Raw genomic sequence first — 72,089 nt, forward strand, 5'->3', positions numbered from 1 at the left:
AGAGGTGGCGCCTCATCCCCAGATGGCAGTAGGGGAAGTAATCAGAAGCCTGCGCCCACGAGAGCCCTGGGCACCGGGCGGGGGGCTGGGAATGAGGAACGTTCTGGATTTTGACTAAAGGGTGAATGAAGGGTCTGTAAGAGCTCATTTCAGCGAGAAAAGGGAGAGGCAGGAGAGGATTTCAGCTCTGAGAAGGGGGTGCCAGGAAAGGAGCAAGGGCAGTGCCCCAGGGGAGGGCGCAGCTCCCACAGCCGCCTGCCAGGCTGCCAGAAGACGCGGCAGGGAGCTCAGCAGAGAAAGACAAATGTGTGTATCTCATTTATATGTGGACTGTAATGAAGAAAATTAACTGAGGAGCAAAGTAAAAAGAGGCAGGGTCGCTGTGAACAGATGGACAGCTGTCAGAGGGAAGGGGGGAGAGGGGATGGGATCAAAGGTGAAGGGATTGACCAAATTATATGCACATAAAAGTTAGATACAAACAACAGGGTAGCAATTTGGGGAGGGAAAGGGGAGATTGAGGTGGGGGGGGTGTGGGGAAAGAAGATGAAATGGGAATGGAAAGAGACTTTGCGTGGGACATGAGGGATACGATGCGGCGGCGGGGGGGGATAGAGGGTGTTATAATGAGTGGGACTCTTAAAACCATGGCAACACAAATTAAAAAGAAAAAACTTTTTAAAAGACGCATTAAATCAGCCCAGTGAGTCGGGCCGGAGGCGTGGGGCTGTCCCTCGCTGGTGCTGGGGTTGGCTGCCGAAACACGCAGGGTGGGAGCGCGGGGAGCGCGGCGTGTAGAACGTGGGGCAGCAGACGCCCAGGTCGGACGAAGGGGAGGGCGGGAGCGGCCAGAGCGGCCGAGGGGTGAGCGGGCGAGCGGTTCCAGGTGCGGACTCGCGCCGGCCCGGGACTCGACCGCCGCGGGAGCCAGAGCTCGGGAGCCCCGCGAGCGCCCCAGAGGCGGAGCCCGAGCGGCGGCGCCAGCACAGGGCAGCTGCGGGCGGAGCAGGCACGGTGAGCGCAGGTGAGGAGCGGGCGGGGCCGCGCGATTCCGGGCGGTGCTCCCAGCCCGGCGGGCGGACGAGCCGGAGCCGGATGCGGGGGGGCCGAGAGGCGCGGGCGAGCAGCCGTGGGAGGCGGGGACACCGCCGACGCTGCGCCCGAGTGACTTCCGAGCTGCGGGCCCCCTCGCTGCGCGCCCGGAGACGGTGCGGGGGCTGAGCCGGCGGCCAGAAGGGCCCCCACCGCGCGGCCCGGGCTCTGCGCCCCGTCGCCGCAGCCCCTCCCTGCCTCTGAGTGAGGCCGATGCCCGGGCTCTGCGGGCCCAGCGGGAAGACCGGGCTCCGAGCGGCAGGCCCCAGCCAGCCGCTTCCTCCCCGGCCCGCCCGCGACCCTATGGGGCCTCCTGCCCTGGGCGGAGCCCTAGAGACCGCGCCGCCCGAGGCCTCCACCGTGCGGCCCCGCCCTCACTGAGGCGGACGAATGCCCCGCCTCCCTGGCCCCTCAGGGTGGAGCCAGTGCAGCATCAGCAAAGGTGTTTGACCTGGGATATAGACCCTGGGAGCCAGGGGTTCCCAGAGGGTTTGCAGGAAGGATTTCACGCACTTCCGAAATTATAAACAACATTATGAGAGACGGGTATGGTGGAGGTTCGTTTTTCTGGAAGTGTCCATAGTTGTTACCAGATTCTGTAAGGTGGTGTTATTGGTTAGAAATATGTGAGGCACATAGTGATTCTAAAAGTAAAAAGAAACATGTGAAAACTAAATCTTTTATTGAACTCATTGTAGCTAAAATGTGACCATTTCAGCACGTAATCACGGTACAGTACATGCAGTCTTCCCCCGCTTATCTCGGGTTCCACACTTTGTGGTCGCAGTTACCCGGGGTCAACCACAGTTGGGGATATTGAATGGAAAATTCCAGAGATACTTCCTAAGTTTTAAGTTGCACCCCATCAGAGGAGCATGGTGAAATCTTGCAGGTGTCCCACTGAGCCCTGTATTGTGCTGCCTGGGGTGTTAATAATCCCTTCGTCCAGCCTGTCCACGCTGTAGATGCCCCCACCCCCACCGCCACCCCTTAGACACTAGCTGACTAAGTTATCAGATCAACTGTCAAGGTATTGCAGTGCTTGAGTCCTAGTAACCCTTATTTTACTTAATAATGTCCCCAAAGCCATTCACATGAACTTGTATTATAGTATCTTTTTACAATTGTTTTATATTATGATTGTTGTTAATCTCTCACTGTGCCTAATTTATAACTCAAACTTTATCATAGGTATGTATGTATGTGTTCAGTACTATGTTGCACTCAGGTCATTCACTATATTGCTTTAAGCCAGTAAATGTTTTTATTCATTGAATTTATCGGGGTGACACTGGTTAATAAGATTTTATAGGTATCAGGGACACAATTCTGTAATACATTATTTGTATATTGTGTTATATGTTCACCACCGCGAGTCAAGTCTCTTTCCATCACCATTTATCCTCCCCTTTACCATATTCTGCGTCCTCTTTAAACCATTAAATTTGTGGTAACTTATAGCAGCAACAGGAGGAAAATGGAAGGAACGGTATCTGACTGTGGGTGATGAAAGAGAGAAAGCTCTGTAGATGTCCTGGTTTCCAGCTTGAGTGACAGTGACAAAAGCAGTGTTGCCATTTACTAAGCTAGGAAAAAATACAGAATAAGAAGCAGATTAGGGTAGAAGAGGCTCCATGATCAGAAATTGGCCGATTTGAGTGGCAGTAGGAACAGAGGCAGGAGTAGGAGATGGTGATGAGTCTGATTCCCTCTTGTCCTGCCTGGCTGGGGAGGGAGTGGTGTCGCTGGCAGCCTGAGAGCAGCTGAGCCAGGTGGAGGGGTGAGAGGCCTGTGAACTGAAGGACAGGTCAAGGCCAGAAGGCTGTGTGTCAAGAATGGGACTTCAAAGCTTAACATACATATGTGGCACTTTGGATCTGATGACAATATGCTTATGTGCCTGACATGCGTATTTTCCCTTCAAATGTTATGTTTATTTGTAGGAGCATTTTTCCAGGTAGTAGTTCTATACCTTCATAGGACTTTCAAAGAGTCTTTGATGACCCCACAAAAACTAAGAATTGGTATTGGGTTGCACCAATTATACCTATTTCTCCCATTTTCAGTCATACTTGTCCATTTGCTCTGTGAGCATAAGGCAAATGTTTCTTTTTAAAATTTTGTTCAGGATCCCAGAAGGGGGGGGGGGGATAAAGGAACAGTACCAAAAATGTAGGCTGACAGGTTAACAATTTTTGAACGGTATCCACATTCTCCAGTGTTTCCTTTTAAAATTTGGGCAAATAGGATTGTATGTATTGGCAAGCAATTTGGTGGTTTGTGGCATCATTTACATTTATAAATAAATCTTGTAATGCAGCCTTTGCTTTTTAAAAAAGAAGCCTTTAGATTTTTTTGTTCCTAAGCTTTGGTGGACAATAACATTTGAAAAAACTCTCCCTCTGGGATCAGAGTTAAAATCTGTTCTCATAACCTAAGAATTTGAACTGATTGCTGCTACTTTTATAGTCATAATAGTCCATGCATAGCTTGACAGATAAGATGGGAGCCAGGATGAGAGGCATTTAGAGAGTCCTGCCTCTGTCCCCAGCACTCCGTGTAGAAGGTATTTGCAGCAACTGAAGCAAGTGCATCTCACGTAGTGGCCAAACTTTTTATTAAGTGCAAAAGTGAAAGCATCGCCAAGTTATTTTTTATGAGAGATTTCTTTAAAATACACTGAATGTTCAGAAAACATTATAGTGAATTACAATCCAGTTATTGGAATTCCAGGACCACACTTATAGAAGTAAAATATCTTTTCTGATAGAAAATTAAACTGTATTCTGTTCCTCTCACAAATGCGTAAGGAGGTGGGGCCTTGGGCACAGTGAGGTTCCATGAGAAGGTCCAGAGCTCATCACTAATAATGATGTAGTTGACAAAGCACCTTTTGCATTTACTCATTTTATTATCCCAAGAATACTAGGAGATATAGGTGGTATTATCCTCTTATACTATGTGAATAAAATATTAGTAAAATGCATGATGAGATTTGGATTAAAATATTCTGACTCCAAAGCCCATGCTTTTTTCATTGTACTACAAAGCTCACAAAAGCATTGAGGCATCAGTTGACAGATGGCTCTAAATGCAGAGTCAAGCAACTTAAATTCAATATTATGCTGAGTAGATGCCTTCATGATTTTGAGGTGTGGAATGGCCAGATTAAACTGTTCTGGCCCTGGCTGGGTGGTCAGTTGATTAGAGCGTATTCCCCATACACCAAGGTTATGGGTTTGATCTCTGGTCAGGATACTTCCAAGAATAAACCAAAGAATGCACAAAGAGGTGGAACAACAAATCGACATTTCTCTCTCAAATCAATCAATCAAATAAAATTTAAATAATAAACTCTTCTAGAAGTTATGCTCATGAAGACGGGCGGTGAAGGCATGGAGTGTGGAGACTGGTTTGAAGCATTTTCTGGTATGAGAGGTTATGATTTGGATCAGATGTCGGTGCCTGCCCTGGAAGCTACTTCTTTGGACTCCAGGAGACTTGTTTGCTGAGCTTCTACTGTCTCATGCTATGTTAGTGGGGTGAATCGGGTAAAGGGGAGCAAAGAAGATTTAGGTGTAAAAGGAGTGTCTTTCTACTATTGAAACCAGATGTAGTATCTCTCCTATACCTTAGCGCTACCTTTCTGTCATATGCTTGAATCACGCAATAACTGACAAGTTATTACATAAATAGTTTGTCATTGCAGGCATCTCCCCTCAGTCTCTACATGGGATCATATTGTTAGGTTTAGGTTCAGGGCTCCTTTAAATCCAGAGCCTCTTTAAAACTGAAATTCCCCTCAGCCAACTTCCCACTAGAGCTCAAAACAGAACATTCCCATCCCCCACTGTGAGGTTATAGTTAATTTGCTTGCTATTCTCTCTCAGGGGCTTCCTGGCCTTCACTTTGAAATGTAGCAAAAAGTTTACCTTTGCAGAAGTGTCTGGGAAAGCTTACACTGGGGAAGGCTCTGACAATTAGGGGATTTGAAACCAGAATAGTTTTCTGTAAAAGCCTAGCCACAGGTCCAGACTCTTCTGATAGATCAGGTGCCATCCTGCCATGGTGAGGGCAGTGCAAACTTGCAGGAGGAGGGGCTGGCTTGCTTGAAGTCCTTGCCCAGGATCTTTGAACCAGCCCAGGCTTTCTTTTTACAGCTGATGTGGATAATAGGCAGTTGAGCGGGGAGATAAACAATTTGGAGGAGCTGTGGTGCCACTCCAATCCACATATGAAGAAATATTACTTTGTACCTATAGGGGCAGTGACGTCAGCTGCTTCTTCCAAGACCCCTGACCAACCTATATAAACCCGGTTCCATCCCTCCCTGTGGGCCTACAGGGTTTCCTCTGTCTCAACCAGCCCGCATCCAGGCTCCTCCCCCCCCCTCTGCCCCCAAGTGAGAAGCAGGGAGGCAGGCAGACAGACTTCTGCCTTCGCTGGACCAGGATCCACTCGGCATGTCCACCGGGGACGATGCTCAGTCCCTCTGGGCTGTTTCTCCACTGCAACTGAGCCATTCTATCCCCTGAGGCAGATGGAGGCCATGGAGCCATCCTCAGTGCTGGGGCCAACTTTGCTCCAGTGGAGCCTTGGCTGCAGGAGGGGAAGAGAGAGAGGGAGAGGAAGGAGAGGGGGAAGGGTGGAGAAGCAGATGGGCGCTTCTCCTGTGTGCCCTGGCCGGGAATCGAACCTGGGACTTCCACACACCAGGCTGATGCTCTACCACTGAGCCAGCCAGCCAAGACCTGCACCCAGGCTTTTAAAATAAATTTCCCTTTTGGAACATACCAGCCTTGTGTTTTCAGTTCAGCTCTCCCCAGTGACCAACCTTAGACCCGGGAAGAGGTTCCGTCTGTCAGCTCTCCAGTACCCAGTAAGTCTGTCCAGCTGCATCCCTCCGGGTCTGACCTAGTCGGGGTTTATACCTGCCTGCCAGTTGCCAAGGGGGACTGAAAATAATCTTTCCCCCCTCCCCAGTGGACTGGCCCCCAGTTTCAGTATTTCACATAGAGGCATTAATTTTCATTCAGGCTGTGGCTTTTTGAGCACCTGCTATGAAGTAAGTAAGCACTGTGTTTGGCACTAGAAGAAAGGCAAAAGAGGTTGGTAATGTGAAATCGTACCAACAGGTATTAGTGAATGCTAAGAGATTTCTCAAAGACAATTTCTCAAAAAAAAAAAAAAAAAAAAAAAAAGACCAGCAAATGCTTTCTGAAGGGCATCAAATTACCTGGTACTTGGGAAATAATCATAGGTATTGAGGAATTTGGAAACTGTTGCTTATATACGGAATTCTGTTTTTGATGTGTTAAATTCTAAATATCAAAGGAATGGCAAAGTGTTAGGAATCATTCACCCAAGTGATGATTCACAACCTATGCTTATTAGAAAAGCTCAAGGGATTAAACACAGACTAACAGCCTTAGGGGACCATTCACATTTGGAGGAAGGAAGAGACATAATTAGAGGGACTTGGATTCTGAGGACCTCAAGAAGCAGTGCTACACTGTGGGGTGGCCTGGTCTCCCCAGGCGGGTAGACTAAATGGGAAGACCAGTGTGTCCACTCACTGTGTGGCTTTGGGCAAGTCATGGAACACCACTGGTCTGGTTCCTCATTTGTCAGCTGCAGATAACTGTATCTGCCTTGTAGAATATTGAGCAGTATACAAAGTAATTGTGTAACAAGTTAGTGCCTGGCATAAAAAAAAATAATAAAATCTTTATTTTACGCGGCTTAAGTGTCTGTTTGTTGCAGATAGCTTATTGGTTGCTTGCGTAACTGTACTAGCCAATGGGGTAAAGTTGCCTGCTTTTGGCTAATGAGATGGTCAATGTCTGGTTCCATATTTGTCACTGCTAGCCATAACAAGTGATATGACGCCTGGAGCCGTGATGCATGCGTCTGGCATCACCGGAAGTAGTACTGTATGTGAGTGACGCCGGGCTTTGAGGCACCACCACATACAGTACTCCAGGAGCACAGGATGCATCCTCTCACTGACCACCAATGAAAGAGGTGCCCCTTCCGGAAGTGTGGCAGGGGCTGGATAAATGGCCTCAGGGGACCGTAGTTTGGGACCCCTGGGTTGGAGGGAGGCCTGGGGACCTCAGAGTTCCAGGTAGAGGCTTTATCCACTGCACTGCCACAGGTCAAGCTGACATCTGTGCCTTTTTAAAGCTGTTGGTACAGGTTGTCAAATTGCCCTTTGGAAAAGTTGTAGCAAGTTTACCTTCATACTAGCAACGGATGTGAGTACCTATTTCCAATAAACTCTCTTCAGGACTCCCCCCCCCCTCTGTATATTTGTTAATTTGATGGGCAAATGGTACTTCATTTTCAATGCTAAATGTATGTCTTTAATAATCTTAAGAAATATAACATCTTTTACTAAATCTTATTGGTTATTTGGATTTTTTTCTTTTCTAATTCATCTAGTGGTGTCCTTTGTCAGTTTTTCTAATAGGGTGTTGGTTTTTTTTCTTATTAATTAGTGAGAACTTTTAGTATAATAAAGCTATACTACAAATGTTTCCCCCAGTTTCTTTGCTTTTAATTACTCTTTAAAAACTTCTACTACTTTTATTTTAAAAAATCTGTTAATTCATTGAAAATTGTTCTCAGGCTCTGCTTTGCAAACCTGTGGGAGAGTCTGAATCCACACCAAGCAGTGCCTGAGACTAAATCACCATGTCTTACACTTTTGTACCATTGTCACAAGTATGTAAACGTGATTAATTAAAATACCAAATCATCTAAAAGCATTACTGAATTCATGGTAACATTTTGTCAGTAGGTATTTTATTCAATCAGTGGATGCTCCGTGTAAATAATTATCATGAAGGAATCTGCAAGTGCTGCTTTCATCTAGGACAGCCGTATAAATACAGGTCAGTGTAGCTGCAGTAGAGGCGCATGTTATTAGGAGGTCTTCAGAAGTTGTCTGCCTGTCTCTGAGGTGAGTAGGGGGAAAGGGACCTGACAGTTGTCCCACACTGGTGGTGACTGCCCCATTGTTCTTAGTCTCTTCTCACTACCTAGCTGGCAGAGTTGAGAGATGGAGTTCCCTGGAATTCTCTGGGTAAGTCTAAGATCTGTGTTCATGAATGGGAAACCTGAGATTTCCAGATTAAAAAAAAATCACATAGAATAGAATGGGAGAAAAGGAGGAGACCCAGGTCTGGGGAGGTCAATATTGCCCTCTAGATAACACAGGTTACTGTCAAGTGGATGTAGCCCAGAAAAGATCTGGGCTACTTATTTCAATTTGGAACCAATCTGTGTATGAGTGATAATTGAAAACTGTGAGAGTGAGTGAGATTGCTGGGGGGGGGGGGGGAGTATATGAGTGAAATGAGAACCAAAAGAGTCTCTAGTATTTAGGGATGGGTGGAGGAAGAACAATCATCAGAAGGGGTGGGAATGTTGAAGTCGAGAGACATCAAAATCCCCAGTGACAAGCAATGAGGTACAGTCAGATCTACTAGCTGTGTAACTTTGGGCAAGTTTCTTAACATTGCTGAGCCTGTTTCCTTAACCCAACAATACCTATTTTAAAGAACTGTTGTGAGGATTAAAGCTCAGGAGGTCTACCAAGAATATGATTCTCTTAAGAGTATCACCAGTACTATAAAATGGAGATGTTAATTACTTTCTTTGCAGGGGTGTTGTAAGATTAGTAACACTGTAGCAAAGCATCAACCAACCATACCCAGTTAGTAAGCAGGCTTAGGACAGAAGAACCCAGCATTTGGGTATAAGTATCAGACCTTTTTCGTTTGTTACTTGGATGTCAGCCTATCCTTGAGCCAAAGACAAATTGGCTCGTAGCCCTATCTCTGAGCCCTCTTCTTCCTGAGGAGCTTCCTCTATGAGAAAACAAAACCGGGTATGACAGAACACCCTTTTCTCTTGGAAAAGTAAATTCAAATGTTAAGATATCCATGCTTTATTTATGGTCAAGCATATTTAAAAAAAACTATTTTAAAACTAGGTTTTAAAAATAATAAAGGTATTTGCCTGACCTGTGGTGGCACAGTGGATAAAGCGTCCAATTGGAATGCTGAGGTTGCCGGTTTGAAACCCCAGGCTTGCCTGGTCAAGGCACATTTGAAAGTTGATGCTTCCTGCTCCTCACCCCCTCCTCCAAATGAATAAATAAAATAATAAGAAAATGTTAAGTTAAAAAAAACAATACAGCTATTATGTGTAAATTACATACATGCATTAAGAATTTCAAACTATGCAGAAAGGTATAAAATGAAACGTAATTTTCCCCTGCCTCTGTCCCATTCCCAAGAGCTCAGCACTGCTAATAGTTTCTTATCTGTCATTGCCATAACATATGTACATATTTAAGTTCATTCTTTTCCCCCTTGCTCAAATAGGCTTTTTTCATTTGACATTATCTCTTGGGGATTTTTTTATATCAACATAGATAACTCTCGTTTAGTATTTTTAACAGCTGCACAGAATTCCTTTATACTGTGTGACAGTTTACTTGAACAGCCTCCTGTTGATGGAATTCTAGGTTGTTTCCATTTGTGCTATTTCAAAAACTGTAATGAATATTTTCTCATATGGATGAGTTTTTGCACATTGGTGCACTATAGCGATAGGATAAATTTATACTGGGTAAAAGGGAATGTGTACCTTAAATTTTGTCATTTTTGCTTTCGCTTCCTTGCCTTTGAGGTCAAATTCATAAAATGCTAACCAGGGTCCTTAAATTTAGAGCATATGCCCTGGCCGTTTGGCTCAGTGGTAGAGCGTTGGCCTGGTGTGCAGGGATTCTGGGTTCGATTCCCGGCCAGGGCACACAGGAAAAGCGCCCGTCTGCTTCTCCACCCCTCCCCCTCTCCTTCCTCTCTGTCTCTCTCTTCCCCTCCTGCAGCCAAGGCTCCATTGGAGCAGGGATGGCCCTGGCGCTGGGGATGGCTCCTTTGACTCTGCCCCAGGCGCTAGAGTGGCTCTGGTCTCAACAGAGCGACCCCCCCGGAGGGGCAGAGCATCGCCACCTGGTGGGCAGAGCGTTGCCCCCTGGTGGGCATGCCGGGTGGATCCCGGTCGGGCGCATGCGGGAGTCTGTCTGACTGTCTCCCGTTTCTATTGATAGCTTCGGAAAAATACAAAAAAAAAAAATTTAGAGCATATATTTTCTTTTATGTTGGAGAAGTTGTAGAGAAAAAGGAACTCTCATTCACTGCTGATGGTAATGTAAACTGGAAAGCAGTATGGAGAATTCTGAAAAAATGAAGAACAGACTTACTTGCCATATGACCCAACAACCCCTCTTTTGGGTACCTACCCGAAAAATTTGAAAACATTTATTTGTAAAGATACACGTACTCCTATGTTCACTGCAGCATTATTCACCGTGGCACACAGGAGAAGTACCTTCTGCTTCTCCACCCTTCCCCTCCTCCTCTCACTTCTCTCTCTCTCTTCCTCTCCTTCAGCCATGATTTGATTGGAACTACTTGGCCCAGGATGTTGAGGATGACTCCATTGCCTCCACCTCAGGCACTAAGAAGACCTCAGTTGCTGAGCAACGGAGCTACACCTCAGAAGAGCAGAGTATCACCCCTAAAGGGCTTGCTGAGTGGATCCCGGTTGGGGTGCATGCGGAAGTCTCTCTCTCTCTGCCTCCCTTCCTCTCACTGCATTTAAAAAAAAGAAAATAGCCAGACCAGGCGGTGGCGCAGTGGATAGAGCGTCGGACTGGGATGCTGAAGGACCCAGGTTCGAGACCCCGAGGTCGTCAGCTTGAGCGCGGGCTCATCTGGTTTGAGCAAAAGCTCACCAGCTTGGACCCAAGGTCTCTGGCTCAAGCAAGGGGTTACTCAGTCTGCTGAAGGCCTGCGGTCAAGGCACATATGAGATACCAATCAATGAACTAAGGTGTCACAACAAAAAACTGATGATTTTTTTTTATTTGTTTTTATTTATTTATTTATTTATTTATTTTGCATTTTTCTGAAGCTGGAAATGGGGAGAGACAGTCAGACAGACTCCCGCATGCGCCCGACCGGGATCCACCCGGCACGCCCACCATGGGGCGACGCTCTGCCTATCCTGGGCGTCGCCATGTTGTGACCAGAGCCACTCTAGCGCCTGAGGCAGAGGCCACAGAGCCATCCCCAGCGCCCGGGCCATCTTTGCTCCAATGGAGCCTTGGCTGCGGGAGGGGAAGAGAGAGACAGAGAGGAAGGTGCGGCAGAGGGGTGGAGAAGCAAATGAGCGCCTCTCCGGTGTGCCCTGGCCGGGAATCGAACCCGGGTCCTCCGCACGCCAGGCCGACGCTCCATCGCTGAGCCAACCGGCCAGGGCGAAAACCTGATGATTAATGCTTCTCATCTCTCTCCATTCCTGTTTGTCTGTCCCTATCTATCCCTCTCTCTGACTCTGTCTCTGTAAAAAAAAAAAAAAAAAAAAAAAAAAGGCATATATAGGCTAAATACACACACGGCTCTGCCAAGTAATCATGCACTAATCACACAAAGTGCAAACAAGCCTAACACAGCTGTTTTCCCTTCACCCAGCTTCCCTTAACAATACCCTTCACCCAGCTTCCCTTAATGTGGACATCAGAACTGAGAAATAAACATCAGTACATCATTTTAGTGGGCTGTGTCTTTTTTATGTCTGTAATCTGTGATAATTCTTCAGACTATCCTTGTCTTTCAGGACCTTGACACTTTTGAAGATACCTGGTCAGGTATTTTGTAGAATATGCTGTTTGGGTTTCACTCATGACTTTCCATGTTTACACCAAGGTTAAAGATTTGGGGGACAAACACCACAGAAGGGCTGTGTCCTTTTCAGTACATGATGTTAAGGGTTATAGTATGTTACTGTCTCACTGCTGGGAGTGCTAATGTGGATCACTTATTTCAGGTCATGTCCACCAGGGTTTTCCAGTATAAGTTATTATTTTTATTTTGTAATTAATAACTCTTTTAGGAGAATCCTAATGTTTTGACTGAAGAAATTATCCAGACCAGTTTTTTCCTTGAAAACAGTCTTATTGATGGCAGAGTCTGAATAGTCAAAAACATAGCATTATAGGTCTAGTAATGAGATTAATTTATATAAAAACCATCCAGCTATAAAGTCAATGTATCTAACCTGTAGATGAATGTTCTATTAAAATCTTCAACCTACATTTTCCAGGGATAAAGAGAACACAAAGAGACAAAACTGAATCATACCTCTTGAGGATTGAGACATATATACAGTCTGTAATAAACACATCGAGGGTCTCTCCGTTTCTGATTACTGTAATGTTTGAATTTAGGGAATCACTAATCCTAAATCTGGTAGCATAGATATTCCCAAATTTGTACCTGCAATAGGTGTGCAAGACACTTCTTCAGGGGCTCTCCTAAAAGGGATGATTGCCTCATTTTAATCAGGATATACCTCCCATCTGAAACCCCAATTTTCATGAATTACATAATTAAGGAATAAGTTTCATGAAAAATATTTGTCTGGAAAATCATGGGATGGGACCCTGAAATTAGAGATGGGTATAAAAATAAGATAGTAGATTTATCAGTCAGCTGTGATCTATAGAAATATTCAAAGTAATGTAATCCCTGTTTGCGTGCTGTTGGTAGAACAAGTTTTCAGTGTGTTGGGAAAACAGCTGTTAGGCTTGCTCGCTTGTGCTTTGCATGAATTAGTGCACAAGTGTGTGGCAGCACCACATGTGTATAGTTTATGTAAGGTTATGGGTGCTTGCCCTCAGGGCAGATTGCGGATTGCCTGCCCACCACTGTGAGGAGCCATTTTCGCTGTTCGTTACCCTGAGGTTTTCCCCTCCCTGTTTATTCATCCACCATTGCGAGACTCTATTAAATGGAAATGGCCCAATTCTTTCTAGCTTCACAGTTTCTTTGCTGTCTTCCTGAATCCAATGTGGACTTGCGTGGGCTCACCCACTGGCACTACATAAGAAAGGAACATATTCTCTATTGAAATCAGTTTCTGAACTATCCAAAAAAACATAGTTAAAAGCTAATTATTCTACCAAGAAAAATTTAAGAAAGGGATTGTAAGTTTATCCAAGCATGTGTTGGTTGAATGGTTGATCACTATATAGTGATTCCCACTGGAAGTATATAGTTCAGGAAAGAAAAGGTTGTGAAGACCATTTTTGCTCATTTAGATTTACATCACTTAGAATTCTGCCCCCAAATTTAAAATGAGAGAAAGGGACCAAGATAAAATTACATTTTTGTTCTGTGAAAAGTGAAAAAAGACTTATTAACAAGAATGTTATTTCACTAAAGGCTGAATGTGTTTTTTTTGTAGTTTTCTGAAGTGAGAAGTGGGGAGGCAGAGAGACAGACTCCCACATGCGCCTGAGAGGGATCCACCCGGCATGCCCACTAGGGGGAGATGCTCTGCCCACCTGGGGCATTGCTCTGTTGCAATTGGAGCCATCCTCAGTGTCGTGGCCCACGTTGCACTTTGATCACGGATTCGAATTTAGCGAGCCACAGAACACACTAAACTTTCCTCTGTACTGTCCACATCTCGACTGGCATGGCTGAGGGCGGCTCCTCTGTATACACGGTGTTACATCATCATCTGTGCATGCGCACATGCTGCCACACCCTCCTACAGAAACTGGGAGGGTTTTCCTTTTATTTGGTGCAGATTTCCCATTTCTATCATCTTTTGTTGCTTTCCTGTGACCGGTCAAAAGTGCACCATGACTTTACGGACACACTGTATAGATTCCCTAAGCACTATGCTGTACACCTGAAACTAATACAAACAATACTGAACGTAAACTGTAAATGGGGATGAAATGCCTTAAAAATATTATAAAAGGAATAAACGAGGTTTACCCAGGCTTCCCAGAAGAGCAAGGATTCCAATTCCTCTTCAGAGAATTAGCTCCCCCCCCCCCCCCAACACCAGGGCTGCTCTTCCTCCTCCTATTCTGTAAGAACCAGAGCCTGTATTTCCTCCTGAACTCCAATTGTGGTGTCAGTGCCTAACTCCTCAAGTAACACAGAATCCTGGCAAATTAATTGGTAGGTAAACATAGGAGCAGGATACAGAATAAGTAAACATGACCAGGAAATGCCCTCGATAAAATAGAGCTTGCTTCAAATTTCTTAGAGCTTGTTTTCTTTGCCATTAAGCTTATTTTGGGTTTCAAAAAGGTTTTGCTCCGCAGATAATGATGCGTTTGCTGATAATGAACAAGCGAAGTAATTCTAGAAATGCCTAGGGCAAAACTTGAATAATTTCTGTGCAACTGTTGTAGGTTGGTTTTAAAGCTCTGAAAGTCGGTTACACCAGGTGTTCCTCATTTCCACTGCAGGACGTGACCTCCCTCCAGGATTCCTCCCGTCTTCCCTTTCCCCGCCTGCTCCCGTTTCCTTTCCCAAAGGTGTAGGCGGCATTCCTCCCAGAGCTGATTTCTCCACTGGCTTTTCTAGGCTGCCTGGCCCCACGTGACTTCCCCTAACGCCTGTACTGCCTGGAGCTTACAGCGTCCCTATCCCCTCCGTCAGGTACAGACCCTTCCTGCCCCCTTCCTTCCCCCGCCAAGAGATCGGGATCTTAGTGGAGCCTCCCCAGGGCGTCAGGGGAGGGGCTGAGCTCCGGCCAAAGCAGTGGCTAGAGCCTTTGCATCTGATTATCAAAAGACTTGACAGCGGTAGCAGTGGCAGCAGCCGCGCTGGCTCCGCGGGATCATCTCGCGGGCTCAGTTCCGCTCACGCAGGAGTCGAGCGCAGCGGGCGAGGACGGGCCCTGCTGCGGTTGCAACGGCCCAACCGCTCCGGGGCGCGCGGCCTCTCTCCAGGCCCGCCTGCTCCTTGCCTCGCCGTTGCAGAAGTATGACGAGGGCAGGCGGCGGCGACACGGGGCGCGGGAAGCCAGGGCTCGGCACCTGCACCACTCAGCACTAGGCTCCCGGAACCGGGCGGCGCACACTAGCGACCCCACTGCTCGACCGCTGGGCGGCGGCCCCAGCCTGCATGCTCCGCGCTGCGCCTCGCCGGGCCCCAGCCTCCGCCTCCTGCTCGCACCGCTGCTGCCGGGCGCCGCAGTAATATGCTCACTCCCGTGAAATCTGCGGTGGCCAATTTTATGGGCGGCATCATGGCTGGCAGCTCAGGCTCTGAGCACGGCTGCGGCTGCGGAGGCTCGGACCTGCCCCTGCGCTTCCCTTACGGGCGGCGGAGTTCCTGGGGCTCAGGACGAGGAGGAGTGCAGCGCCGACCACATCGCCCGCCCCATCCTCATCCCCAAGGAGACCCGGCGGCTTCCCTGGGCTACTGGCTATGCAGAGTGAGTGCAGCGACGCCGGCGGCTCTCCCGCTTTCCTCCCAGTCCTTCCGCTCACGGTTCCAGACCCCCTCTCTAGTTCCTTGGCCCCAGGGTTCTCTGGCTGCCAGCTTCCTGGCCTCGGCGGGTGGGTACCTCTTAACTTACACTGGCCATTTCTGTCTTCTCCACGCCCCCTTCCCCCATCTCGCATCCCCAAGGACGCGGCGTCTCCAGCCCGGGAATGGGTGGAAGATGGGTGGGTGAAGCGCTGCACCGTGGGAAAGCTAAGGTTGGACAGATCTGTGATTCCAGGGGGCTGGGACACTTGGAGTGCGTAGAACAGTTCTGCTGAAGTTTGAAACACAGCAGGGAAATCTGGTATTTTCGCCCTCCCCGCCCCAAATCTTTGTGCCTCCATATGAAGAGTGTGGGGTAGAGCCTGGAGGAGCGGTCCAGGCGACGAGGTGGGGGAAGGTGTGGCGGAGGGCGGTGTCCGAGTCCGGGAGGCGGCTGCCTTAGCTTGCGTGGTTGCATGTTTCAGGTCTTCTTTCTCCGACTTCAGCCTAATAGCTCATTTGCTTCTTTTGTTAGCAGGTAATAAAACATTTCACGTTCATTAAATGCCAACACAATTTACCCCAGCCGTTCGGGAAGGGGAAACTTATTCCATTGTTTATTGATAGCATTTTGGTAATCAGCTTTGGCGAGTAGGCGAGCGTTTTTGAGTGATTTACTATTTCAAGAACCAATTGATTTTTGTTGAGGACCTGGAGTGGAACTGGGAAAGGAGGGAGGATTTTAATGGCCTCTGTCCCACTCTAAGGGTACTCCTCCATTGACCATTAATGACCATTTTATGAATGGTTGGCTAAGTAATGTTTCTCTGTTTGCATTATGAAACTGGGAACCTCCAAAGGTGGAATTTAGGGAGACCGGCGTTCCAGGGTTAATTGTAACCTGGTAAATGCAAAAATGCACGTGAAACCTTGGGACCTGGCTCACCTGCCCCTTTAAGCTTGAACTCAGTCTGCTCTGTAATCTGGGTCCTCCCTTGTTCTTGCACAGCCTCGCACGCTGATTGGTTTATTGGGAACCAATCAGCTCTTCAGACGCCAGAGCACTTTGATGCTGACCCTGTTCTGGTGGCCTGTATACCCCCGGGCAGACTTGGTTCCAGAAGCTTAGGGTTCCCCTGTGAGAGTTGGTCTGGAAGATTCCCTGCTTAGAGCCTGGAATTCTTTTTTCCTTCCCCGTTCAACATGTAACAGCTTCTATGTGGACTGAAATAGAAAATTGGGGCTAAGAGGGCTGGAGTGTGAGAGAGTGAGGAAGCAGAAGTGAAAGTGCTGGGTGCTAAAACAATAAAAATGAACACGATAAAGGGTAAACGAGGTAGAGAATGTTTGGGTTGAGGGGGTACAAAATAGCTTTGTAACTTGTAGGAGAAAGCCAAAGGAAAAATAAAACACCTGTGTAAGGAAAGACCTAAAGGAAAAACTGCCTGCCAAAACATACCAAGCACTGTTTCTTAACTGGAATAAGAAAACATGTTCAGAAGTCAAGTCAGTTTGGACTCTTTGCTAGACAAAAGGCAGCTTGGAGGCTGTAAAGCCAGAAGCCATGGCCAGGGCCACTATCACAGCAGCCCGGCCCATGCAGGTTCGCATTGGATTCGGACAGTCGGTAAAGGAACAACGGAGCCAAAAACTGATAGGCCATTTTCTTTAATCCTAGCTTGCACCCGGCAGGCAAGTAAAAACATACACTAGGCTCCAAAACCCACTCACATTCAGTGCTCACAAAGCTACTGACTTATCCGAGTTTCCTAGAATCAAAGGTCTCTAGCTCACCAGACTTATTCACCTCTGTTCCCCATCTCCTTCCTTCTCCAGCATCAAACTGCACAAACTGGCATCTCACTCAGCACTCCGCCATCTTGGCTGCTTCTCTTGGCCACATGGCCTCTTTCTGCTCTCTGCTCTGCTCCCTCCTCTAATGATAATCTCAGGAACCAAGAGCCCAAGCTCTGGCTCTGTCCCCATTTTATAGTGTAGCGTCACAACCTCTAATCCAATATACAAAATAGGGAAGTCTCTAATACAAAGTCACTTCTCTGAGGCATGATTGGATTGTACCGCCCCACATCAAAAAGGGTGGGAAAGGCTTAATCCCAAAACCAAGCCCCAGGCTACAAGGATTCTCAACACACATTAATATCACCTGGGTGACAGCCTCACGTGGGCAGCACCTATTTTTAACAAAGTGAGCATAATACATTTTATCTGCCCAACAGAGACATAATCTGTTCTGCAATTTAGAGTCCCTTGTGCCTGGCTGAAACCTGAATGTGTAGGGCGGGGTTGTCACTCCAGTGGGTTTTCCTGGGCAAGGGCACCTGTCTGAGGGGCGGAAAGACAAGCAGGCAAAGGGAGAGAAAGATATGAAAGGGAGGAAAGAAGCTGTTAAGATAGGAAATGTGGAAGGTACTTGGACACAATAAAAGGAGTGCCTCAGATAATCAGGACAGTAAGGGAAAGGGGGAGAACCAGCAGTTTGTGTTGGGGTCCTATGGCAGGCACATGGCATGCCAAGGACTGTAAAGATTATAAAGGAATCTGAAACGAGACATGTAGGAGAGCTAGTACTTACAGGGTGTGAACTTTTCCTAGCTGGACTTTAGTTTCCTCATCTTTAAGAAGCTTATCTTTTCTTAAACCAGGACATGAGAGACATTAAACTGGAAGGTTAAAAAAATCCCACTGTAGAATGTCTAATTTAAAAAATTATAAAAATAGTATACACTTGTTAATTCAAGCAAATACCAGTATACAAATGTAAACCCTTTCTCAGCCTCCCCGAGGTAATGACAAAGTCAATGCTTGGTGCATGTGCACCTTTCTAGGCTTGTTTGGATGCACCTATAAATATGTGTCATGCATTCTTCTTTCTTTGCTGAACAGACCCATTACTAAGTGAGTTATTCAGTCGCATTTCCATAGAACACTATGTCGTGGGCTTTATTCCAAATCAATACATATAGGATTTCCTCATTCATTTAAAACATGTGCTTGGTACTAGGAACAGCTGACATAGTGCTTCTATCTTTCCATGTTAGTATATCGTTTGATTTTTCACAACAACTCTCTAAGGCAGTGATTTTCAACCTTTTTCATTTCATGGCACTCAGAAAGTGACTACTATAATTCTCCGGCACACCAAAAGATAGACTTTTTGCTAATCTGATAAAAAAAATAGGTATAATTTTGATTCATTCATAGTGGTTGGTTACTGCTGTGTTGGCTGTGTCATTTTTATTTTTAATTTGACAATCTAAGGCAAGGGTCCCCAAACTTTTTACACAGGGGGCCAGTTCACTGTCCCTCAGACCATTGGAGGGCCGCCACATACAATGCTTCTCTCACTGACCACCAATGAAACAGGTACCCCTCCCGGAAGTGCTGCAGGGGCAGATAAATGACTTCAGGGGGCCGCATGCAGCCTGTGGGCTGTAGTTTAGGGAAGCCTGCTCTAGAGGTTATCTGTACCTGCAGTGCTAGTAAACCTAGCATACAGTCTTTAATCAAACAGCTAAACTTTTCAGCAGCAATAGGAAGCTTTTAGAAGAAACAGGAAATTCCACCCTGCCCAATGCCAATAAATATTGAATAAATGAAGGTCTTTAGTTTCTGGATCCCCAAGTCTCACATGGATTGCTTAAACTAATTCTCTAATTCTATAATTTATAAAGAGTATCTCTTCCTGAAAAGGAGTAATAGTAAATTGTCGGGAGCCGATCAACGACTGCTGGCTGACAAGGTCACAGCAGGAGAAGACCCACAACTGCTGGCTGACAAGGTCACAGCAGAAGAAGACCCACAACTGCTGGCTGACAAGGTCACAGCAGAAGAAGATCAAAAACTGCTGATTGACAAAGTCACAGCAGAGAAGACCAATGGCTGCGGGTTGACGAAGTCACCCAAAGGAGAGACACAATGATACTTTCCCCTTTGACTTTTTGAATTAATCTGGCCTTATATCCTCCCTTTTCTGGGTGTGTCCTATTATTTATGGCACAGGGATAATAGTACCATGCTTTTCCTGTAGATTCGTAGTAATTTCTTTGAAAATGAGACAGAGGGTGTGAGTTCCACAGAAAAGCCTGTGGGACCCTTGAGCTGGGCTCATAGACATAAGAGGCTGGCTATGATATCCCTCGTAAAGGGTTAAGTCTGTAGGAGAATTCCCTCTTAATCATGTTAGAAAGAATAGATTGTGACTTGTGAATAGGTAGGAGGCAGTGGCTGTGCACAGAGCGCCTTTCGACTTTCACTTAATTCAACATTTTTCCTCCCTAGCCTTTTCATGTGATAGAGTAGAGAAACATTCCTTTCTTCTTGCTTATTTGATCTGCAGATAGTGGTACACTCTGAGAAGAATAGAGTTAGAACTTAACTAGTGTTTAAATATAATAAATAAGTAATATTTGACTAGACAATAGTGTCTTAGATAAGGTATAGTAGAATGGCCCATTGTGTGGCCTAGGATGAGAGCGCAGTCGGCAAGAAAAGAATGTTTTACTAAGAGAATTGTCTTTTGACTAAAGGCAATTGCTAGGCTTTCTCAGTGAGATGTTCTCATGAGATTTATATACTTTCCAAGATTTTTTGATAATGAGAGGAATGTAGGGGAATCCATAGAAGTAATAACAGTTAATGTCTTCTGAAATTATGTTGCTACTAGGCTATCTTGCAAGTGCACTATGTATATCTTTGGGTGAAAGTTACTCTTAATGTTATGTCAATTTCTTTATAGGCAAGCCTTTTAGAATCTTGTGAGAAAAAGTAGGACACTGCATGAACTCAAGGCCATTTACCTGAGCAAGCGGTGGTCCATTGTTAGACCTTAATGATTTCGTCTGCTAATCTCTCTCTGCCCCTTGACTCACAACAGCAGTAAAGTTAGTTAACTATTAGTACTAATACCTTAAAAGCTTTTACTGATGTTGTTATCGCTATTCAAGTTATTTTGTACTTTGAATGACTTGCTACCTGATTTGTAGTTTATAGATATAAATTAACTGTTATCTGGAAACATGTAAACATAGTGAAACAGAAGCAATGATTAATACCATGTAATTGTAACTCAGTGTGTGTGTATAAAAAGGGAGCTATACTAGCATTTGGCAGAGATGCCTGACAGTAAATGCTAACCAGAGAATAAAGAGAAAGAAAAGAATTCGGAGAAAAAAAAAAAAAAAGAATTCGGCTCTCTCACTCGATTCGCGCTGACGCCGTCTCCTCCTGTGGGACCCCTGGATTCCCCCCGGGGCTGGACCCCAGCAGTAAATGGCAATAAATAAACCATTTCTCAATTTTTCTATCGTCTAAAAGGTCATCAACACTAGAGCTCAACTAATTCTTCACTTACCAAGTGATACCAATTCTTTCTCCTCAGGAAAGCTTAGAAAGTAGCTCACTTTCTAGAGAGATAAGCAATCCACTTCTGACTCTGGCCTTGACTCATTAGCATCTTATTCCCACTCTAAGCAACCTTCCTACCAATACTATCCCTTCTCCAGTATCTCCTAGAACAAAGAGAAGATAACTCCTCCTCCCAGTACATCCTATAGCAACAGGCACTATTACTAGTAGCAGCCTTTAATCATAGCCCCAATTCCTACTTGCCTTTCTCTCCCCTTTCCTATTTCAGCCACTTTTGGTTATTCAAGTTACATTTTTGTAGGAAGATAAACTACAATTTCAAGTTTGAGGAAGTGGTTCAGTACTGAAGGAAATGTTTACCTCATGTTCTTTTCTTCAACCATTTCTCAACCCCCTGCATCTGGATTCCTCAGACCAGGGAGTGGAAGAAGAAACAACTAACTTGTTTACCGTCCCCCCAGTCCCCTTCATCCGGTCATCCATTTTTTTCCAACCATTCCCAAACCCCCTTATCTAGTCAATGATATCCTCATCTCTCCCTTCCCATTTTGTGCAGCCATTTGAACTAGTCAATCAAGAAAGAATAAGATTGTACAGTAAACACTCCAGCCAATGGAGCAAGACCCAGTAGCCTAGGGCCAGTGTTAGGGATAAACACAGAATTTGCCCTCTGCCTGTGCGCTGGGCTGGCTGGCTTTCACTAGCGGTAGCACACCCTTCTGCAGAAGGTATTAAAATTGCCTTGTCAAGGTATTTTGTCTCCACGAGCCTTGCTTAATTCCATCTCTAACAATACAACATCTGACAGAGGGAGGCAGCAAAATGACATTTGTAGTTAATTGTAGGTACCAATGCAAGTACCATAATTTCATACATTGTGAGGAGATAGTTTGTTGTCTGGGCTACAGTCAGACTGCTTGGGTTCAAACACAGGTTCTGCTAAGGTGGTATGACTCTGGGGAAAGTCACTTAACCATTCCATGATCTGTATCCTAATCTATAAGACGGAAATGTTACTGCCTATCTTAGAACAGTGATTTTTCAACTGGTGTACCACAAGTATTTTTAAAACAGGGAACTGACCTCTTTTCCCTTAGATCAGGGGTCCCCAAACTACGGCCCGTGGACCACATGCAGCCCCCTGAGGCCATTTATCCGGCCCCCACCGCACTTCCGGAAGGGGCACCTCTTTCATTGGTGGTCAGTGAGAGGAGCACAATGACCATCTCATTAGCCAAAAGCAGGCCCGTAGTTCTCATTGAAATACTGGTCAGTTTGTTGATTTAAATTTACTTGTTCTTTATTTTAAATATTGTATTTGTTCCCGTTTTGTTTTTTTACTTTAAAATAAGATATGTACAGTGTGCATAGGGATTTGTTCATAGTTTTTTTATAGTCTGGCCCTCCAATGGTCTGAGGGACAGTGAACTGACCCCCTGTGTAAAAAGTTTGGGGACCCCTGGTGTAGATTCATAACCTTTAATCCAGTATACAAAATAGGGGAAGTCTCTAATACAAAGTCACTTACCTGAGGCATGATGGGATTGTACCACCCCACATCAAAGAAGGTGGGAAAGGCTTAATCCCAAAACCAAGCCCCAGGCTACAAGGATTCTGCCTGCCCACAGCCCACCCCCAACATATTAATATCACCGGGGTGAAGGCCTCCATGTGGGCAGCGCCATCTTAACAAAGTGAGCATAATACATTTTATCTGCCCAACAATATTGTTCTCAGAGGCGGATTTAATGGCAGGCACACTGGGTGCACGCCCTGGGCCCCAACTTCTGAAGGGCCCCGCAAAACCCCAACTTTACACTCTTTTCTAATGACGCCAAGTTTGGTTTTATATGTGCAATTTTAACTTTAATAGTACATAATATTTTTTACTTATTTAAAAATATAGTTATCATGTATTTTTATTTTCCCTGTCTCTCCCTTTCTCTCTTTTTTAAAGGGCCCAATATTTTCTTCTGTGCCCAGGGACTCAATCGACCTTAATCTACCTCTGATTGTCCTTATCTTTTTTATACCTATTTTTGAATCCCTTTTTCTACTTCTCGTTTATGTCCTTTCCCACTTGTCCTCAATTCCATGATTAAGTATAGCTATAGTGCCCTGTTTTTTAGCCATAATAATAGTTAAGGGTGTTGAACCCTTAATCAACATCAGATATACTCTCTTCTCAACTGGGGAGGCCCTCCTGTAAGTGTTTTATAGGTGTTACTGGTTTTTCCACCAGCTATCTTCAGACAAAGGAACCTTAGCTCCCATTTTACACACACACAAAGAAACAGAGGTCAAGAAAGGTCAGCTTAATTGCCTGAGCTGATGCCACTAGTGATGACAAAGTCCTCATGTGCCCCAGGTTGGCTGGCCTTTGTAGAGGGCATTTCACTTTTCAGACTGCCCTGATGGATGACCTGATCAGAAGGAGCCACCCCTTCCTCTCTGACCCCTCATCACATTGCCACACTCCAGCCTCTGTTCACTCTTTCTGTATCAGAGGTCATTGCTATCATGTGTCTCTTTGACCCCTTAATCATTTTAACATAATCACAATAGCTACCAATTACTGAACCATTACTGTTTTTTAAGTAGCACTAAACACTTTCTGTTACACTCATTTTATCCACAAAACAATATATTTTTGTGAGGAGCAATTAAGCATAGGGAGGTTATAGGAGATTTGCTCAAGGTCAAATGGCTCATAAATTTAGGCCTGTTCCAAAGGCCATAACTTGTTCACTCACCTTTATGTCCAATTCTGATTCTTGTTGCAGAGGCCACCCAGTTTCTTATTACACAGTTGTTCACTGAATGGTTATCCGCTGGATATGTGCGATTCATGACCTATTCACACATATATAAGTAATTCATGACTACACACCTGCAATATTTTTTCTTCTTTTTTATAAAATTTGATTTTGAAAGAGGAAAGGGAAGAACTTTCAAGTTATTTTTAAGCTTAGATTTTATAGAGGTCATATATTATATTTTCCCGTATTATTTCACCCTTCCTCTTAGAAAATAAAATTTTGTTTCCTCTATTTTTTTTTTTTTTTTGAGCATTATGCTTTCAGTTGTTTTATGGAAGAACCTGTGGTTTATATGCTACTAGAACCAAAGGGATATGACAATTGATTTTTCTCCAAGTATGTGGTTCTTGTTAATAATGAATAGTAGGGATGAAGCTATCATTTCACTGAGTCAATTACAACCCTTGACCCACATACAAATTCTGAGTCATGTTAGATCTTTTTTAGGAGCAAGGGAATACATTTTCTTCATAGGAGAAAGGTATTCATTTACAAATGAATATGGAAAAGGGATAAAGCAAGATCTCCCTGAATCTGTCTTCTAAATGAAACAATTTCAAGGAGAGTAAACTAGACTTCCTAAAGATAATTTAAATATTTCACATCATGAAATCAAATCAGTCTTCAAAACTAGCAGGAACAGGAACTTTGGATCAGCTCTAGATCAATAGTACCCTGTAAACATCAGTGGGCCACTGAGCAAGGCCCAATAAAATCAAGTAACAACTTGAGGTTGGAAAGATTCCTAAGATTCAATCTTCATAATACTTTTTGACTTTATATGGAAAAGCACAACCAAGAAACTATTGTACTTAGATCATATTTGTAACATAACCATTTATTCTTAATATCATCCCAGTATTGACAAAAACAGCCTTTCGAAGGTCAAAAGATTTTGGAAAGCATTGTACTTGAACATAAAAATAAAACACCTTGTGATCCAAAGGAGCTAAAAGTGGTATGGAAAATTGTATAATGCATTTTTAATCATTCATTCTAAATCCCATCCTTTATTCTTGTTCCATTCAAATATCTCTTCAAATCAAAGACCACAAGTATTGCCAAAGCATGTGATAGTTTTGAGATGCTGACAAGTACGAACCATTAACCCACATTTTTCTTAAACCTGGAAGCTACATTTCTTAGTTGAAATATTAGATTGCTAAAAATACGAAGATTTCTGCATAAGAAAATGGGTGTAATATATAAATTATGTCCTTATTTATGGAAACATTTTATAGTGAGGAGAAATAACTTATACCATATGGAAAATGTTATGCCAGGTTCTGTTCTTATATACCAATAATTCTGCATAAGAAAATCTTAATTTATGAACAACATAGTGATATAAAACAGGATGCCAGGCCTGCAGTATTTGTATGGCAAAATCTCATAAGAGAAAAATATCTTAATTCCACTGAAATAGTTCAAAAGTAATTGAACCAAAATAAATATCAAAAAGAATTGCACAATAGCCCCACTAGGTATTAAATAAGAACTTCAAAATGAAGAAAGCGTTTGGAATTCTGGGAAGAATACTTTGGTGCCTGATGAAATGGAATATTTGTTTGAAAAAGAAGCATTATAGATCTTAAGGCAATAGAGGAGAATGAGGCTAGCTAATGCTATCTCATTTGAAAGCCATACATCAGGGCTATATCATGAAAATCCCTTCGGCTCTGGCCAGTTGGTCAATGGTAGAGCATTGGCTCAGCATGTGGATGTCCCAGGTTCAATTCCCAGTGAGGGCACACAGATGAAGCAACCATCTGCTTCTCATCCCTCCCCTTTCTCTCTCTCTCTCTCTCTCTCTCTCTCTCTCTCTCTCTCTTTCTTTCTTCTCCTCCCACAGCCATGGCTTGATTAGTTTGAGGGAGTTGGCCTCAGGCACTGATGATGGCTCTGTGGCCTCCACCTCAGGTGCTAAAAAATGGTTTCGGTTACAGTGAAGCTATGACCCCAGATGGGCAGAGCATTACCCTCTAGTGGGCTTGCTGGGAGGGAGGGAGGGAGGGAGGGAGGGAGGGATGGAGGGGGACTTGCTGGGAGGGAGGGAAGGAGAGAGGGAGGGAGGGAGGGAGGAAGGAAGGAAGGAAGGAAGGAAAGGAAAGAAGGAAAGAAGGAAGGAAGGAAAAATATCTCCTCAAGGGCAGCTGAGAAATTATCACTTTGTCATTACATGCCCAGAAATAGCAACTGAATCGCTTTTGTATAGGAATGAAACTATTTACAGAGTATCTTCCCATCACTTATTTGATTCAGCCTTTACAACAACAATGATTGGTGTGCATTATTACCATCTTCATTCTATAGTTAAGGAAACTGAGACACTAAAAGTTAAGTGGCTTGCTGAAGACCACTCACCCAACTAGTAAGTAGAAAGTCTGCATAAGAACCCATGTTTTATGATTCAGGGTCTTCTATTCTTTGTCCATACCATACCAACATTTTCTATTTTGCTTAATTTATGTTACACAAATCAGAGAAGAACTGTCCAAGCCCACAACAGAGATGGCTCTTAGCAAATGTAAAGGACCGTTTGGGGTCAGCATTGCATGGTAGTGAAGACTGTGTATGTGAAATCAGCTTGCTGGAGTTCAAATCCCAGCTGCACTATTTACCACATCTTTGACCTTGGACAAATTATTTAGCCTCTATTCACCTTCAACTCCCTGATCAGTAAAGTGAGGATAATAGCAGTATAACCTTCATAGAATTGTTTATAAAGATTAAATAAGATGATATGTAAAAAGTAGTAATTAGCAAGGTAACTACTACATAGAAGTCAATAAATGTTTGTAGTTATTGGTTGTTTTTATTTTTATAGCTTATGATTTATTATATTTTTCATTGTGTTGTACCCTACATAAAGTAGGTGGTATTTAAATTGGCTTTATTACTATCAATAAACAGATAATACTGTCACAGTTTCTGAAATGTGAGCTTGACTTCTATGTAATTTGTGATTTAAAGAGTCAAAAATGTATGTATAGTATGTATATTAACCAAGAAAGTGAGTGGAAATTAGAATAAATAACACTTTTTTATGTATTAACTTTTAGAGAGAGAGAGAGAGAGAAGCATCCATATGCCATTCCACTTATGCATTCAGTATTCTTGTATGTACCTTGATTGAGATGGAACCCATAATCTTGGCATATTGGGATGACTCTCTAACTAACTGAGCTGCAGGGCCAGGGTGTACAATAATTAACACTTTAATAATGCATATGTACTATAATAATTATTTTATTGCATTAAAAATTATTTACTTATTAGAACGAATTCTTACTATAGGTCAAGATGTCTCAACCTGAGCAGTATTGACATTTGGGCATGTAATTTTTGTTGTGGGGAGCGGTCCTGTGCAGTTTAGGTTGTTTAGCAGCATCCCTGGCTTCTGTCCACTAGATATCAGTAGCATCCCCTCCCTGCCCAACAGTATGACAAACAAAAATATCTTTAGACATTGTCAAATGTCTTCAAAGGGGCAAAATCACACCATTTGGGAACCACTGCTATATGGCAACAAAACTGCATTCTTTTCTCTTTTTTTGTATTTTTTCTTTAGTGAGATGTGGGGAAGTGGGAAGGTCCCACATGCGCCCAACCAGGATCCACCTAGCATGCCCACCAGGGGGCGATGCTCTGCCCATCTGGAGTGTTGCTCTGTTGCAAAAGGAGTCATTCTAGCGCCTGAGGCAGAGGCCATGGAGCCATCCTCAGTGTCCCAGTCAACTTGCTCCAATGGAGCCTTGGCTGCGGGAGGGAAAGAGAGAGATAGAGAAAAAGGAGAGGGGGAAGGGTAGAGAAGCAGATGGGCACTTCTCCTGTGTGCCCTGGCCAGGAATTGAACCAGGGACTTCTACATGCTGAGCCGACACGTGACGGCTAAGCCAACTGGCCAGTGCAAAACTGATTTTTGATTGTGGCAGAATGTGTAAATCCAAATAAGAGCCCACCTCATAGTTTTAAACTTAAAAAATACTTCTTTGGGTGGCATACTTTTAAAAAACATTTGGAGAACTTCTCTATCAGACTGACTTACCTTAAGAATTACTTTTTAAGGCATGTAGAGAACTTGGCACATTATTGAAAAATCACCCAAAATATCCCCTATCTTAGTCACCAAGTGTACAAAGACTTAACTCCAGATGTCTCTTAGCGTTAAAGAAAATACATAAATAAATCTACCTTCAGGAGGAAAGATGTGCCACCATTAGGAAATTTAGAAGAGCTGGCCACCAGCTCTTAACTTCTGCCAAACAGGAGTCTCAACATTTCTGTGCTGTGGCAGCCTTGTTGCAATAAATCTTCAGTCTCCCAAGGTGGCAGCTTTTAAGGGCCATGCTCTTTGAGCTCATAAATGCTAGTCTTTTGCTTGGGTATCAGTTACATTGCTTTCTCTTCATGCTTGGTATGAATGTCCAGCACCCTGGAAGTTCAAAATATAAGCCATAGGAATGCTCGTAAGTGGTATATGACTTAGTGAGTCCCTCCCTTTTCAGTTTTTAGTGGAGGTCGTAGATAAAAGATCAGATGAATGGAAGAAAAATGGGTCATAATGTCAGACCCCCTGCCCAAGTCTGCAGGTCCTATAATCCTTTGCTCTTTAATTTTGGAGGTATAGATTTCTGGGGTAGTACACTCTATTTTTAAATCACAAACTTTGCTAAAGATCAATTTCTTATGAAATTATTAGGTATATTCATTTACTTTTTTCTACACCTTTTCCCAAGGGCCTTGAGCAGTCTTTCTGTTTTCCTCTCTTTCCACCCCGCCTCCCTCCATACCTCTCCCAGCCTCCCCCAAATCTTTCTCCACCTTTCAGTGCACCCACACTCAGCAGTGAAGACTTTCCTCTGTCCACAGTGTTGCTTAAACAGTGTATCTGGGCACAGAAAAGAGATGAATAGATGGGGGTGGGGCAGGATTAACCATGCTCTGCAATTCTGATGCTAAAGATTAAACAGCTATTCCCTTCAATTTACTTTAACATTTGAAAGGAGAAGACTATGAGAATTGTGATTATTTATGAAAAGCTATGCCTGCTCTCTCTGTTTTTGTCCATTTGTTTTCATTTCGGTTAGTTTTGAACATTGAATCTTTTTTTTTTTTTTTTTTTCAGTGTAACCATATTTCAGTTTCTGATACAACTATGTGCCTTCAGAGTTGGCAGGATTTTGAAATGGAGGATATATCAATTATTTAGGCATTGTTGCCTCCAGTTACTAACCCTGATTTACTGGCTAAAATGCCACGAAGTGTGGAGTCTCCCTTCTCCATGGGTTAAGATGGGGCGGTGCGGTTGGGTGGGCCAGGGGTCTGCTGCGGGTCTCTCCTGCGAACGCCTGTGCCGTCAGCCAGAAGGGCCGGAAAGCTGGTCTCTGCCTCCCAAGGCCTCTCACCTTGGTCTGCAGATCTCAGGGTTCTGGGGAATCAGAAGGGAAGCTGACCAGGCCTCTTGACAGCCAGGCTTGGAAGTCACACATCATCACTTCTACCACCACATTCTTTCCTCAAAGCAAAGCAGGAGCTAGCCTGATGCAGGGGTGATGAACAGACTCCACTCTTGATGCAAGAAGCAAGAAATCATAGTGCCCTTATTTACTCCAGCCCTGAAGGCTGTGTTACTGAAGCCTGGTCGCCAGACTGAGGGGAGTTTCTTTCCACTCTTAACAGCTTGTCTAAGTCACTGGGGATTCTCCTCCTGAGGCTGCATGGGAAGATCAAAAGCCCCTGGGCCCATCCCAAAATAGTTTTCTTGTTAATATTTGAAATAGGTAACTTTTAAAAAGCGGAGGAAAACCAATTTAATTTGTTTCATAACTACTAACCAGTTGTTTGTGCTGAAATACCAGCTTGTGTGGTGGGAGATCTTGTACTCTTTACTTCCCTTTCATCCTGTCTTGAGAATATTTCCTTTAGATCTTCCTGCAATTTAGGATTTATTGGGGTTGATAGACTCCAGGAGTATGTTTTGCTCACAGTGACTGAGTGAACCACAGACCTAGAAGGACGTGTCCAGCACCCCTGGGACAGACCCGTACAGCTCTCTTGCTTTCTCCCTTCCACTTACTTCTCTCCTTCCCTCCCTCCTAGTCTTCCTGTCTCCCCTCTCCCTCTGCTGCCCCTTTCCCATCTCTTTTCTGTCCTCTTCCTTCTCCTCTTCTCTATGTCTCCATCCCTCTCCATCCATTTAATTTTAGAAATAAAAAAATGAAATGAAGTTCAACAAGATCTATAGATTTCCCGTGGGCTCCTGCTGGCCTCAAGCCTTTAGACTGCTGGTCGAATATGGTTCCCACTACATTATGGTCCTTTTAATTTTGTTCACCTTAACTTTATTAAAGTGTCCCTTAATATTTACTAGGTAAATTAGGAAAGTAATCAAAAAGCACCAGTGTAATGACAGGAGACATCGTGTTTGATACTAAGGTGGTCAGAGTAGGTAATTTTGATACATTAGAGCCAATTAAGTATCACAGATCTTGGAGACTGGTTGTCAGAAGGGCTGACAAGTAGCCAGGGTGCAACCTGGAGGAGCCAGACCCCCAAGCGGTTGGTTAGGCTGGGGCAGCAGAGAATGGTCATGTGACCCAGAGGAAGGAGGGGAGAATGTCAGAGATGGGCTCCTTCTTGCTCTGTGGGGGTGGCTGGAACTATACTAGAGCTGCAATGGTGGAAACCACAGCAGGCTACTGAAGGTGACTTGCGTGTTGTGCTGGCAGCCCTGCTGTGCTTCGCTCCCACTGGTGCTCTCGCCTGGCTGTGCCATTAGCCGCTGCATGAGCTTTTAGGTGACCGTACACCTGGGAGGCTCATCCTCCACAATTTCCTCATTTCAGGCTCCAGCCAAGCGCAGCAGATGCTGTTGTTACCTATTCTATCGAATAAAGTTAGAAGCAGAGAGAAAGAAATCTGTCAATATTGTTTTTCTGCTGGAACCGAAATAAAAACTGTGTGGTATATTGTCCAGTAGCAACTTGTGTGTCAGAGCCCCATTTTGTGTAGCATGCTTGTTAAAGATAAGAATCTGCCTCTATATTTCTTCACATAATGACCTTCTTTCTGCTGTGGATGGGGTACAGTTCTAGCCATTCAGATTTCTTGATTTAGATTTGTGCTGTTTCTTGCATTTGCAAACCCTCTGACCATGCCATATGCTGGAATCACTTCTATTTTTCTCATACACTCGCAGTGTTTGTTATATGACCTAAATCTAGCTGTGAAAAACTCTGAAATTTTTCATATAAATAAGCAAATGTTTAGCAAGTTTTTTTTTTTTTTTTTTTCATTTTTCTGAAGCTGGAAACGGAGAGACAGTCAGACAGACTCCCGCATGCTCCCGACCGGGATCCACCCAGCACGCCCACCAGGGATGACGCTCTGCCCACCAGGGGGTGTTTAGCAAGTATTTTTAAACCCTTTGCCTTAAGGAATACCATTAATAAGGTTCATTTGCATTTGTAAAGTAAGTACAGCTGGTGAGAGAATGCCTTGTTGAATAAATGTATGACTCAACACCAGAATCAGAAGAGAATGGCTTTTGAATTTAAAGCACACACAAAGAAACAGTGCCTGTGCTAACGACAAACTACATGGTGATAAATTAAACAAACAAAAAGGCTCTTTTGGGATACAGAACATACCTGGGAGTGGGGAGGAAGGGAGAACAAAGTCTGAAGCATATGCTGACCACTGGACTTGCATGCAATTGTATCAAAGCTTTCTTCCGGCCCGAATCTCAAACTGATGAGTCTGCAAAGTCCCCTTAGATCTATCTGCTCAATGCATCTCACTACTGTGCTCTGATTAGCTCAGCTAGGTCCCATGTGAATTTCCTTCACAGGACTGGATAAGAAGAGCAAACCCCAAGGGTAACCCCAAATACAGGTTTCTTTATAAATGTATGGCATATGACAATCTATTGCCATTGTCACTTGGTTTCTTGATTTTCTTTGTTTATTTGTTGTTGTTTTGGATCAATAACTACCCACAGGTTTGTATGAAAGGAATGCAAGCTGGGGTGACTTTCGTTCTATGCAATTTTTCACCTCCCTGCTGTGTCCTCTGCCTGTAAAGAGCAGGGCTAAGTGAGCAGAGTTCCCTCTTGTTACTGATGAAGGACCTTTACTGAGATTGGATCCGTTGCTTGAATATAGATTATTTAGGGATGCTGAGTTTTTTATTATGCTATCCTTTGAGACTAAGTTCAGGTTGAATAGAGGATCAATATACAAAAGATGCAACCTCAGTAGGTCACAGTGACAGAACTCTAAACTTTATCAGGAGCCAGGATTGCCTTTTGACCCAGCTATCCCACTTTTAGGAATATACCCTAAGAACACCATAGAACTATTCCAAAAGGAGAAATGCACCCCCATGTTTATGGCAACATTGTTCACAATGGCGAAGATCTGGAAACAGCCCAAGTGTCCGTCAGAGGACAAGTGGATTAAAAAGCTTTGGTACATAAATACTATGGAATACTACTCAGCCATAAGAAATGATGACATCGGGTCATTTACAACAACATGGATGGACCTTGATAACATTATACGGAGTGAAATAAGTAGATCAGAAAAAACTAAGAACTATATGAATCCATACATAGATGGGACATAAAAATGAGACTCAGAGACATGGACAAGAATGTGATGGTAACGGGGGTGGGGGGTGGGGGAGAGATGGGGCGAGGAAGGAGAAGTAGGGGGTAGTGGTAGGGGAGGGACACAAAGAAAACCAGATAGAAGGTGACGGAAGACAATTTGACTTTGGGTGAGGGGTATGCAGCATAATCAAATGTCAAAATAATCTGGAGATGTTTTCTCTGAACATATGTACCCTGATTTATCAATGTCACTGCATTAAATTTTTTTTTTAATTTTTTATTTTATTTTATTCATTTTTAGAGAAGAGAGAGACAGAGAGAAAGAGAGGAGAGAGAGACAGAGAAAGAGAAGGGGGGAGGAGCTGGAAGCATCAACTCCCATATGTGCCTTGACCCGGCAAGCCCAGGGTTTCGAACCGGCGACCTCAGCATTTCCAGGTCAACGCTTTATCCACTGCGCCACCACAGGTCAGGCTACATTAAATTTAATAATAATAATAATAAAAGAAATAAATCAATACATTAAAAATGATAAATTACCAAAATAAATAAATAAATAAAAATTTAAAAAGAGCCAGGATTGTTAGCCAGGACAGAGGAGAATTTGCCATGGATCATCTCAGCATATGAGGTGTGTTTCGCACGTGTCCTAGAAACCTAGTGAAAAGCAATCTCTTCCTAAAGTAGTTTATGCATAGTAGAAAATTTTAAAATGCAAAGCAATAAATGAGGTTCCTGGTTCTCAATGGGTTTATTGTAAGTGTGCTAATAAGAAAACTGAATTATGACTTTTAGTACATATTCGACTTACAGACTAAGAAATAGAAATTGTGTATATAGAAATATAAGAGATATTGGACATTCGTAAAACTAGGAGATCTTGTGCAAATCACTTGCCTGACGTTTCCCTAGGAAAGTGAAAAATAACGTGTTTATTTGCCAAAGGCATCTTCTCTACAGGAAAAAATTTATAAAAGTTGATAGAGTAAATGCTTACTGACGATGAGGATGATAATTAGAAATTCTGGTTTTATGGAAGTTATAATAAGAAATTTTCTCTGACTGCCTTCAAATTCAGTCCCAACTCAGTTCACAGGTGATCACTCATTCTAGAAAAAGACAAATACTTTATGATCTCTCTTATATGTAGACTCCAAAAACATTTTTTTAAAAAGAAAAAAAACAAGCTTAACAATACAGAAAACAATTTGGTGGTTGCCAGAAGCGTGTGTGTTGGGGGTGGAGAGAGTACAGGAAAGAAATAGGTAAAGAGGGTCAAAGATTATGAAAAATTTTTTTTTAAGTTTCACTTTGTCAACCTTCACCCAATTTTAATTCTCATCAATTGGGCAGAGAGTCTTGCTCAGTCTGGACTCATGCTCTCCATTTACATTTGAAAAACCATAACCAATTATGTTGCAAACCATAAAAATCCTTTATAACCTAGAGTTAACATTTCATCTTTCTTTTGTGCATCTGGAAATGATTGACCTGGCTTCAGTCTGTTTTCTCTGATGTGCTACAACCTGAAATTCACTCGTTATCTTGGTTCAATTAAACTCAAACATAGTGGTTTGTAGGGCACAAGTGTAAAGCCACAAGCTTAGCAAAACCTTTTCCAGAATTCAATAAGAAGCTCTGGGAATGTACCCAATTATAAGAGTTATGTATGTATGCCTTTGTTGTTGTGTTTATATTCCCTAAAGGCTTAGGAATAAACACATTTAAAAAAAATATGAGATAATTCTGCATGGAAGTCATTTTCGAGTGAAACTTTGTGGCATACATAATGTATAAAGATACAATTTCTAAGGTGGTCATCACGCCTTTTGCTAAATTCTCTGCTTATGTTTCCATATAGACAATCTTAGCAAGTAGCTGTTCTGCAATTATCACTAATGTCTACAGTTCCTTTTTAAAGCTGCATCATATTACAGTTTGGCTATAACAAGAAACTCAGCATCCAATTCTAGCTGTTGAAACTAGGTTAATGGTTCTGAACAACATCTTTGTTTTTTCTCTCCCTTACAGACGGATATTTGGGGGAACAAAAAGCTTTGTCTTCTAGGGAAAAATGAGGTTGTTTTTCCTAAACTTTGAACTTGGGCATTTTCAAGCATACCCCAAAATAGAATATATACAACCCCGAGCACCCATCACCCAGCTTCAGTTATCAGCATTTCAGGCAGTATTTACTAAACAGTTCATTTTCTGTTTTTTGAAAGAAACCCATTACATAACTGCATTCATCATCTGAGATTTTAATAACCTGGACAGCCAGGTAACTGTTCCATTTCCATGGACCTAGCACTTTCTCTGCTCCAGGTCAAGTATTGCCAGACTGTATCCCCTGTGCCACTGTAACCTGTAACTTACACTGCTGTCCTAAGTCTAAAGTCTTACAGCGTTAAGTTTGACCTCCTTCTCTGGAGAGCTTGTACCCAAAACTGTCCTTAGCAAATTTGGGCTTGCACACAATGTTTTTTTTTGTTTGTTTGTTTGTTTTAATTGAGCACTTTTATTTTTATATTCAGTTTTGTTTTTGTTAAGTCTCAATTTATCCTAGGCCCCTCAACAGTTATTTAATATCTGGTGCTTCACATTCCCCAGGCTGAAGCTTTCTTCTTTTCATCTTTGAAAGTAGAGATGGATTCAGTAATGATTAACTATATGATTTAGAAAAGCAATGAGACCCTGGCTGGTCGGCCCAGTGTGTGGATATCCTGGGTTCAATTCCTGGTCAGGGCACACAGGAGAAGTGACTACCTGCTTCTCTACCCCTCCCCTTTCTCTCTCTCCCTGTCTGTCTCTCTCTCCCCCCTTCCTGCAGCCATGGCTTGATTGGTTTGAGCGAGTTGGCCTCAGGTGCCCAGGATGGCTCCCTGACCTCTGCTTAAGGTGCCAAAAAAATTGCTCCATTGATGAGCAATGAAACAACAGCCCCAGATGGGCAGAGCATTGCCCCCTGGTGGGCATGCCGGGTGGGTCCTGGTCGGGTGCATGCGGGAGTCTGTCTGACTGCCTCCCCGTTTCAAGCTTTGGAAAAAAAAAAAAAAAAAAAAAAAAAAGATATCTAAAATAGTCAAGACTATTCAACAGAAACCTTGATATATGTATTTAGTTAAAAGGGTCATTTAAAGAAAACTTCAGGCCCTGGCCAGTTGGTTCAGTGGTTGACTGTCGACTCAGCGTGTGGATGTCCCAGATTTGATTCCTGGTCAGGGCACACAGGAGAAGTGATCATCTGCTCCTCCACCCCTCCCTCTCCTTTTCTCTTTCTATCCCTTGCTTCCCCTCTCACAGTTGTCATGGTTTGAGCCAGTTGGCCCAGGCATTGAGAATAGCTCCCTGACCTTACTTCAGGTGCTAAAATAGCTCAGCTGCTGAGCAACGGTCATAGATGGGTAGAGTGTTACCCTGTAGGGGGTTTGCAGGATGGATGCTGGTCAGGGCACATGCAGGAGTCTGTCTCTCTGCCTCCCTGACTCTTAATTAAAAGAAACAGAGAGAGAGAAAGTGAGAGAAAGAAAGAAAAAACTTCAGTTCGTGCAAAGAACCCTACAAAATTACATGATATTAACTTCAAATATGTAAGTGTATATTATATTAACTCACTTGTTTTTCAGTTTAGGATTAAGAAATGTTCTTTGTCACCTAAGGTTAGAAGATTGAATGCATTTAATATAGAGAATGAATTTAATGGTTTTGAAATAAGTATGAATCCTAGATTTTTATGAATTATTTTCCATTTATTTGCAGAAATTCAACAATACTTTTTTGGGTGGTCATGTGTCAAAATCACTTTTAGTAAGTTTTCCCAAAACAGTTAGCTTTGCTTTTTCCGAAACAACACTCTTTTTTTTTTTAATTTGTTTTTTTGTTTGTTTTTAATTTTTATTTTTTGTACTTTTCTGAAGTTGGAAACAGGGAGGCAGTCAGACAGACTCCCGCATGCGCCTGACCGGGACCCACCTGGCATGCCCACCAGGGGGCAATGCTCTGCCCACCTGGGGCTTTGCTGTGCTGCAACCAGAGCCATTCCAGTGCCTGAGGCAGAGGCCACAGAGATATCCTCAGCGGCCAGGCCAACCCTGCTCCAGTGGAGCCCTGGCTGCGGGAGGGTAAGAGAGAGACAGAGAGGAAGGAGAGGGGGAGGGGTGGAGAAGCAGATGGGCGCTTCTCCTGTGTGCCCTGGCCGGGAATCGAACCCGTGACTTCTGCACGCCAGGCCGACACTCTACCACTGAGCCAACCGGCCAGGGCTAACAGAAACACTCTTTTATTTTGTAAGCATAGCTTAACAGTTTATTTAATACTTAATTAAATTACTTAACTGAAATTACTGCTGGGTTTTTTTGAGGGGGTGTTTTCTTTTTTGGAATGAATACTGTGACACCACAAATGAAAGTAGTCCTCCTACAGAATAGCGTGCTAACCTTGAGCAGAGCTGGTGCAGTTACTGACAGCCTAGGGCTTTTCCATGAAAGGAAAAGTTTGGGTTGTTAAAATGGTTAAATGGAGGTCAGTAAAGATAGCATAAGATAAGGATATGGTGCTGGTCTTGTGGCTGTACTTTGTGAATTACTGGATTAGCTCATCTCTCAGTCACTTCCACATTTAAAATCTGATTCAATTGTAGATTTTTATTTTTCTGAGAAGGGAGAAACCAGGAAATAAAATGGAATATTAGTTTCACAAATTCATTAGTATATCTTTAATATAAACCATGCAAGAATATGAAGGCTGCATATCTACTCTGCCATTAAGCCAACTGGAGTAAAATACTCAAGTCTACGTCCTCAATTCATAGGAAAAAGGAGAGTAAGAAAATGAATATTTATTAAGAAGCTATTAATTAAAAGGCGTTTCACCAGCAATAGCCTTATAGCGACCTGGAGCAATGTGTTTCCATGTTACAGAGGAGAAAATGGGAGCTCAGGGAGGATACATGAATGACCTAACATCACACGGCTTGCAGGCGAAGAGACCGCTTCTGAACCTATAGAGCCATACTCTTACCATTTGTCAAATGGACTCATAAAACAAATATATCAGAGACTACTTTCCCTGTCCTACTTATGTGAAAAAAATACATAGTTCATTTCATCAACTCAGTCAATACTTTAATCTTTAAATTATTTTAATAAGTAAAAATGGAAACTTCGAGAAAAAGTGGGACAGGGGTGCCTTTAAAAATATGGTGACTATTTCATGGGCAAAAATGGAATTTCTTCCCTGGTCTGTAATGTCCAACCACTAGAGAAAAGAGTTCAGAAATGGTGTCTAGGAGTTTACCATTGCATCCCTTGCTCCTGGATCTGTGCCACACACGGATTAGCCACTCAATACATATTTGATGAATAATGAACCTTGAGAGAAAGTGACACTTTCCAGAACAATACCGGGAGAAAGCCAGACAAGAATTCTAAATAGATAGTATAATCTGTACTGTATAGGTAAAAAAAATTGTTTCCATTGTTACTTGGTTGGAGGAGAGGCTTGGAGAATACTGGCTATGGGCCAGATTTTGTGGGGCCCAAGCCCCATAGGATACTTTACATTCATTATATAAGGCTTTATGAATGTTGAGTCTGGGGCTTGTATTCTAATTAGCATTATGTCCAGTGTTAATGGAAATGTAGGCTGCATCCCTGAGAATTATCAGGGCAATAACTTCCCTTTCCCAATATCATCCTCCCTATATGAGGTAGATTAAGTCTGCAAAGAGAAGCATTTAGTGCTTCCAGAAAGGGAAGCACCATAGAGAGTCCCTGGTGTTAAGAAAAAGCTCATTTTCCTTGAATGGGTTCCTTTCTAAGGAGCAGTTTGCTCAGCCCAGATCACCACATTCCCTCCATCTCCAGAACAGACAGAGAGGAAATAAAACAAGCTATTGCTCTTCTCAAAGGCAGTATATTTGCTACTAGATGGTTTCTGTTGAATCCAGCCCTTGGTTTAACCCTCTTTGGGGGTTTCCGTCAACTAAGAAAGGCAGCTTGGGGTCCCCGAATCGGTGCAGACTCAGTGAGCGAGGCTGCCAAGGCATTTGATAGAATGAGCATTGCCAAGCTGTTCCTGCATCTCTTGGGGAGTTGCTAAAATGAGGCATTGCCTTTGAAGAGAATCTTCCAGAGGAAATAGCTTTGACTTCAGCAAATGTGTATTCTTCTTCCGGAAAGTTAGAGAAAGCCGCTCACAACAGTGATTGGATTGCACAGAAAAAGACTTGGTGCATCCCCAGAAACTCTCTCCTCCAGAGAAAAGATTATCTGCACAGCAAAATGATCCCACATTATGTTACGTTCCTCCTGGCTGAAGTCAGTTATGGCAGGCATCTCAGATTATATGTCTAGAAGAGTGTGTCAGATAGAAATCCTTGAGTTGATTCTTCGGTCGATTAAATACCCTGTTGATTACTCAAATGCAGTTCTTCTGAAAGTTTTGTTAATAAAAGGGTAAATTGTCAGGTGCTCATCATCTATATATTTGAATGCTTATGAATATTTTAATATAATTATATTTAATACTGTAAGCTATAAGCACTATAATTTCCTTTGACCTATGTTTTAGTTAGATACATTACTTGATCAGCGCTCTCAATGAATGATTTTAGGCACACATATTTGGTTAATTGGTTAATTTTTCCCCCTGCCTGTGTTTGTATGTCATATACTCTATAAGGGTAAGGAAGTCAGCCTGCCTGCAGCTGAGTCTGGAAAAAGAGCAATTATTTTCTAGCAGAACAAACAGCTGTCAATAATGAGTTCTGAATTAAAATTAAGAGCAAAGAAAGGGCTCTAGACATCTGCAGGAAATGTGAAAATATTTTTATAACCTAATAGCTGAGATCTGGACACAGTATCACTGAGTTTTCCCAGCTGTGCCTGCAATGTATTTTGCAATATGCCCAGACTAAACAGTGAAATTCATTGTATAAACGAGGCCACATTTTTTTTAATGTTGCTGCCTTTGAAAAGGGATTTTGATTTCATGTAATCAGTATGAAATCTTCCTATTTCACTGTATTTTGCTGTGCCCCTGGTCATATATAATGAAGCTTAAAAATAATTCTGTTGGCCCTGGCCGGTTGGCTCAGTGGTAGAGCGTTGGCCTGGTGTGTAGAAGTCCTGGGTTCGATTCCCTGCCAGTGCACACAGGAGAAGCGCCCATTTGCTTCTCCACCCCTTCCCCTCTCCTTCCTCTCTGTCTCTCTCTTCCCCTCCAGCAGCCGAGGCTCCATTGGAGCAAAGATGGCCCGGGCGCTGGGGATGGCTCCTTGGCCTCTGCCCCAGGCGCTAGAGTGGCTCTGGTCACAGCAGAGTGGTGCCCCAGAGGGGCAGAGCATCGCTCCCTGGTGGGCAGAGCGTAGCCCCTTGGTGGGCGTGCCCGGTGGATCCCGGTTGGCTGCATGTGGAGTCTGTCTGACTGTCTCTCCCAGTTTCTAGCTTCAGAAAAATACAAAAAAAAAAAAGTAATTCTGTTATCTTTCTGTTATCTTTGCATTGTGTCTTTCCAATCAGGGTCCTATTGCTTGGGTAGTTTTCTTTCTGTTTTGGGGAAAATACTTTTGGTCTTATTACATGGTATCTGATTTGTTTATTGGGGTTGTTTCTTGTGAAAAATACTTGCAAGATAGGCTTCTGGCATCTGAGTTTTATTAAAAGAATTCTATATATTTGATGGGATCTGCATATAGTAAGCTACTGGGTCTTTTTTTTTTTTTTTTTTTTTGTATTTTTCCGAAGTGCGAAGCGAGGGGTAGGCAGTCAGACAGACTCCTGCATGCGCCTGACTGGGATCCACCTGGCATGCCCACCAGGGGGCGATGCTCTGCCCATCTGGAGCATCGCTCTGTTGTGACCAGAGCCACTCTAGCGCCTGATGCGGAGGCCATAGAGCCATCTTTACTCCAATGGAGCCTTAGCTGCAGGAGGGAAAGAGAGAGATAGAGAGAAAGGAGAGGGGGAAAGGTGGAGACGCAGATGGGCACTTCTCCTTTGGTCCCTGACCAGGAATTGAACCTGGGACTTCCACACGCCGGGCTGATGCTCTACCGCTGGAGCCAACTGGCCAGGAAAGGCAAATCTTGCATTTTTGAAAACAGCCTTTGCAGTCTGCCTCTGCATTGTAGTTTTAAGTCACATCCAGATCTTTTTAAATTTATATATAGACATACATATATACATGCATAGATAGTTAGGAGTATATCTGATACATCACTTTGCTCTCATTTACTTATAAAAATATTAGAAAAGAGGTGTCTCTGTATCCTTGTTAGCCAGAGTATAGCCTTGGAACCAGCAGTATTGGCATCATTTACAGCTTGTTGGAAATGTACAACCTTGGGTTCCATGCCAGAGCTACTGAATTGGAATGTCTGGGGCAGAGCCCAGGAATCTGAATGGTAACACTGCCTGGGACTGTGTACAGATCACTTGCATGGACACATAATGCATAATGCTTGGTGGCATAGAAGAGGAATCTCTCATTTCATATTTATGGAATTGAATTATTGAATATTAAATTTTCTCTTTCTTGTGTTTCAGTCTTGTGAGCATGTTTTCTATCTTCTGCTCTTACCCTGTGTGGGAGGCAAACCCTATTCTCTCTACTTCCATCCTCTAATATGGCCAGTATGTCATTCTAAATACACTTAATACTAGTTTTCATTAATCATCATCTATGAATACTGCACTGATGAAAGTTATTCATCTGTCTGAAATAGAGCTGACATCAATATAATGAATGATTTTTGAAATTGAATTTCTTGGGGTGCATTGCTTTATAAAACCATACAGGGTTCAAGTGCACTACTGTGTAACATCATCTGCACACTACATTGTGCACTCACCACCTGAAGTCAAGTCTCTTTCCACCACGGTTTACCCCCCTCTGCCCTCTTCCACCTCCATCCACGCCCCTTTCCCTCTGGTGATCACCATTTGGCTGTCTATGTCCATTCTTTTTTTTTTTAATTCCTTCCCCTCTTTCACCCAGCCCCTACTTCCTTCCATATGACAGCTATTGGTCTGGTCTATGTATGTTTAAGTCTATTTCTATTTTGTTTGTTTATTTTGTTTATTAGATTCCACATAAGTGAATAATGTGGTATTTGTTTTTCTCTGACTTGCTTATTTTACTTAGCATAATCTGCAGGTCCATTCATGCTGTTGAAAACATTAAGATTTATAGGTACTTATTTATTGCCATTTTATTTTTTATACCTATATTCCTCTTTGTCTATTTCTTTCTTCTTAAAGAAGGACTTTCATCATTTCTTGTAGTATTGGTCTGGTGGTAATGAACTCCTTTAGCTTTTTTTTTTTCTTTTTGGTCTGGGAAGCTCTTTTATTTCACCATTTTAAATGACAGCCTTGCTGAACAGAGTGGTCTTGATTGTAGGTCCTTGCTTTTTATCACTTTGAATATTTCATCCCTTCTGGCTTGAAGTGTTTCTGTTGAGAAATCAGTTTTGACAATCTTATGGGAGGTCCCATGTAGATAAATTTCTCTTGCTGCTCTTAAGATTCTCTATCTTAAAACTTTGCCATTTTAATTAGGATGTGTTTTGTTGTGTGCCTCTATCAGTTCTTGTTTGGGACTCCCTGTGCTTCCTGGACTTGTGTATCTCTTTCCTTCCCCAGACTAGGCGAGTTTTCAGTCATTATTTCTTCAAAAAGGTTCTCTATCATTTGCTCACTCTCTTTTCCCTTATGATGTGGATGTTTTTATGCTTGGTGTTGTTCCAGAGGTCCCTTAGACTGTTCCTTTTTTAACTTTGTTATTGTTGCTCAGCTTGGGTATTTTCTGTTCATCTTGTTCTCTAAATCACTGACTTGATCTTCTGCTTCATCTAACCTGCTATTTGCTGTTGAATCTAGCGAGTATATTCTTCATTTCTGACTGGTTCTTTTTCATGGTTTCTATGTTCTTTTTGTACTTATTATCTCTTTAGGTTTACAGAGAGACCATCCATTTTTCCCCTAAGGTCCTTGAGCATCTGCTTAACCACTGTTGTGAACTCTACCTCCATCTTACTTAGTTTCTTTTTTTTTTTTTTGGCGGGGGGCGGGGGAGCGGGCTTCTCAGGGCATATTTATTTCTTTGTCTCCTCTGCCTTTTTTGTATTTGTCTCTGCTTATTAGGCAGCTCAGCTATGACCATCAAACTTGTTATAATGCCTTTATACTGTCTTGTGGGGCTCAGTGGTGCAAGCCTTTAGATCACCAGAGCTAGATGCTTCAGGAATGCTTCTTGCACAGGTTATGTGTGTCCTCCTGTTGTAGTTGAGTCTTGAATGCTGTTGGCCCATTTATGGGGTGGAGGTAACTCTCACGCTGGCCAGCTACAAGAATAGACCTTGATCACAGTGTATGAATCAATGTGCAGATGCTGTCCCCAGAGGCAGACGTGTTCCCAACAGGGTCTGGTGCCTGTTGAAATCCCCGTTTGGGTATGCCAATTGTGTGGCTATTTGGGTCAAGCTTTGGTGTGGTCTGAAACTCACTACTGTTTGTGTTATTTCTGGATCCATTTGGGAGAGTTCTGGTGCTAGGTAGCTGCCTGTAACCAGCCTTGGGCTACCTATCTGGAGCCACCTCACTACTCAGTGTCTGTGGATGCATCTTCTGGGCCTGGGTGTGTGTGGGAGCGGCAAACTATGCACGAAGTTTGGCTTCCTCCAGGTCTGAGCAAGGGGCAAATCAATAACATGCTAAGGCTCCCTGAGATCTGCTCCTCCTGTTACCTACTCTGCCACCCCCGGAGATTCTCTGATCTTTTACCAGAGAAAGACTAGAGTGGACCCAGTCTGCGTACAACCACAGTCTCTTCCACACGGTGTGAGCCCGGTAGGGTGGAGTGACCGGACTGGGAGTATGTGGCTATTGGGTGCCTGCTGGGGGCAGTGTGGTCAGGCACTCAGTGTGGGAAAGTGGCCTCTATTCCAGAGCCATACAGCTCCGTCTCTGCCGCAGTCTTTGATCCTAGTTCACACAGAAGCAGCTCACTGCAGGTTCCAGTTGGTGTAGCCATCTGGCCCCTCTTTAGGAGCAAGCTCAGCAGGGGTTGGGGGACCACAGAAGGTTGGGAGGGCAGGGCAAGAGAGTCTCCCATTGGTGGCGGTGGTGCTGGTGGCACTCTCAGGGTGGGGAAGGATGGTCCCCCTGCTCAGTGCCCCACAACCCAGCACCTGAGTCCCCAACTAGAGGCTCCAGGGGGTAGCACACCAAAGATCCCAGCTGTGTGCAGCGCTCTGGTCCTTCTGTGGGGCTGAGCTCAGCAGGGTGGGGCCCTAGGGACTCGGGAGGACAGATTAAAACAGTCTCCCATGGGGGGGCAGCTGAGGTTGCAGGAGGGTGGCACACACTTTGCGCCCCTCCCCTCCATAGTCAGCCTCACAACCCAGTGCCTGTCTGAATGCCAGACAAGATGGTCTGAGGAAAACATGCTCCAGAGGTCCCAGCTCCGAGCAACACTCCCTCCCTCGGAACTCATTGTGTCAGGTCACTGTGACCCAGGAGGACAAATCAAAACTGTCACATTGGAGGCAGTGCCAGCCAAGCCTGGAAGGGGAGGGTAAGACTGGCTCCTGTTCCAAAGCCACACAGTTCAGTGACTGTCTGAGTCTGTGTCTCAGGCTTCTTGAGAAAAAGTGCGCACACCCAAGGTCCCATTAGATGCGGCCAGCAGACCTTCCTGCAGGACTCGAGTTTGGCAGGGTGGTGTCACCTGTACTTGGAGGGCTGGGTTAGTGCTCTCCCCAGGCTGGGCTGTAAGAACAGGAGCACTTAGCCCTGCGAGGATCGCACCTGAGGGCAGTGTAGGATAGGGACTCAGGACAGGGACCTCAGTAGCTGACCCTCCAGCTCTCTCCTTGGGGCCACACCTCCCAGATTTTCTCTTTATGACTCCTGTATGCTGTCACTTGCCTTTCTTCTACTGGAGCCCCAGGTGAGTGCCCGAGCACAAGCTCCCCTGTGTTGGCCCTTTAAGAGAGCACCTGGGTTGCCAGCAGAACCCCCTTCTCTTCCAGGCAGGCAAAGTCCCTGCTGATTTTCACTGCTAGATGCTATGCAGCTTCCTCTTCCAAGCCCTAGTGCTCTGGGTTGGAGATCCAGACATGGGGTTGAGAACCTACGCTCCTGGGGGAGGGAGTTTTGCAGCTGAGAAATCCCTCTGGCTTCTCACCTGCTGCACAAGAGTGCAGGGGCCAGCCCTTTCCACATCTGTGCCCACTTACAAGTCTCTGTGGCTATGTGGCTTCTGAAAATCCTTGATTATAATCCTCCTGTTCAGTGGTCCTTCAGTTGGTCATTCAGGTTTATTGCTCTGTCATTGAGCTGTACATCAGTTTGGCACTAGGAAGGAGGTGAGTGTATCTTCCACCTACTGTGCACCTATCTGGGAATCAACCCTGGACAATGTTTTATGACAGCGTTTTAGCCGCTTGATTCATTTCTCTTTGGGTAACTGAATGGAGTGAGGGATCTACCCTGAGCCAATCAGGGCTACACTTTCAAATTCCCAATAACTTTGTTTCATTCTAAACACTATAGAATATGAACTAAACTGATGTGGCCTTTTACAGAGAAAACCTCTGAAAGTGATGTCATTCCTTATACTCCTGTAGCATCATTCCCTTGACCTCATTCAGATTCAAGTCACCTACCAATCATCTGGTCCAGCTGAGTCTGTTTCTTCTATGCCTCATGGCCTCCTCTGTCCCTCAGTAAAATCAGACCTGCTGTGGCCTATTCAGGTGTTCTTTATATAAATATGTTAGCCTCCTAGTTTAGCTTGAGCATCACATTTTAAGAATAATGAGGAATATGTTTGGGACACAAATAACACGAGAACTGAGCCAACATCATACAAAACTCTCTGGAGCATTTGCACTTGAGCAATGTGCTTGGGAAAAATAAAATTAGACCTATGTGGATTCTTTTTGTTGTTGTTGTTTGTTTATTTTGCAGGCTTCTTCTTTTTAAGAAATCCCCCTCCATCAATCGAGGAAAAATAAAATTCTCCAAGGAAATATGGTGTGGGTAGGTCTCCCCGACCCCTCAATATTTAGACTAGGATTCCTGTCAGGTTGGTTCCTCTGTGCTTAGTCTCTGCCTCCTCTTCCCTGTCAGTGAAGAGTGAACTTTGCATCCTCAGAAGATGCCACACAAGAGTGCAGTGCGCTTTTTCTTCCTAGGGTGATCAAGGTTCTGGGTGGTCTCATAAACATTCTCCTTCACATGATATCTTCTATGTTTTCAAAAACCCACTCCCAAAAATCTGGCAGCAGATGGCAGGACCAAGTCTGAGCGGCAAGGAGCTGCTGAGAATCCATCTCGCATCTCTGGGCAATATTCCTGAGCTGGTGAATGCAGGTCCAGCTTCTGTCTCTTCCTCTCTGGGGCCTCAAGTGTTTATGGATTCTTTGTTTTTATAATAGTAACTTTTTATCCATTATTCTATATTTCTTTTTAATTCTATTATATGATTATGTTATCCTTGCAAAAATAATAAAAACACTTCAAATAAAGTGAAAGCCCAACCTCACCAGTCCCATTCCCCACTAAGAGGTAACTGCTGTTCTAATTTGAGTGCCTTTGCAGATCAAGTTCTATACATCAATATGTGTGCATATAAAAATGCATAATCTTGTTCTGTGGAATTTTTAAAAATATGAGTGGCATTGTGGTGTGTATATTTCTCTGGGCATATTTAGGTTGGCTCGTGGAAACCTTTTTTGTTAATACATGGATTTAGTTACTCTTTTAACTTCTACATCGTATTATCTGTATTTGTATACCATAGTTTATCCATTTCCTTAGTCGTAATAATTGTTTTACTGTATTTTCTCTTTCTAATGCTACTATAATGGAACCCCCTTTCTAAGACTGCACATATGTACATATGTACACATACCTCTGTGACAGAATTCTAGAATTGATGGTGCATCAAAGAATGCATCCATTTAAAGTCTTAACAGACATTGTAAAATTGCTCTCCCAAACAACCATTTTACACAGCATATATCCCAGGGTAAATAACATGGATAAATTCGGCATTTCAGTGACACTGTAGTCGATGTTGTATAAAATCTTTATTTTACAATAACATATAAAAGTAAATTAGGCAAGTAAATGTTTATATCCAATAAATCTATAATTTCTTTGACCATTTTAGATAAAAGAAATGACAAAAGATATAATACTAAAATACTTATGAGTCAGATTTTGGTAGAGAGCCCTAAATAGTCTAGAGATGACCAGTACAGATGCATAATAAGTTAAATGTTAATTTTGAACAAAAATGAAAGAGTTGAAATGGCAGCCACATCAAGATCACTTCATACTTTTATCAGGATAATCATCGGATGACTTGTGTCCTAGTCCTAAAACTCAACCCATTTTCATAGATGTTCCTTTTTAATGTTCTTGCAGTTCATGAATGCCATTCTTGTTATGGCTGAACTGGAATGTCCAATCAAATTATGAGCTGATATATATGTACAGAATACTCTCTATGATTTTTGGTCCATTTTACTGTCTTTGCACCTAACTAAATGTACTGTAAAATCTCCTAATTCTATTGTCTTCTTTGCTAGATTAGTGAAGTATCCGAAAAGGGTCAGCATTAAAACTCCACCAGATTAATCAGGAAAGCCAATTCTTAAGCACATCCCCAGAACAATTTTAGTGCAGAATGCCCCCCTTATGCCTCTCAATGTTTTCCTTTTGTACATTACTACTGTAGCGCATCACGGGACATTAAGCATATTTCAACTTGTGGGACTAACTCAATCATGTGTTTAGAAAATGATAATATTGAAGTAATAACCATTTCCTAGTAGGCACACTTGTTTAATGGATTGCACAGTCTATCACTCGTTGAAACTATTTTGTTTTGGATTGGTTTGGCTTGTTTTTAAGGCAAAAGTTTGGCAATAATTTGGTCTGCTTTAATTGAATTATTGTCCTTATTGGAAGAAAACTTGGAAAGGTGGTTTTACTGCAGGGGTTACAGGGACCAGCCTAATGCTAGGTTTGATTTAAAAATACAGTCCAATTCCCCTTTTGCTGGAATTTTCTGTAACACAGTAAATGTAATGAGTTGTGCTGGCCTCAGCCTGAAGCATGGGGTTATGCACTCTTTTGGATTTTTTTTAAGTAATTTAGAAAAATCTGTCTCTGTGCTTGGCAACTACTCCGACAGAAAACAGATAAAAATAAGGGTGGTTTATCAGTTTTGCTGTTCTTACCATGTTTCAGGTTGAAGGCTGTTGAAATGATGCAAAACAAACAACACTGAACAGGGTTCCGTCATTAAGGCTGCTACGGGGAGCGGAATTTTTCAGGATCAAAGAAAAATGCATTTGCTTTTGGAACTACAGTCCTTCATTTTGAACGGTGCACTGCATTCAGATCCTGACGATGGGTGAAAAAGAGAGTAAACTGGAGAAGGAAGTAAAATGTGTGCTGCTATGGGAATTTGGAAATTCAAACGAAAGGAGGCTGGCATTCTTTCCAAAGCTCTGAATTTGCATTGTTCAGTTTCTTAAGAAAAAAAAGTAATGCCTGGGGTTTATTTCTGAGCAACTGGAGTAAAGCATAAGCATGGCTTGTTTTCATCTCATAAAATTATAAGATCTCCCTTTATCTTTGTAAACAGGTGTCAAAAAATACTCCCCTGCTGGGGGCTTTGGGGAATGTTTCTGTATAAATCATTGATTCCAGAGAGAGCTTCAGAGTTCATTCATATGTTAAGAAATATATAAACTTAACATTTTTTAAATTTTGCAACTCAGGTTGAGCACCTTCGATTTTCCTGGCGTGGCAATCACCCTAAGAAATTATCTAACGCAGTATCGACAAGAAAGCTCTTGTGATTCCCCTCAAGGAGAATATTAACTGGTATAAACATGATAACCAGGGGGAAAAAAAGGGGAGGCAGTTGCTAATAAAGGGGTATAAATTGTCCTGTGGATCCAAGGAGAAATACACCGAGGGGAGAGTCCTGCTCCTTCTATGTGGCAGACGAGACAAGTCCACAAGAAAGGGAGACGCCAACAGGTAGACATGAGGAGGAGGATGCGGGACCTGTGTCCACAAGGCCCAGAAGTGGGAAAGCTTAAAATACATTTAATTTGCCTGGAGCTGAGGAAAAGTCTTGATTCTTGTAGTAATCTTATTGCCTATTTATAAACATGCAGTTACTTTAATAGCTGTTCTCAGTATAGTTATTCTGTTATTTGTTTAATGTTATAAACCAGGGGTCCCCAAACTATGGCCTGCGGGCCACATGCGGCCCCCTCAGGCCGTTTATCCGCCCCGCTGCACTTCCGGAAGGGGCACCTCTTTCATTGGTGGTCAATGAAAGGAGCACATTGAGCATCTCATTAGCCAAAAGCAGGCCCATAGTTCCCATTGAAATACTGGTCAGTTTCTTGATTTAAATTTACTTGTTTTTTATTTTAAATATTGTATTTGTTCCCGTTTTGTTTTTTTACTTTAAAATAAGGTATGTGCAGTGTGCATAGGGATTTGTTCATAGTTTTTTTTATAGTCCGGCCCTCCAACGGTCTGAGGGACAGTGAACTGCTCCCTGTGTAAAAAGTTTGGGGACCCATGTTATAAACAGTACTTAAAATGGAAAATAAGTACATGGAACATGCCCTTTTCCCTCACTATCTTTCAACCACCCTGGCTTTCTTTTAGTTATTCAAATATGCTAACCTGTTTTCATTCTGGGATCTTTCTGTGCAATATTCTCTCTTCCTTTCTGACCCTTTTTACTCAGCACAGTGATCCTTGCCTTATCGTAGTAGTCTGCTAGGGCTACCATAACGAAACACCACCCACTAGGGACCTTGGGCAATGAAGATGTATTTTCTCACAGTTCAGGGGGCTATAAGTCCAGGCTGAAGGTGCCATCAGGGTTGGTTTCTGGGGAGACCACTCTTGGCTGAAGATGGCCACCTGCTAGCCATGTCCTCACATGGGCTTTCCTCTGCGCATGTACACAGAGACAGATCTCCGGTGCATCCTCCTATTTGTGAAAGGTCCTACTGGCTTAGGGCCCCACCTTTATGACTTCATTTATCCTTAATTACCTGCCTAAAGGCCCTACCTCTAAATATAGTCACATTGGTGGTTAGGACTTCAATGTGAATTTTTAGAGTGCACTACTCAGTCCATAACAGGTATCAATTTAAATGACGTTTCTTCAAAGGTGCTATACCAACACCCTGCACATTTACCTACTCACAGCAGAAGTTGTTGAGATTTACAATTATATCTTTGTTTACATGATTATTTAGTATCTAATCTCCCCACTAAACAGTAACTTTCCTGAGGAAAGGTCCTGACTGTTTTGCTTACCACTTCCCTAAGTCTTAGCACATCATGGGCACTCAGTAAGTGTTTGTGGGGTGATAGTCTGCAGAGTCTTATGAAAGAGCCTATCACAAATGTGGCTGGAAGAACAAAATAACGGGCACCTTCCTGTGTGTCCCTGATGGTGGGAATGAATGAATTAGGACAGTCAGCGTGTGCTGATAAAGCATAATGATGAACTGCCCCCTAGAGGAGTAGTATTAGCCAATTAACTTGGTGTAAGTACTCCTGCCAGGGCTGATTTCAAGCTCAAATGTGACAGCACTGAATGCTACGCAGTAGCACCCTGTTATATAATATCTTTCCACCTGAAGAGCATAAATGTAAAATATTTAAGCAGCAATAGGTTTTGAGTATTACCCCAACTTTTAATACATTTCCTTAAGCAGAATTTCTGAGAATTGACTTTTGCAGCTCCAACACACCACTGATGAATAGTAGAATAAAATGGTTGAGGTTGAATGCATAGAAATTCATAATTTATTACTGTGCAGGGCACAAGGCAAAAGCAAGCTTAGCTGATTCTTAAATTTTACAGCTGAATGTCGCTGAAAGAATGAGAGAAGAGCAGATTTGAGCAGAGAAAATACTGATCAATCTTGGAATCTTTTTATTTCTAGAGAAATTCAAGGGGAGTTTGAAATTGAGATCTTCCCTACGTTCAGAGAAGGGCCTATCTCTTTAGGAATCTGTTGTTTTGCTGAACCATGAAGAGGAATGAGAGAAAAGATAGTACTTTGGGGATCTCATCTTCATTTGGAGGGCTGGAAAAGGTCTGTAAGTTAGGAAAAGAGATACAGATGGAAAAATCCAGAGAGACAAGAGAACAATCAGTACAGGGATCAAAGGGGAAAATATTTTTTCTGATGGACAGTTTAAAGGGATGTTGGTAGATTTCTGAAGATGAGAGTTAGGGTTCATCTTTCATTTCGGATTGCAACTTCATAGAACTTCTATCCTGTCATGACATCCAAGGAACCATTACATGACTCACATTTCTTTTTGGTTAATGTTTAGTGCTACATATTTCAGGTTATTTTGTGTTTGAGATCATTATAAAATTTTCTCCCTTCCTACCATCAACCCCAAAGGGATAACCTCTGATATTTCCCATACTCCCTCAATAAGTGTCATAGGAACCAAGAAAAAAAGACTTCTAAAGGAAACTGCACTAGGAATAGACACTACTAAAGGAATGGTACTGGGTGAGCCATAAGAAAGTCACCATTGTGGCAGTTGCTGCTAACCCAAATGACAGAAAGCCATGTGAAGCAGTGGTGGTATTGTGAAATGTGCTAAAGTTCAGCATCTCAGAGAGTCTGCATCTGAGTCCTTGTTTGGCCCTTTGCCATTAGCACTAAGTTCAGGGCAGTTCCCAAATATTATGAGTTATGGAAGGGTAAAAGAAGCTGCCATATTTGCAGAATGCCTCCCAGGCACCAAACCCTGTTGTGGGAAATCACATTACTACCATTTTATTTACCGTACCAGTATATGGGAAAGCACAAAGTTCCCCCCCAACATTAGATATTTTTTATTGGAAATAACAAGAGAAATGAGGACACAGCTTTAGGGGATAGATTAAAGCAAGATTTTGAAAGCCTAATCTTAAATTATCCAGCAGAGATTGTCATAATTCCCCAGAGTTAACATTGCCTATTCCTTGTTGTCAGCATCAGAGGTTGAAGTCTATACCTACCAAGCAACTGCCTCTTCCTTTAGGTTAATTATCATAACCATGTTTTAAGAAATGCAAGAAAATGTGAAAAATGTTAAATATCTTTCTGAAGGACACCCAACTGTTGGTATCTGGAAAAACTATCTTAAAGTTTTGTTTTTTTTTTAATTTATTCATTTTAGAGGAGAGAGAGAGAGAGAGAGAGAGAAAGAAGGGGGGAGGAGCAGGAAGCTTCAGCTCCCATATGTGCCTTGACCAGGCAAGCCCAGGGTTTTGAACCGGCAACCTCAGCATTCCAGGCCGACGCTTTATCCACTGTGCCACCACAGGTCAGGCTGGAAAAACTATCTTGAACCTTAGGTCTCGCGTCAAGCTAAGAAACCCCTCTATCATTTAAAATTCATCATCCTTTCTTTTCTTCAAGTCTTGGTACAAATGTCACATCACACACAAAAAAAAATTAATATAACCTTTCTTGTATTATAAATAGTTCTGTAAAGTATCTTCATGATAGACTCTGAGATATTTAAGGTGGAATCTAAGTAGTCTGTAATGCTGTAGCAAAGTTACTGTATGTTACTTAGCAAAGTACTTCGTTATTCATTGAATGAAGAGATGGACAGGTGGACAAATGAAAGAACACACAGATATACAAATGCAGGAGACAGTGGCATGTAGCAAATAAAGGAGGCTTCCTGTTGCTTGGTATATAAGGTGGTGATATATTACCTGTACCTGCTGATTGCATGTTTCCCAGCCAGATAAATATCCATGACCAAGAATTTTGGATTCTAGCATACTTGACACATAAATAGCCTAAAAGAGTTGATAAAATAAGAGACAAACAGGCTTACCTTGAGATTTAAGAACACAAATGTGTTATTTTGTTAATATCTTTCTTTTCAACACTGAATTAAATTCCAGTGTTTCAACAACCTGACCCTGTGATCCGTTCAGTAAGTTAGACTGTCTCTTTGGAACGGCACATCTTGTCTTCTCGCTTTGCAGACTCTCTACCTCCTCCTCTTTGAGCCAGATTCCACCAATTGGAAAATGACCCATAAGTCCACAAGTGATGAAGTTTAAAAAATGCCTCAGAGCTTCTTCCAACAGAGTGAGGCTTTTATTTTCCCATCGGGAATACATGAATTTCACCTGGAATTTCATAATATATTCAAATCTGAAATTAAAGGGAGTAAAAACTAGAACACACCCACACTCTATAGTGATAGCTTTTTATTAAGAATTTTTTCCCACTGAGAATACCTTGCACTATTTTTAGCGTGCAACACTTTATTATTTTAATTATGTACTTCCCACTAGGTTGGTTTTAGAAATTCCGTGCTGACTTAAAATATGAAATATTTCAAGTCCAGTGATTTACTAGTTTTTTTTGCTAAATTGAACTCAAATAGACTGAGAATGGTCTACAATATAAAATAGCCTAGTTAGATCTTTACTATTAAAAAATATTTCCTGTTATAAACAGCCTGAATGTATGTTTTTTCATAATGGTTTCAAAATAATGTCTACTTTGTATTATGTGATCAAGAAGCATAGTAACTATAGATTTGATATTTTACACACTGAAACCAAACTAGTTTGACTTGGTATATTGTTCCCTACACATTGGTTATGGTGACTTGATAATACTTTTGGTTTTAGAGTGCTCCAAAATTATCACAATAGCCATTGGAGTAGAATTAATGAGTTTTAAAACCCAGTTAATAATAAAGAAAATAATGTTATTATTATATATGTTAGTTTCCTGATGTATTTATGTAGACTTTTCTCTCTGTTTTTCTTGTAGTGCGAGAGTCGGCCGGACTGGCTGTTTCATTGTAATAGATGCATGTTAGAGAGAATAAATCATGAAAAAACTCTAGATATTTATGGCCATGTAACTTTAATGAGAGCCCAGAGGAATTACATGGTTCAAACAGAAGACCAGTACATCTTTATCCACGATGCACTGCTAGAAGCAGTGACTTGTGGAAATACTGAAGTGTCCGCGAGAAACTTGTATGCCTACATTCAGAAGCTGACACAAATAGAGACAGGAGAGAATGTCACAGGAATGGAGCTAGAATTTAAGGTATGATATTGGACATGATGTGGTCATTTAGGAGCAGGTCACTCTGGGGTCATCTTTGAGTAGTTGCTTCACTATCTTAACCTTTCAAGTTTGCCAAGTTACAAGATTCATTTGACCTTGTCCTCGGGTATCTGACTATAAACACTTGCTTCCTCTATTTCTTTTCTATTCTGTGCTTCCCAACAATACCTTGAGCTCTTTGTACCCGAATTTAAACTGAGAGATCATACTCTCAGAACATAATATTTAAAAATTCAATAGGCTATATGGAGTTCACTAGTTAGAAGTGAAAAGCAGTATACAGTTTGAAGAGTCATTTGCTTCAAAGTAAACAAAAGCTGTCTATCTAAGGAGGAAATCTTGGGTACCTTGCATTCACACCAAAAGCTAACTTATCTTGTTTGGATTTTTCCTTTTTTCTATTCAACAGCGTCTAGCCAGCTCTAAAGCTCACACCTCAAGATTCGTCAGTGCCCATCTTCCATGTAATAAATTCAAAAATCGCCTTGTTAATATTATGCCATATGAATCCACAAGGGTATGCCTGCAGCCTATCCGAGAGTAGAAGGATCTGATTACATCAATGCCAGTTTTATGGATGGATACAGGTATACACTCTTGTTCCCCTCACAATCCAAAGCCTTGATATTTACATGTGTCCTATTTTCTTAGCAGGAATGAATTTTATCTCAATTCAAAGCATTTTCTTTCTGCACAGATCAGCATTTGTTTTATATAATTCTGAATAGAAGAAGCAGTCATGGAGTTTTTAATCTGGCTTTCTGCACTCTTTCAGAAGCCATTTGTACATGGAAGGAGTTAATAAAAAAGCTGTTTTGCACCATATTTCATAAATTTAATAGATTGTGTAAGAGTCATTTCTTTAAAATGACACCGCACAACTATTGCTTAAATGATTTGTGTGACACATGAAATTGAGCTAATTAGTATTGCACTAAAATTTAAAAAATGATAGACATACATCATAATATTAACAAAGCAATTTCTTTTGCAGAGTCCCCAAAATGTATTAAATGTCCTTATTTGATTATAGAATATTAACAGAAATGTACTGCCATTGTATTAATGATATATTTTTAGTTTTTATTACCAAGTTTGATGTTCTCATAGCAAATGCAAACTTTTGCATGTTCTCTGATATTTTTAACATGCTATTTCCATTCTCTGTAATTCAGACAACAGAAAGCCTACATTGCTACCCAGGGGCCGTTGGCAGAGACCACCGAGGACTTCTGGCGGATGCTGTGGGAACACAATTCCACCATCGTTGTTATGCTCACCAAGCTGCATGAGATGGGCAGAGTGAGTGTCTCCTCCTAAGACATTAATTCATGTAGACATGAGGATTCAATTTTAATAACTCAAGAGCCAGTGCCATTGGGAAGTCAGAGTACTCCAGAAACATTGGGGCCATTCATTACTCTGGGTGGGTTTTAACTCACAAAGCCACATCGAGTTCTTTCATTTGTGTGCTTTGAAGAAAGATCTAGTATTTTGTTTTCAGTGAAACACAATTATAGAGAGAAATAAGTAAGCAAATGACCCTGTTTGACTTATGTCCTGTCGTCAACATATTTTTATTTCCTTTCATTCTGGACAAGCTGAAGTTTTATGAACAAACGTGCCATTATTTCTCTTTAGGAGGGAACTTGACGTTGTTTCATATCTGAGGCCAATTCTTACTTGCTCACCATCCACTCCCATTGCATAAAGTATTATAAAGTTACATAGGTAACTCAAAGGTAATCTCAAATCTACTTTTAAAAAATGATTATTGCCTTACCAGGCGGTGGTGCAGTGGATAGAGCGTTGGACTGGAATGCGGAAGACGCAGGTTCGAGACCTTAAGGTCGCCAGCTTGAGCAATGTCGCCAGCTTGAGCAAGGGTTTGAGCAAAAGCTCACCAGCTTAAGACCAAGGTCACTGGCTCGAGCAAGGGGTTACTCGGTCTGCTGAAGGCCCGCAATCAAGGCAAGTATGAGAAGGCAATCAATGAACAATTAAGGTGTTGCAATGTGCAACAAAAAACTAATGATGGATGCTTCTCATCTCTCCATTCCTGTCTGTCTGTCTTTGTCCATCCCTCTCTCTGACTCTCAGTCTCTGTAGGGGGGAAAAATGATTATTCAGAAAATATACATAAAATAGTATTAGAGACACAGAAGGACTTCCCTCTTAAATTTAATATATGCAAGCAAGCATTGTGCCATATTTGCTTGAGATATTATCTCTGTCTTTTAGTATAAATCAAATGATAGAGATTTATGTAAAACCCAGCTTTTAGGGCCCACGGGGGTGGAGGGGAAAGATCTAGAAAACTGAGTTGACTATTCTGATGTGGTCATTGACACTGTGACACTGAGCCAAGTCATTAAAACTGCCTGGGCTTCAGTTCCCTCAGCTGAGAAGGGAGATTGGACCAGATCAATTCGGAGGTTTCTTTCCGCATTCACACTTGATGGTCCTCTTCATTCCAGTCCACCATGGTGCAAGTCTACTGAGGTGCTGCAATGCACAATTAACATGGCCAGTATTACGTCCAAGGACAGATGGAATTATTTGGTTAACATATAGATATGAAGATGTTACCCTATCAAAGTATTCAATCCAATGATTATGTATTGGCACCTAATATATTCCATGTCCTGTCCTTCATACTATGGGCAAGAATTGAACCACAGGATTTTGCTATTCTCAGGAAACTTGCAGATTCAAAGAAAAAAAATAACTTGCATGCAGTTGGAATGGGCTTGCATTTTGAAATTTTACTAATGAAAAAAATATATAGAGAGATAACTAGAAGACAGACAAAACTTTATTTCCCGTTTGTATGGTTTACATAAACCCTCTCTCCTTTCAGGAGAAATGTCATCAATACTGGCCAGCAGAACGATCTGCAAGATTCCAGTACTTTGTTGTAGATCCCATGGCTGAGTACAACATGCCACAGTATATCCTTAGAGAATTCAAGGTCACAGATGCCAGGGTAAGTTGGCACAGTCTTACGCTCTTAACTATTAGCTGACAAGTAGTCTAAAATGCACTTCTGGGAGAAACATTTGCCAGTGACTTTCTTCCCAAAGCAAAAAGAACCCACCCAGCTGGGAGGAATTTTTTTTTTAAATATAAAAGTAACTTTTCTTCTGTCTGGCAAGTGTTCTCACAAACCCAGGTTGGCTTCCTTTCAAATATAACATCTGGCAGCTCAACTTTAGGACTGCATTTGGTGAGTATGTGTGCTGGAAAGCATTTACTGATTGGCTGACTGTTCTTACAATCACCTTCTCAACTCATTCTCTTTGGAACTTTCTTGACTTCTTCATTACTTGAGGCTGTAAATATGTTGTTTTGCAAAACCCTTTAGGTCATGTGGGCTTGGATGTTAATTTGGTATGATTTTAAAACTGCAGAGCAAATGGCATTTTTTAGAAGAATCAAACAAGCTTTGCACATTTTAATTTGATTGCTGGCATGGTTTATTCCTTGGTGTGCTAATGTGTCTGTGCACCAGAGCTGTGCACCCACGACCCTGGGTGGCTAATTTTCATTTTACATTTCTTATCTAGATTGCTGAGTCCAAGGTTCAGCTCTGATGTAAGATGTTCTGTGTGTAAACTTTAATATCCTTGCCTTTAGCCATTCTCAAACCGTGACTATAAATATATCTTAGGATAGAGGGGTCAGTCCAAAGCTCTGCTTTGTTTTTGGAGCTGTCACAGTGGGTGGGTCAAGTACAACTCCAGTGTAAAGCTATTTACTTGATCCATTGTTTTTTTCTGGAAAGCTGCTTTCTTAACCAATACTCGTGTTTAGAGATTGTCTGCTAATCTCCAAAGCCGGAGTCCTGGCTGTTGACCTAAAGTGGACCAGAAATTGGTTAGCAGGCTGGTAGGCCGAGGTGACAGACCTGTTAATGCCAGAAAATCTGAAGTCTTAACTGCTCTGAAAGTGACTGTACACAAGGCAACAGTTAAGTTCCTAGGTCTCTTTTTTGAGCTGCTCAACTAAGCATGCCTTGTTAAATAATAATAATAATAATAATAATAATAATAATAATAATAATTCCCTTTCAGAATTTGAAGCAAGATAAGTGAATGTGAATGTTACATGCATTCTAAGCAAATACAGCCCACCACTTCTAATGGTAAAGAGTTGAAGCCAGGCTCTGTAAATGCAGGAGATACCTTCTTTACTACTCCTCATGTGCCCAGATTTCATCTGATCATAATATTCAAAAGGAACAGCGAAGCAGAGACTTATTCATGTGTATGTTTTCATTTTAAAGGCTTCCTATGATTGAATAATTATCCTGGCTGCCATAACATTTGCCATTTGTGCTCCTAGTGTGTTTCTAATCTCAACTTCCCAGTTTAGAAGCCAGTTGGCAGTTGAGAATACTGTATTGTTGAGCAGGTGACCTCTAAATGGAGTCACAGGTTGGTGGCCTCTTCTCTCCGGCAACTGTGGTCAGAAATGAAATCTTCTAAATGTCCGGAAGAGTACAAGTCTGCATTGCCTGGGCTCTGGCTTCCTTCCTGTGCTTTTCAAACCTTTTCCACAAACAGGGGAGTAAATCATGCTTCCATGGTAACCCAGTTAGTTATGGGGCAAAGCACACAAAATTCTCAGAAAGTTGATGTGATCTTCCTATTTTATAACCATCCCCAAATGGTGCCAGTCAGAAATAGCCCTGTTCTAGTGGACACCGCCAGTCTGGCTGATGCCGGCCCGTCTCATCGTGAGTCAGCCCCTCTCCTCAGTATGACTGAACGAGGAAGACTGAGTCTTGCTCTGTAGACTCACCCAGAATCTTGGGTACATGCTCACCTGTATCCAGAAAAACATTTAAATGGGAAAAGAGGTGATACAAAATACAAGGTTGGGAGCTGGGCCTCTTCAATTGGGCCCTGTCCCTCTAAGTTTATAATTTGGATTATCTCTATTTATTCTGGGGAGAAAGGTGATGCTCATAATTGTTATTCCTGCTTCTGTAAACAGAAGGCCCTTCTGCTTTTTTAAATTTTTTTATTTTGCAGGATTCCAGAAGGAATCAGAAGGGCCTTAGTATTTTCTTTTAACACAATTTATACTTCATGATTCAGAGCAGTGTTGCCTAATCACTATAGGAAAGAGTCTCCTTTTGCATCTTATTTTCTTTCTGTGTTTTGATTTGTCTGAGTCAAAACCCCCATTGACACCTTAATTCCTGTGGTCAGCCAGGAAGAGTCCTTTTCAAGAATAAGAGCATTTGCCTGACCTGTGGTGGCGCAGTGGATAAAGCATCGACCTGGAAATGCTGAGGTCGCCGGTTCGAAACCCTGGGCTTGCCTAGTCAAGGCACATATGGGAGTTGATACTTCCAGCTCCTCCCCCTTCTCTCTCTCTGTCTCTCTCTCCTCTCTCTCCCTCTCTGTCTCTCTCTCTCCTCTCTAAAAATGAATAAATAAAAAAAAATTAAAAAAAAACAGAATAAGAGCATTTATTTGCTTATAATCTCTTTGATCTACTTGATGCCTCACTGCCTACTCAGCAGCATAGTCAGTCACATGATGTATGTTGTATGTTCTGCCAATGTCTAGAGATCGTATGCCTCCAAGTTAACAGCAGCTACCTAATTTGTGTTAGATATTTTCAGTATCTGTCATTTGACAATGCTATAAATAAGCAAGCACAGCAGATGTAAAGTTGTATCAATAGCAAACCCTCTGTTCTAGATGACACGCCTGAATGCTCCTTTCAATAAGAAGTCACTGGATTCTACAATTTTTAAAATGTAGTGTATAGGTTCCACCTTGGTTTTGAAGGCAAACTCTGGGTCTCTAAAACATGCACTCATATAGGAACTGCACTGCTCTGTACTTTATGAGGTTTGTGACTGGACATTACAATAGCAAACTAATTCGCAGTGTCAGGATATATGAATGGAGACAGTATTCACAGCAGATAAAACATGCATGTAAATAAGCATAATATGCTGCTTTTTATCCATTTTTTTCTTTTTGGAAAAACCATCATGTTTGCTGGTGTGGTCTGTGCCCCGGCGGAATCCTCCTGGTGTCCTTGGCTTTCTCCCGGCAGGACGGTCAGTCCTAACAGTGAGACAGTTCCAGTTCACTGACTGGCCAGAGCAAGGAGTGCCAAAGTCTGGAGAAGGATTTATTGACTTCATTGGCCAAGTCCATAAAACAAAAGAGCAGTTTGGCCAAGACGGACCTATTTCAGTCCATTGCAGGTGAGTTGAAAATCAGGGCTGATGAGTTTCCATTTGTGATCATGTGGGAACAACTTTGAAAATATGGTTTTGTTTATTTAGTGTAAGTATAAACTTCTTGTAGTGAATATACATAATTGATATTTTGTTCTCAAAAATGTATTGTAAAACCTAAAACAAAGTCTCATTTCCCTTTTCTTCCATAAAAGGAAAATCACCAGAAGATTTTTATCCCCAAATTTTACTTCTTGTAACAAAGGACCAAACTGTGTTTCTCTGGCCTATTTTACCTTAGCAGGAATCATTGGTACATTCTCTTGTGATAATTTTATTTCAGTTAATCAGTTTTTCCTTGTTTTTTATTCATAGTGTTGCATGAATAAATATCACTTGGTATGTTGCTTCTTGGAAAAATTATAGTTATCAAGCCTTAATGACAGTACTGGTTTTTCTGGGTTTTGACAGTCAATAACCGATTAGAATGATACCTCGGTTAAAATTGTAGTGCAGACAATGCATTTTAGTGAACATATTATTTTATAAACATAATATGTCACTTTGCAATACATCATGAGTATATATCTAGATCTTTAAAGTCTTATGGAATCTTTTCTTAATATTCTCAGTGACAATTACCTGTTTTTATTCTAACCATGTTTTTGTGTGTCTGTCTCACAGTGTTTTTAATTTGCATATTTTCTGATGCTAATGATGATCATTATCTTTTGATCTAATCTTTTACTCTTAATGGCATTTTGGAAAAGAAAAGATAAGCAAATGCATTTAAGTCATTTTAGCATGTAAGAGGAGAAAAGTTTCTTCTAAATATTTGAATACACATATAGCAATGCCAACTCTCTAGCTCTGTACTTCTATATATTTATCATGTTAGTGTAGTTACCGTGGGATTAAAGAGCAGCAATACTGTGCACTGGGCTTACTCTGTAAGATTACTTTTTGTATGGATTTGAGAGAAGAATTCACTGAAATGACTCCTCAGGGTTAACTAAAAGGCAGAGCAGAACGGATTCCCAAAGCCTTTCAATAATGTTTACATCTGCGGTGCATTAGTGATGAAAATCAAAGAAAAATGAGGGCTGGGACATGGGCACATAGTATAAGACTGAGAGATGGATAGCAAGGTGTTTGGATGAGCTTTTTCACTTTATTGTAAAATGGCACGTATTACATATGCCAAATGACAACTGTGAAAGTTGGGTGAGAGTACATGAAAAGATCAAGGGTTCTATCTGCTGCTGTGCATGTTTAAATATTTCTGTGTTGCACAGTTTTTGTTTTTTTTAATTTTTCACTTCATTTTTTTTATATTTTTTTATTTTATTTTATTCATTTTAGAGAGGAGAGAGAGACAGAGAGAGAATGTGGGGAGGAGTTGGAAGCATCAACTCCCATATGTGCCTTGACCAGGCAAGCTCAGGGTTTCGAACCAGCGACCTCAGCATTTCCAGGTCGACGCTTTATCCACTGCGCCACCACAGGTCAAGCGCACAAGTTTTTAAAAAGTAAAAGATGTTGGATACCTGATAAGGAGAGGATGGGGCACCAAGCAAATGTGCATCTGTACATCAAGAAGGGAATTTAGCTATCTGTCTATAGGGTGATTTCAGGAAGTGTCATTACTTTGAGGTTGGGAACGAAACCTCTTTCGGTATAACAGGCAGGGAAAGGGAAAGGATAAATGTGATAGTTTTTGAAAGTATATTTTTGAGAAGTTCCCATGTCATGGCTTCTAGCTCCCCTGTGAACCGTGGTCCAGCACATCTGTTGAGCAAGCGGAGATGGCCTCAGTGAGAGGAAAGTGAGGTAGGACATAGATTTGAGGACCTTTGGAGAGAGAACAGACTAAGGAAACAGGTACCCAAGCTCCATTTGATTTGTTCACATGTTAGGAAGCATGGGATAATTAATTATTTGTTGAATGAATGATTTCCAGATAGTTCGAGGGAACCAACAGAGTTGATTGTGAGATTTAATCCAGTGGTGATCAATTACTTACAGGAAGACATTTTTGGGGAAAAAAACCAGAGTTGAAATTTTGCCAGAGAGAAAAAATTAAAGGGGACTGGTAAGGGCCATTCATAGTGAAGCTCTTTAAATGTTAATTACCTGATAGACCATTGAGTCTACCTTGGTACGGGAGGAAGACATAGTGGAAAAATGAATGAGTTGGAGTTGAAAAGTTAACACAGGGCATCTATGCTGGAAGGACAGATGAGGCTGAAGGGTGGAAGGTCAGACTGTATTATTCCAGATGGCAGAGGTGTTCCTGGTAAGAAGCTCTGCAGTGTGGCAGTAACTGCACAGCAGTGGAAATAAATTACCTGAGATGAGATGATGTAGGAACTGGGAGGCTGGATATTGGTTGCTTGGTCCACATGTTATTAGAGCCGTCCTCTGGCTGCTCACCTCTTCAGGTTCCCTGCCTGAGGCCCCATTGCACCTTTCTGTCCCTAGTAGGACTTTCACAAAGTCTGTATTTTTTCTGTGACTCCAAGCTTCCAACATTGTAGGGTCAATGGCATAACCCTGGACAAGAAGATGCAAGTGCTGCAAGAGAGAGGGCTGGGCTGTGTTGACCCCTTTTTTTCTTTTTTCTCTCTGTACACCCAGGATCCATAAGGCTTACTGGAAAAGCTACCTGAAGTGCTACGAGGACACTCATTATACACATTTTTGTGTTTCTGTCTGTGCAAGTGGAGTTGCCTTCCCTCCAGACCACTAGAGTAAGGGTAGGTGTGTGGGCAGGTTTGGCACACACACACACACACAAGCATTCCATGGACATCCATGGTGAACCCTCAAATATCTGCAGCCCTGGTTCATAGTCTAGAACTCCCCGGTCACTCATAAGCTGCAGGTATTCTGGGAGATGTACTGTAGCTCCACCAAAGCCATGGATATCAAAGGTGTCATCTCCATCCTGATTGGTGAACTGTACACACTAAGAGCAAGGTCTTATCCTATATATTTCCATCAAGCATAGATGGAAGGAGGTACTGAGATCCCCTTCCCCCCAACAGGTTGCCCTGCCTGATGACATGTGCAAATACCGCTTTAGTTCTCGAGCAGCCGCCCGTGTAAGGCCTCATGCAGCAGTGCTCTGATCAGCCTTGGCAGGTGGAGGTTGGGTCAGATTGAGAACGCTGGGAGCAAGACAGGGTCACAGTGAGGGCATGATGAGACATAAACCTTTGCTCCACCAGCCAGGTCACTCTTCTTGTTTAATTTATTCTTACTTCCTCACTCAAACTAAAGATCTTTTCCTCACATTCATCTGTATTTTTACCCAGGGTTGTAAGTGGCTTTCTGGTTAACGTTATTTGCACTGATAGTTAAGTGATGCTTTTACTCAGGAAAAAAAAAAATGTCATCAATCCCACAGCCCAAAGAACTACCCACAGTCAGGAACTACTTCCCCAACGTTACTTCCCAGTAGACATACCTCAGAGTCAAGGTTAAGTTATGCTTTCCCAACATATTAACATGGCCCACAAGAAAGATTTTTAAACAGCATCCATGCTGTTCCTAGACCTTACCCCAAGCAGCCCACGATCCACTGCACAGATACCCCCAAACACTCTTATTTGGGGTCCACCCACTTGTGGGCTCCTCTGATTACTGACTGCTAAATAATGAGTAAGCCACTCTCTCGTCTTCACTGATACTCACTGAAAAATATACCCGTCGATAACTTCTTCAGTCACAGATGGCTGTCTGCCCTATTGCCCTAAGGCAGGGGTCCCCAAACTTTTTACACAGGGGGCCAGTTCACTGTCCCTCAGACAGTTGGAGGGCCGGGCTATAAAAAAACTATGAACAAATCCCTATGCACACTGTACATATCTTATTTTAAAGTAAAAAAACAAAACGGGAACAAATACAATATTTAAAATAAAGAACAAGTAAATTTAAATCAACAAACTGACCAGTATTTCAATGGAAACTGTGGGCCTGCTTTTGGCTAATGAGATGGTCAATGTCCGGTTCCAAGTGATATGATGCGCTTCCGGAGCTGTGAGGCATGCGTCCCACGTCACTGGAAGTAGTACGGGAGTGACACCGCACTTTGCGGCACCGCCACATACAGTACTCCAGGAGCATCCACATCCTGTGCTTCTCTCACTGACCACCTATGAAAGAGGTGCCCCTTCCGGAAGTGCGATGGGGCTGGATAAATGGCCTCAGGGGGCTGCATGTGGCCTGGGGGCTGTAGTTTGGGGACCCCTGCCTAAGGGATAGGAAGCTTTCCCTGAGGGAGGTGTGGGCAGCTTCACCTGTTCATTAAGGCTAAGCTGGACATGAGAGACAGAGCCCATCTCCTCAAACCCCATCTGGGAGGCAGTGGGCTTAGGTGGAGGGCACATGACATCTATTTCAAACCAAGAGCTCCCAGGCACCAGTCACCTTGGTCACTTTTGGAAACCAAAGGAAGCAATCAGTAGGAGCTGCACTAACTCCTTGCTTTCCCAAAGCACAAGATACCCCAAACCCATGCCCCCTTCACAGTACACAGAAAGACATCGCGATAATGGGTGGAATATTTATTAGGGATTACTTTGGGGTGGGAATATTTTTCCCCTGGAAATTCTGAGCTCTAAGCTCAGAGCCCTTAGCAGTTCTGAGACCAGCAGGAGGCCCCTGGGCCCCTAGAGGCCTGCAGGTGGGGCTGGGATGGGGCACAGTTCCTCTGTAGGGCACAGATTGGGGTTGCTTCTGACGTAATTGTTGGTCCTTTAATTTTACAACTATCTGGGCATGTCTGTCCTCATTTCTGGTATGTCTACAAGTTGTAGAGCTCTGGCCAGCAAAGAGGGCTGCGTGGCTGCAGGACTTGGTAATTGTTGCTTTAGAGGAGGCGGTTCTGGAGTTGGGAGGAAGCCCCTGGACAGGCTGTGGGCAGGCCCGCACTGCAGCCTTCTGTTCAGCTTTCCCAAACTTCACTGTGGAGGGAGGTGGCTTGCGAGGGTCACTGGCGCCGAGTGCATCTGGACGCCCTGCTTTCCCCTGCAGTGACTTTCCAATGTCTGATACCCCAGTAAAGGCAGCTCTCCTTTTAACTGGGCCCCTGCTCTGCACTGGTACGGGGCTGCCATTTCCCTGGGAAATTACCTGGGGTAACCGAGGAATAAGCCTTTCAAAAAATCTCTTCATTCTCTTTGTGAAGAGGCTGTCGGAAGACTGGTCCTTCTGTGATAGGGTCTGGGGGAACTTGCCCCCCAGCATCTCCCCTAACGCAGTGTCCTGGGTAAGAAATGTCTTTCTTTTGAGTTCAGATGCTTTGAACCCTGTGTCTCCTCCACTGAACTTCTCTGACTGGGAGTCTATGGGGCTCACTTTTTTTGTAGCTTGTGGCAATTTCTTATCCTGGCACAAGTTTAAGTCATCCTCAGGGACCCGAGGCTGTAGCTGCTGCTCCATTCTAATTCTTCTCTCCTCCAAGTGGACATGCAGCATCTGGGACACTCCTGTGTCCGCACTAGACACACCCTGAGCGTGAGTCCGGGAGGCTTTGTCAGTCGAGCTGAATGGGTTATGGGACATGTCGGTGGGCTGGCCTTGGGCCTGTCTACGGCTTCTCTTCTCCTGTTTAGACTGTAACTCAGCCATCAGTTGCTCCATGCTGTCTGATGTTACAGGATTCTGGATAGCTGGTGCTCTTGCTGGGGGCTTTTCAGCAGTCTTTGCAGTTATCATCTGAGAGATTCCCGACTCTGTGGTTTTCAAGACATCAAGTTTGGATTGAGGGGCACCGAGCTCCACAGCCCTGGACACACTGGGTATGGAGCCAGGTTCTGATCTCTTCTTCCGTTGTTGCAGTTCTGCTCCAACGCTGGTGTTCACAGTTCTGGCCCTGACTTGCCTTGCAGGCTGCAGTGGGGGGTGGATGCTGTCCATTGTGGAATGTCTCTGACTGGCTTTGCCAGTGATGTTGTTTGTGACAGTCTGTGTGGCATCCGGTATTGTCTGACCCTCCTCTGCAGGCCTGTGAGTGATGTCAGAGGGTGACTGTGTCAGGGTCCCCTGTTCTTCCTTGCCCACAAACGAGTCAGCAGAAACAGGAAGATTCAAGATGGTGGCTGAATATTCTTTCTCTTCATGAAGGCTTTTAGAGCCTCCTCTAAGGGGTATAAAGCCCCCAGGTTGGGACTTTATCTTAGAAATCAGGCTGGTTGAGGAGGAAGAGTTAGAATTGATCGAGGAATGGGATGAAGTATTAAAGAGCTTTACTGATTCAAGGACTTTGGCTGGGTGTCCCCACAACTTCCTTGTATGAAACCTGTTAATATGGGACTCCAATATCTGCTCAGTAGTGGACTCAAGGAAAGAAAGCTTTTGGGACACATTCAGGCAGCAGTTCAGGTCCATTGATGGTGGCAAACTTGTTTGTTTTATTCCGGTCTGGGATTTTATAGAAAGTGTTTGCTTCATAGCATGCATTGAACTATACACAGTCCCAGGGAGCTGACCCTTACTAATCTCCTTAAACTTCTTGTTCAAGTGTACTTTCATGCCATTTGCCTGTTTTGTCTGACTTGCTGTCGGCCCTGACACCACAGAATGTTCTCTGCTAATGTCTAGGTTTGTGAGGGAGTCATACCCCACATCCTTATCTGGAGAGCTGTGTGAGTGACTGGACAGATGATCTTTTGCATCATTCTCTTGGCTGTCTCTCTCTTCTGTCCCTTTGTTCTCTTCTACGTGAAACATTTCTGAGCCCTTTTTGTAGAAGCTTCCCAGTTTTCTCAATCCAACATTTAGATTGTTTCTACTTGGGCTTTTATACATGGAGATCTGTGAGTGGCCATAACAGCTCTTTGACTCAGATACGGCCAAGGAATTCCTCAGAGGCCTCATCAGGGACAGAATCTCGAGGATCCTGAGGGGCAGGCCCCACCGGTGTTGGATGAGCCTCTTTCTAATGTGATGCTCAAGTGTCTTTTGAATTTGACAGCTGAGATAAAATTCCATAGGATAAATGGAAATTGAAACATCAGCCACAGAGGGCCGGCAGTAAGGAACGGTGGGAGCTGAAAGACAGAAGTCCTTCTGAGAATGTTGTGCCACAGAGGTTAGACCCCACACAGATTCCCATTGTTTCTTCATTATATGCTGTTCTAGGTGATATATTTTAGATGAGGTGAGAAGTTCGGATTTATTCTGGAGGTCATCGAAGCATACTCCATAGGCCCCAATCTGAGGTATGGGACCAGATGGTAGGACTGGGAGTGGGGATTGAAGGGGGGCCTGGGGTTGGATCTGAGTGAGAGGTAGGGACCGGGATTGGGGCATGGTTTGAGGCAAAGGTTGAGGTTGGGCCTCAGGCAAGGATGGAGGTAAGACATAAGGAAATATTGGGGATTCTGGGCCTGTGGAGGCATTGGCAGGGCTACTGAAAGCAAAGATTGAGGAGTAGTCATCTGAGGACTGTACAGGTGATGTTAAGGACTCGCTGTGCGGTGAAGGAAGACCCCAGGATAACTGAACGGATTCTTGTTCTATATCGTCTTCCCCAGTCCTGGGGTTTGTGCAGTGCTGTTCCGAGTCCTGCTCGTCAGGGCTGAGAAAGAAAAGATGTCCAGGATCTATGAGTTTGGCTTCAGGGTCTCCCCCAAAAGAGGTCTGTGTAGAATGTTGGGCAGGAGACTCTTGATGAAAATTATATTGATCCAGGTTTGAAGAGAATGGGACTTTGGTTTGGGGTGGGGAATGGTGCACAGGGAGTTTGCACTCTGAGGGAAAAAAAGTCTCTGGAGGCAGAGTGTGACCTGGTCGTGAGGGTGACTGAAAATTACCCAAGGTGGTCGCTGGGTTAGGGGTAGGATTGGAGGGAGGTGATGGGAAAGGCTTGGGCAGAGGAGGTGCTATTATATCTGTTGAAGGAACAGCTGAGAAAGCAGAGGACTGACTGGATGATCGCTCAGACTTGGGTGCTGTGGAAGCCACAGGGGACACTGAGGGAGTAGAATCTTCCAGGGCCTCTGAGGATGGTAGATGGTTAATGTAAGCAGTTGTGTTATTGCACACCTCCCAGGAGGGGCCTGGGCATAGAAGCTGATGGAAATGGACGGTATCATGGTGCTGACCCAGGGGGCTGAGGAAAGAGGAGGTACAGAGCTGCAGCCAGGACCAGAACAAGGAAAGGAGGACCTACTGGCCTGGTGGGGGTGGGACCACCTGAAGCCTGCTGCCCCTTCACATCGCTACACATCCATGACATCACAATGCATCAGGAGCACTCACCCCAAGGCATTCACTCCTATTCTTGTTTCTGTGGCAACCCCCTCCCATGCCTATGGAATGCTGCATGAAAGCCTGGAATTTCATAAAACATGCTAAAGCAGGTCTGGAAAAAGGGGAAAGACTAGTCACCTTTTTATGATCGAAATCAGCTCCCTTTTCTCCTCTTCTTCCCTGTTGTAATTCCTCCAATCTGAGAAACCAGGAGAATGGGCTATATTCAATGAAAGTAGATGCATAGGGATTACACAGGAGACCCTTTGTAGGGGACCATTAGGATAATATGTAAGCCCCAATAATTCTTAGATAAGGTCAAATGGTTAGTGATGACATTATAAGGTCCCCGTGTATGTTGTTTTATAAAGTACTTGTATATACATTATCTCATTTGATGCTCAAAACCACTCTGTGAAGCAGAGTGGTCCATGGTTACAACAAAGATTGATTTGATTATCTTGAAACTAAAGTACTTTGACAAAGTTAGAAAACAGAAGCAGTATCTCTTGGGCAACAGCCATGCTCAGGCCCCTCACTGCTGCATCCCCAGGGCCAGCAGAGCAGAGTCTGAGAAGCGTCTCAGGGTCTGTCTTTCCATGGGCCTCCCCTCTGAGGGCTCTGTGTTCTGAGGACTGTGTCTAGCAACTGACATCATAGAAACCATGAACCAGGTACCTCATGGAGAGGAGAGAAAAAGGGTCACCTTTGGGGAGCGTGTGGGGAATAGGCAGAACCTTACCTTCCCGGGTCCCACCTTTTCTTCTCCGCTTGGCTCTGCTCCAATGCTGAGAACAAAAAGAAAAGACTGAGAAGTGGGCACTCATTCTCTCACCCCTCTCCCTAGAAAACTCATTTATTATCTAAGAATAATTTAGTCTCTCTGAGCCAATCAAACCCATTTTAATTAATAGAACTTTGTGTTCCTTTCTTACAACAATTTTCAAAGGTATAAAATGTGTTTGATTTTTTTTCTTGTTAAAAAAAAACAAAGATTTTGACTATGAGGCCCACACTTGATATTCCCAGAGGTTCTCTGCTCAATGAGGGCATATAATGTGAGGCCAAGGTCACACCTCCGTTCCCCCAGAGAGGACCCTGGAACCTGGATGGATCTCAGGCCGTGTCCTCTGCTCTGTGGCTCTCTGAAGCTCAGCACTGCTCTCCTGATCAGCCCCAAACAAAGCCTCGGTCTAGCGATGCCTGACAGGGGACCATGACTCATGACAAAGTGCTCCTTAACTCTGAGGTCCTGCCGAGATTCCAAAGTCTCTAAATACCTCGATCCAGACCTAGGGAATCACTGTGTTCGGAATTTTGGTCAGAAACCTGCCACCACACCAAGATGGTCAGAGAACTTCAAATAGTAACCTGAGTCCTCCTTGAACCCCTAGCTCTGCCTGGTCTCCTCCCTTACAAGAGTGATGTTCTGTTCTCTCCTCAGATGTCCCATCTTTGCTGTCTTTCCTACTCAACCAATCTCACATAGAAATGTGGGAACGGAAATGGAGGCAACAACAAAACCTCTCTGTTGGGGCTGGTTCAGGGTTCCTTACCTTCTGTGTGTGTTCACTGTTCCTGAGGGCTAGAGCTGATACCAATCCCAGCAGCAAAATATCAAGAAAAAGAAGCAGCACACAGATGTAAATTAGGTTGTTGATTCTATCTAAAAATTTTGAGAAGAAGCTCAGGTAAAGCTCCAGTACTCCATACAGGAATAGATTGTCTTTCATTTTCTGATTGGCAAAGCTGCTCGAGGCAACTGAGGTCTGAGAGGGCAGGCCCCTGATTTATATATATAGCCAGCCCGCCTCACAGAACAGTGAGGAGTCACAAAGGGTTTCTGAGGTGGGGCAGGCACACCTTCATGAGCGTGTGTCCACAGTCCCCCCAACCCCTCCTGTCAGCTCAGCCGAGTCCCTCCACCCCTCTTGGGCCTCTAGGTCCTTCTGTTCTACTCTGCTATCCCACTTTCCAATCAACTTTTTAACATATCACATATTTACCTTAATGAATGCTCTACTTGTCATTTTTGTTTACTTCTTTTCCAAGTGAGAGAAGAGGAGATAGACAAACTCCTGAATGCATCTCGACTGGGATCCACCCAGCACCCTTGTCTGGGGCCGATGCTCTGCCCATCTAGGGCTATGCTCACAACCAGGCTATTTTTAGCACTTGAGGTGGAGGCTCCACAGAGCCATCCTCAGTGCCTGGGGCCCATGCCATCAAACCAATAGAGTCATTTGGGCTGTAGAAGGGGAAGAGAGAGAGAGAGAGTAGGGGAAGGGGGAGGGGTGGAAAGGCAGATGGTCACCTCTTGTGTGCCCTGACTGGGAATCAAACCAGGTACATCCACACACCAGGCTGATGCTCTATCACTGAGCAAACCAGCCAGGGCTTCTTTGCTTGTTTCATCTGTAACTCAGATATTACCTGGGTTCTCCATTAATGTTTGAAGACCTTAATGTCTGTCTCACCACATCCACTACCTTGCAAGTCTGAAATCCTGCCTAGAAATTTTGTTTGTACCCAAACATTTAACTTAGGACCATTCATGTCCTCAAATCCAGGTAACGGAAACCGCTTACAGAACTTGGTATTCTTTAAGATCTATAGTATTTGTGAATGTTAAATATCAAATTTTAATTTTCTCAGTAAGTTATAAGTGAACAATAAAAGTTTATAATAGCCTGATGTGTGATGACTCAATGGATAAAGCATGGAACTGGAACGTTGAGGTCGCTGAGTTGAAACCCTGGGCTTCCCTGGTCAAGGCACATATGGGAGTTGATGCTTCCTGCTCCTCCGCCCCCTAAAATAAATAAATAGTCTTAGAAAAACTTTTTTTTTTTGTCGGAGAGTAAAAGGAGAGGTCTAAGGCCAGAGGGGTATTTTTGGGGTAAAGCAGTGGAGAATCACCAAGCTGTGGTGGTAGGGGGCAGGGAGGAGCAGAGAGGAGCATAGTGGGAGATGAGAGAAATGAGAGCAGTTATGAAAGAGAGAGGGGCATTTTTGGATTGGGAAACACCAAAGGTGTAGGAGGGGGGTAGAGGAGGATTGTGGGGCCACAGAAAAATGGAAGGAGTCAGGGAGGAGAGGGGAATTGTGGGATTGGTCAAAAAAAGTTTTTAAAAAAAATGTAAAGTATCACTCCTCCCAAGAATACATCTCACATATTTTACATACCTAACCCCTAGCTCATAAAAAAGCACTCCCAGGGACATTGCAGGCGGCCATAGAGGCCGTGTTTGCTACAGTGAGATCCCCATAGAACCCCATGACATGTTCCCAGCTGAGGTACATCACCACACAGAAGTCTGGTCCCAAATTTCCTGCTGCATGTGGTTATATTGTTTCCAAAAGGGGGCGTTTTCAAAAGCTCCACTTGCATAATGTGCTGCTACTTGAGGAGGCTCATCGGAGGTAAGTCATTAGTTTAGGAGTCCCATACATTTTCAGTTTCCTAGGAACAGTGTTCAGGCCTCTCACTCCCCTCCTGATCACTATCTCTGGGATGAGCCACATGGGCACAGCTGTTTTCGGGATCCTCAAAAGGCATCTGGCTGAAATGGAAAGGGTGTCAGCACCCCTGATTACTGAGTCGTAGATATAGCCTGCTTACCTTGTACTCATACTGCACTCTCTCCATCATTGGTCCGCTCAAATTCTGTGTCATGGGATTCCCAAATGCTGTATGTGCAGGGTTTGCTAAGGAACGGCAGATACTCACATGGTGCACCTCACCTCTGCTCATGCGCGTGCTCCGTTGTCTTCTTGATTTCTCTTACAAACCTGAGTTCTAAGACAAAATTATTAAGAATCTCAGAATGGTGACAGTGAAGCTTTAAACCCAACATTGAGTGCTCCTAACTGACAGCACAGGTTGTATTCCTGTGAATCTGCTCTGTGGCTCCGTTCTTCACTTTGCCTTACCATATCTAGACTGTGTGAACTGGAGGGTGTTCGTTAACCTCTTGGAACCTCAGTTTTCTCATTGGTAAAATACGAATGCTCAAAGTGCTTATTTTCAGCATAGTTTTAAAGCATTTGTTCAGTATCTATCATAGTATGGGCCACTAGAAATGTAGTGTCAAAAAGGCCAATCCCATATGTACTTTAATTTTTTATTAATCACCTTTATAGAGCTCAGTCTCTCATTTTTTTCCAGTGTTTGCTC

The 72,089-nt window shown here is 43.0% G+C and overlaps 1 protein-coding gene across 1 annotated transcript; it reads left to right on the forward strand.

Moving 5' to 3' along the window:
- Positions 1–14,826: 14,826 nt before the first annotated feature.
- LOC136394893 (receptor-type tyrosine-protein phosphatase S-like) lies at positions 14,827–59,616 on the forward strand. Its single transcript, XM_066368718.1, is given in 7 exon segments — positions 14,827–15,411; positions 53,143–53,427; positions 53,858–53,984; positions 53,987–54,035; positions 54,624–54,750; positions 56,309–56,434; positions 59,527–59,616. Coding segments are annotated over 7 exon segments (966 nt in total). The 5' UTR covers positions 14,827–15,174; the 3' UTR covers positions 59,542–59,616.
- The last annotated feature ends 12,473 nt before the right edge of the window (positions 59,617–72,089 follow it).

Source organism: Saccopteryx leptura, chromosome 2 (assembly GCF_036850995.1).
Source record: "Saccopteryx leptura isolate mSacLep1 chromosome 2, mSacLep1_pri_phased_curated, whole genome shotgun sequence".
Classification (NCBI taxonomy): domain Eukaryota; kingdom Metazoa; phylum Chordata; class Mammalia; order Chiroptera; family Emballonuridae; genus Saccopteryx; species Saccopteryx leptura.